Source organism: Bufo bufo, chromosome 5 (assembly GCF_905171765.1).
Source record: "Bufo bufo chromosome 5, aBufBuf1.1, whole genome shotgun sequence".
In the NCBI taxonomy this organism is placed as follows: domain Eukaryota; kingdom Metazoa; phylum Chordata; class Amphibia; order Anura; family Bufonidae; genus Bufo; species Bufo bufo.
This window is the reverse complement of record NC_053393.1, coordinates 470,668,518-470,740,606: the sequence shown is the minus strand read 5'-3', so window position 1 is coordinate 470,740,606 and position 72,089 is coordinate 470,668,518.

The window sequence follows — 72,089 nt, the reverse complement described above, 5'->3', positions numbered from 1 at the left end:
AGACCCCAAGGTATTTCGTGATGGGCATAGTGAGTTCATAGAACTTTTTATTTTTTGTCACAAGTTAGTGGAATATGAGACTTTGTAAGAAAAAAATAAAATAAAAAAAATCATCATTTTCCGCTAACTTGTGACAAAAAATAAAAAGTTCTATGAACTCACTATGCCCATCAGCGAATACCTTAGGGTGTGTACTTTCCGAAATGGGGTCATTTGTGGGGTGTTTGTACTGTCTGGCCATTGTAGAACCTCAGGAAACATGACAGGTGCTCAGAAAGTCAGAGCTGCTTCAAAAAGTGGAAATTCACATTTTTGTACCATAGTTTGTAAACGCTATAACTTTTACCCAAACCATTTTTTTTTACCCAAACATTTTTTTTTATCAAAGACATGTAGAACAATAAATTTAGAGCAAAATTTATATATTGATCTCGTTTTTTTTGCAAAATTTTACAACTGAAAGTAAAAATGTCAGCAGCAATGAAATACCACCAAATGAAAGCTCTATTAGTGATAAGAAAAGGAGGTAAAATTCATTTGGGTGGTAAGTTGCATGACCGAGCAATAAACGGTGAAAGTAGTGTAGGTCAGAAGTGTAAAAAGTGGCCTGGTCTTTCAGGGTGTTTAAGCACTGGGGGCTGAGGTGGCTAGATCTGAATTAATTAAATATTCTTCTGAAATACTTTGTTCTTTACATAGTTGAATGTGCTGACAACAAAATCACACAAAAAAAAAAAAATATGGAAATCAAATTTTTTAACCCATGGAGGTCTGGATTTGGAGTCACCCTCAAAATTAAAGTGGAAAAACACACTACAGGCTGATCCAACTTTGATGTAATGTCCTTAAAACAAGTCAAAATGAGGCTCAGTAGTGTGTGTGGCCTCCACGTGCCTGTATAACCTCCCTACAACGCCTGTGCATGCTCCTAATGAGGTGGCGGACGGTCTCCTGAGGGATCTCCTCCCATACCTGGACTAAAGCATCTGCCAACTCCTGGACAGTCTGTGGTGCAACGTGACGTTGGTGGATAGAGCGAGACGTGATGTCCCAGATGTGCTCAATTGTATTCAGGTCTGGGGAACAGGCGGGCCAGTCCATAGCATCAATGCCTTCGTCTTGCAGGAACTGCTGACACACTCCAGCCACATGAGGTCTAGCATTGTCTTGCATTAGGAGGATCCCAGGGCTAACCGCACCAGCATATGGTCTCACAAGGGGTCTGAGGATCTCATCTCGGTACCTAATGGCAGTCAGAATACCTCTGGCGAGCACATGGAGGGCTGTGCGGCCCTCCAAAGAAATGCCACCCCACACCATTACTGACCCAATGCCAAACCGGTCATGCTGGAGGATGTTGCAGGCAGCAGAACGTTCTCCACGGCGTCTCCAGACTCTGTCACGTCTGTCACATGTGCTCAGTGTGAACCTGCTTTCATCTGTGAAGAGCACAGGGCGCCAGTGGCGAATTTGCCAATCTTGGTGTTTTCTGGCAAATGCCAAACGTCCTGCACGGTGTTGTGCTGTAAGCACAACCCCCACCTGTGGACGTCGGGCCCTCATATCACCCTCATGGAGTCTGTTTCTGACCGTTTGAGCAGACACATGCACATTTGTGGCCTGCTGGAGGTCATTTTGCAGGGCTCTGGCAGTGCTCCTCCTGTTCCTCCTTGCACAAAGGCGGAGGTAGCGGTCCTGCTGCTGGGTTGTTGCCCTCCTACGGCCTCCTCCACGTCTCCTGATGTACTGGCCTGTCTCCTGGTAGCGCCTCCATGCTCTGGACACTACACTGACAGACACAGCAAACCTTCTTGCCACAGCTCGCATTGATGTGCCATCCTGGATAAGCTGCACTACCTGAGCCACTTGTGTGGGTTGTAAACTCCGTCTCATGCTACCACTAGAGTGAAAGCACCGGCAGCATTCAAAAGTGACCAAAACATCAGCCAGGAAGCATAGGAACTGAGAAGTGGTCAGGTCACCACCTGCAGAACCACTCCTTTATTGGGGGTGTCTTGCTAATTGCCTATAATTTCCACCTGTTGTCTATCCCATTTGCACAACAGCATGTGAAATTGATTGTCACTCAGTGTTGCTTCCTAAGTGGACAGTTTGATTTCACAGAAGTGTGATTGACTTGGAGTTACATTGTGTTGTTTAAGTGCTCCCTTTATTTTTTTGAACAGTGTATTATTTGTGTTAGTTCTGTTATTTGCACAGATGGTATGGTTTGAATAAGCAAAAGGAATTTTAGCGTAATGAAAAGGGAAAGGAACTCTACAGTGTTACAACCATCCAGGCTTCAGGTTCTTATCATTCATGAGTCTCAACTGGTCTCATGTTCATACATTTTTTACAGAGGCATATCGATTGTGTGTAGTACGCCCCATAGGCTAAACAATTCTTTTTGATTACTGACATAGATCTAAATCCCTTTTAGGCTTTAACTATTGTGATTCGTTCTATGGGATGTAAAAATAATTACCTGCAAATTATTGCATATTCTCTCCCCATTTGGGAACATTTGCTGCTAGTATGGCATTGAAGCTGCCTGCTGTTTTCTCTGCTTTGAGGCATTTCACCATAAGCAGACAACCTCTGAAAATAGATATTTCCAGCAACACTTTTTTTGATCTCTTAATCTTAATAAGCAGATAATGCTGCTAAGTAAGTTGTACAAAATGTATTTGTTTCAGCCAATGCTTCTCAACCCACATCAAGCACAATAACTATGATATTTGAAGTAAGGCTACTTTCACACTCGCGTTTGGTGCGGATCCGTCATGGATCTGCACAAACGCATCCGTTCAGATAATACAATTGCATGCATCCGTTCAGAATGGATCCATTTGTATTATCTTTATCATAGCCAAAACGGATCCATCTTGAACACCATTAAAAGTCAATGGGGGACGGATCCGTTTTCTATTGTGCCATATTGTGTCAGTGAAAACTGATCCGTCCCCATTGACTTACATTGTGTGTCAGGACGGATCCGTTTGGCTCAGTTTCGTCAAACGGACACCAAAACGCTGCAAGCAGCATTTTGGTGTCCGCCTGCAAAGCGGAATGGAGGCGAAACGGAGCCAAACTGATGCATTCTGAGCGGATCCTTATCCATTCAGAATGCATTAAGGACAAAACTGATCCGTTTTGGACCGCTTGTGAGAGCCCTGAGCGGATCTCACAAACGGAAACCAAAACGCCAGTGTGAAAGTAGCCTAACCAGGTGGGACATTTTGATAATAAATATATACATTACATGGTTTTGAATTTGTTGCTCAACAGAAAATAGACAGAAACAGATAATAGGTGTCTTAGATATTAAAAAGATTTACATAAGGGGGATATTAAAATATTCTGAACTTAATTAAAAAGGTAACTATGTTGACAAAGTTGATAAAATCCAATAATCAAAGCAAGACAACAATTGCATGGAGTTAGTATATTCTGTTTCTATTTCCGTGAGCTTTCTCTGGCTACTATGGAATTAGCCTCCTAAAGGAGAATTTACACGCCCGAATATCAGGCTGATTATCGGGAAAGAACGTTCCCATGAAAGCTCATTCCCCATAATCTGTCGTCTAAAGATGCTGTCGAAATGATCATTCCCAGGCAGCAGATTGTGCTTTCTAGACAGCATTCTGCTTTCCAGGAGCAATGATTTTGTATGGGGACAAGTGATGATAGTAGTGATTATTCGTCACTGCATGTAGATGCAGCACTTCACCTCCAATTAATGAGCAGCCGACTGTCAGGAAGGAACGCTTCCTTCCCGACAATCTGCTTCTCCTCGGATCATGTAAATGCGCCTTAAGAAATTAGCAGTGTCCATTGTGCAAACATATTGATGTGAATGATGACAATCTTTGTTCTGTACTGTAGAATGTTTTGGTGCTATATACAGGGGCGGATTGGCAATGTATTGTAGCGGAAAACTTCCCAGAGGGCCGCATGTCTTTATATGTGCAGTGGGTCGGTGGAGCCCAGCCCAGCTGTTATTTTAAACACTTGCAGCCAGCGCATGCCAATACACATACCGTCTGCTGCGCTGGCTGACAAAGATCCCACCTGAAAGTCAATGGGGGACGGATCCGTTTTTTATTATGCAAGCAGCGTTTTGGTGTCCGCCTTCAAAGCGGAATGGAGGCGGAACGGAGCCAAACTGATGCATTCTGAGCGGATCCTTATCCATTCAGAATGCATTAAGGGCAAAACTGATCCGTTTTGGACCGCTTGTGAGAGCCCTGAGCAGATCTCACAAACGGAAACGGTGTGAAAGTAGCCTGAGTTTGTTTGACACTTCCAAGTGTGAAGATAAATGAGTTTATGGGGCTGGGTGGTGTGGGCAATATCAGCTAACTACACAGACATCGCAAGCCCCGGCCCTGGCACCCCTGCTGGGCTCTCTCATTAACATAATGGCAGCACAGCAGAGCAGGCAGCTTGCAATATGACCCTGTGCAGGCTGCCTACAAGCCCAGTTATCAATACTAACAGGCTAGTTCAGGGCCCTCAGCTTACCAATGCTATAAGACAGATAGGGGAGGGGGAAGGAGGGTAAAAGGAAGAATAACATTTCGATTTAATTAAAGTGAAAATAAAATATGGTATTACTAGAGAAAGAAAATTATAAATGTGTAAGGCCCCATTCACATGACTGTATATTTGGGCTGCATATTTTGCAAATCGGATGCGGACCCATTCATTTTAATGGACTGCACTGTGTGGTGTCTGCATCCGTATGTATATTCTGTGGCCCTGCAAAAAAACACAAAACAAGTCCTAGGCATTTCTAACATAGGGCAGAATGTGCGGGACCGCAAAATGGATATGGTCGTGTGAATGGGTCCAAACTCAATGTGAACCTATGTGTATCTAATTGCTGCGCCATTCTTAAGTGGGGAGGTCACCAAGCAAAAACTATACAGCATGGACCACTAGCTTGGTCACTACATTGGTGTTTGCTAAACTGTTGAAGCTAGTCTTTACAAGTAAGAACTGTTCTAGTCCAGGCATATGTTGACACATACAAAGGTGTGAAACCACATGTTTTGTTAAATTACACATTAACTGGTTTTCAGACCCCACCTCCTTTGTTTGGCCATGCCTTCTACATGTTTGGCTCTGCCTACAATGTGGGGCCACTTCTACCTTTTTTTCCATGGCCACTTTGAGTTCCCAATCCCCCCATGGCTATATATACGCAACAGGCATAAATAATGGTACACTATAACATATGAGAAAGGGTTGATTTGACTGCTCCTGCTCACTCCTCCACTTCCCTCTCCATAGTTTTAGATTGCCATGTGCAATAAGATACTCCTGCATATATGATCCATCCTGGATAGGGAAAAGGCATTTTTCAAAGTGAAAAGCATTTAGCAGGTATGTGTGTGTGTGTTTCAATGTTTCCCACTGATAAAAGATTACAAACTGGTTGTTTCTACTATTCATTCATGCAAAGTTGTGTGAAAAGTAATGATCATTTAAGGCAAATATTAGTTACATTACTAAGAGGTTAAAATGCACTTAAAGGGGTTGTCCCACAAAAAAAAATCTATATTTTACAAACCAGCACCTGAATATTTTTATAATTACATGCAACTAAAATTTAGTATAAAGCCAAAGATTTATTTAATAAAATTCATAGTACCACATGCTGTTTGTTCTCTTCCTCATCTCTCTGCCCACCTTGCTGGGGTAAACACACTTTCCTGGTTCTAGTTCTAACCTTAAACTGCCAACAGCTATATCTTCTGTTAGAAGCTATGACAGTTTTATGTTGCAGTCCTCAACCTATAAGACACACCCCATGAGCAAGGGCACACCTCATAAGCTGCCATCCTAAAATAAATCTAGCAGAGAAATTGGGCCAATGAATGGGAAGTTCTCTGGATCCATGTGAGGTATCAGGCAGGTTGTAGCATTGTTAGAAAGATATTGTCTTATACTATATTACTTCTGATTTATTATTTTTGTTTTTTACATTAATCAGAAGAAAACCTCTTTAGGGGGACATTTATCAAGACTGTCATACCCATATGCCACTCTTGATCCCCCTGCATTGGAGTAATTTTGTGCGCCAGAGCAGGTGCTGACCTAAACTTGAGCTAAAGCTTACCCCACTCCCACTAAGCCATGCCTCCTTTTTTTGGCACTTCAGAAAAGAGTCAAGAAGCTGAAAAACCCGCAAATGATGGTGCAAATAGGGCATAAACCATAACTTGTGACTTTTTAATGCCACAATAGTGGCATAAAAGCTCTAATAAATTTACCCTATGATGTTTATGGAGTTTAAAGGGGTTCTCTGGGAATTAAGAAAATGAAAATACTTAAATATTACTTTATTATAAATATATTCCCAAATATCTTTCATTAGTTATAATGTCTCGTTTTGCCTGGGGAGCAACATGAGGAGAAATAAAATGGCTGCCGTCCTATTAGTACACACAAAACCTGTCCTAATCACACAGGAGGACAATTTACTTCTGCCTCATCAAACTGTCTGCTTTGCCTGTCAGGGATTATGATCCTGAATACAACTGATAAAATCTTCAGCTAAATCTCTGTGGGAATGGAGTTCATGAGGAGACATGAAGTTCACAGAGATTGGACAGGACAGACTGTGGTTATGTGGGACTGTGGTAATGGAGACTGCATACAAGAGCCACATCTCCACCTCCTCTCTGTACTTCATGTCTCCTTATGAACTCCATTCTTATAGATATTCAGAAGATTTTATCATCTGTATTCAGGATTATAATCCCTGACAAGTAGGAGAGGAGAATGAAACAGCTCTTTACCTCATGCTAACGACAGTTTTTTTTTTAAGGTCGGCAAAAACGGGGTCCGTAGGTCTGTGATCCGTGACCGTTTTTTCGTCCGTGGGTCTTCCTTGATTTTTGGAGAATCCACGGACATGAAAAAAAAGTCGTTTTGGTGTCCGCCTGGCCGTGCGGACCCAAACGGATCCATCCTGACTTACAATGCAAGTCAATGGGGACGGATCCGTTTGACGTTGACACAATATGGTGCAATTGCAAACGGACCCGTCCCCCATTGACTTTCAATGTAAAGTCAGGAGTCCCTATTATACCATCGGATCGGAGTTTTCTCCAATCCGATGGTATATTTTAACTTGAAGCGTCCCCATCACCATGGGAACGCCTCTATGTTAGAATATACTGTCGGATATGAGTTAGATTGTGAAACTCAGATCCGACAGTATATTCTAACACAGAGGCGTTCCCATGGTGATGGGGACGCTTCAAGTTAGAATATACTACGAACTGTGTACATGACTGCCCCCTGCTGCCTGGCAGCACCCGATCTCTTACAGGGGGCTGTGATCCGCACAATTAACCCCTCAGGTGCCGCACCTGAGGGGGGTTAATTGTGCGTATCATAGTCCCCTGTAAGAGATCAGGGCCTGCCAGGCAGCAAGGGGCAGACCCCCCTCGGCCCCCCTCCCTCCCTCTATTGTATTCATTTCATTGGTGGCCAGTGTGCGGCCCCCCCCGCCCCCCCTCCCTCCCTCTATTGTATTATTTTCATTGGTGGCCAGTGTGCGGCCTCCCTCTATTGTACTATTTTCATTGATGGCACAGTGTGCGGCCCCCCGGCCCCCCCTCCCTCTATTGTATTATTTTCATTGGTGGCACAGTGTGCAGCCCCCACCGGCCCTCCCTCCCTCTATTGTATTATTTTCATTGGTGGCACAGTGTGCGGCCTCCCCTCTCCCCCTCCGATCATTGGTGGCAGCGGAGAGTTCCGATCGGAGTCCCAGTTTAATCGCTGGGGCTCCGATCGGTAACCATGGCAACCAGGACGCTACTGCAGTCCTGGTTGCCATGGTTACTTAGCAATATTAGAAGCATCATACTTACCTGCTGCGCTGTCTGTGATCGGCCGGGAGCTCCTCCTACTGGTAAGTGACAGGTCTGTGCGACGCATTGCTTAATGATTTTGCGGCTGCAAAACGGTGCATTTTCCGATTTTTCCACGGACCCATTGAAAGTCAATGGGTCCGCGGAAAAAAACGGAAAACGGCACAGCGGCCACGGATGCACACAACGGTCGTGTGCATGAGGCCTTAGTGTTGTGAAGTAATTTGTCCTGCTGTGTGATTAGGACATATTTTTGTGTACTAGTAAGATGGAGGCCATTTTATTTCCACTGATGATTGCTCCCCAGATACAATGCACCATTATAACTAATAAAAGGTAATTGGGAATATATTTATAATAAGGTAATATTTAAGTATTTTAATTTTCTTTTTTCCTGGAGAACCCCTTTAATAACTTCTATTGTAAATATATTCATCATACCTAACCTCACAATCACTGACTGTTGAAGTATGTAATATTTATTATCTTGTTAAAATGACAGCTGTCAAGAAGTGGGATATATAAGGCGGCAACTGAACATTCAGTTCTTGAAGTTGATGGGGGAGATTTATGAAGAATGGTGTTCCAGTATGCTAGTCTTGATCTCCCTGTGCTTGAATAAGATGTGCCTAATTTATAAAAATAGTTGAATCTCTGCCATTCTGTGCATTAGACAATCAAATCTATGCCATCCAGGGGCTGGTGTAGACTTTAGCTATAACTTACACCAGTTTCTAGTGTAATTTAAACTAAAATCTGCTAAGCCTTGCCCACTCCTGTGAAGCCCTGCCCCTTTTCTCATCACTGCAGAAAAGAAGATTTAAAAGTCAACAATTATGGCCCAAATATGGTGTGCACAATAATGTAAGAATGTAAGAATCTGAGCAACTTTGTCATTGGATAAATTGTGATAGCTAAATATTCAAAACAGCAGGTGTTTTTGGGTGTTACCAGTATGCAGCCATTAGTTCTTACCAAAAGGGGTCAAGAAAGGACAGCCAGTAAATCAATAACAGGGTCATGGGTGACATGGCTCATTGATGCTCATTTGGAGAGAAGGCTAGTCTGTCTTGTACAATCCCATAGAAGAGCTGTGAATTGGTAAAAAAAAGTTATTGCTTATTGACTATGGTAGGCTTCAGAACACAGTTCATCTTACCTTAGTGATATAGAGATGCGTAGCAAGTTAGCAACAAGCTGGTCACAGTCTGCATGCTGACACCTGTCCACCACCAAAAGTGCCAACAAAGGGCATGTGAGTATCAGGACTGGATAAAATTTCCTGCCTCGGCAAAAGCTATTCATGATTGATTTGAGGAACAAGACAAAGAGTTCAAGGTGTTGACTTAGTCTCCAAGGTCCCCAAATTGAGCTCCAATTGAGCAAAAACAAGACTGAGCCATGGAGACGTCACCTCAAATTACCCTACAAAACTTAAAAGGTGTTGGCTACCACAGAAGGGTATATTACACTGATTGTGGTATTTGGTTATGCGGGAGCTGTATTTTGTGCTGCACTATGGTATTTCTGGCCTGCCTACTTGTTTTAGCATTGTCTACATTTGTTGGCCTTGCTGACTTGTGTATTGCCCACCTTCTGTAAACTTGGACCTAAATAATGTTTCAGTGACCACACATGTGAGTGGCTGTCTATGCACTTAGTTACGGAAACAGCCACGTAGGGCTGTGGTGCTGTGTAGAGTTGAGCGGACACCTGGATGTTCGGGTTCAGCGGGTTCGTCCGAACTTCACAAAAAAGTTTGAATTCGGGACCCGAACTTGAAACAAAATTGACCCCGAACCCCATTGAAGTCAATAGGGACCCGAACTTTTGAGCACTTAAATGGCTGTAAAAATGTCATGGAAAGGGCTAGAGGGCTGCAAATGGCATCAAAATGTGGTTAAGAGCATGGTAAGTGCTTTGCAAACAAATGTGGATAGGGAAATGACTTTAAATAACATAAAATACATAAAAATACAAAATAATAATAATCTTGATCTAGGAGGACGAGGTCCATATGGAGTAGGAGGTTGGCGGTGGATGTGGCGGTGTTGGTGGAAGCGGCGATGGTGGAGGAGAAGGTAGCCTACACTGCTTTTTGGTTTTAAATTTATTTTTATTTTTTTAAATTAGGGTACACCCCAAAACATTGGGAAACATAACCTGTGATAACCGCCTCCAGTCGTGCTAAACACACGTTTAGACAATACACTAGCTGCAGGGCACCTCCACCTCCAAGGCGTAAAGGGCAAGATCAGGCCATGTGCCCAATTTGGAGACTCATCAGTCAGTTTGTGTAGGCATGTGCACACATACTGCCCCACCATGTCGCATGTCACCGTGACGTCCACGATCCATTTGGATATCTTCTCTATCAACTTTCGATGTTCATTTCTGAGCCTACCATGTTGATCACGGTTATCGTCGAATCAGGGTTCCACGCCAGAGAGGGAGCGTGAGAAAGAGAGACCACATCCACGGGAGGATAATTTTTTGAAATTAAATAAGATCGAGCGGAAAATTGGGACAAATTATTGAAGCGCAAATGTGGGACAAGTTAGTAAAGTTTAAGCATTAAATGAAAGGAGGGGGCGCGCATCAATTAACCTCCCTGGCGGTATTCCCGAACGTGACTCAGGGTTAATTTTCCCTGCCAGGAGCGGTAACCCCGAGTCACGCTCGGGGTAACATTGCAGAGTCCCTTCACCTTCTGCCGGCGATGTCCTCCGCTGAGCGCGCCGGCCGGCATTTGACTTCCTTGTTCCGTTCCCTGTGAGCAGCAGCTGCGCATGGGAGCGGAACTGGGCGGAAAATTCTAATAAATATAAACATAAAAAGTGACACACACACATAAAAGAGATTATACATTGTAATCTGAGAGGATTACACAGTATAACCTCAGATCTGACATTTGATGACTGTACAGTGCCCCTTGCCTGCCATTTTACTGTCATTTGTGCCCATAAAATATTTATAACATGGCATCAAAAAAGCACAATTTTACTACAAAAGCGCTTTTGGACCAGTTGAGTGACAGCGACAGTGACACGGAGGTGCTCGCAGAACTGAGCGATAGTGAGTTGTGGGGAGATTTGTCGTCTGACACTGATCTGGCAAGTGACAACGGCGATGACCTCAGCCATGTGCTCACTTGGTGCCCTATTGACTGCAATAAGGACCAGGTAGTGCCACTAAGATTCCTGTTCACTGGATCACCTGGGATGAAGGTAGATGTTGAGCGTGACACTGACAACCCTCTGGCATACCTGCAATTATTCCTCACTGAGGAGCTAATTGAAAAAATTGTCACGGAGACAAATCGCTACAAAGAGCAGCAATCCACTACGCTGCAGGCCACGTTTTCCAGAAGCAGAAAGTGGGAACCGGTGACCAAAGAGGACATGTGGCAGTTTCTGGGACTCATCATTCTAATGGCCACTCATTCTACTGGCCATAAGTTACTGGCCACTCCGTTTTTTGGCACCGTGATGTCAGAATACCGGTTTTCCCTCATAATGAAGTATTTCCACTTCACGAACAATGAAGAATTTGATGAGGCCACGCATCCTGCGCCAAAAAAAAAAAAAATCTGGGCGATATGGCAAATTATTGTGACCAATTTCCAGTGGTAAAACGTGCCATAAAGGGACTTCAGCGTAGATGAAAGTTTGATGGCCTACAAGGGATGCCTAAGCTGGATACAGTATATTGCATCCAAAAGAGCGCGGTTTGGCATCAAATCCTACATGCTCTGCGAGTCATCCACTCGATACATCTGGAATTCGGTCATTTACACCGGTAAAGGCACGAAGTTCAACCCAAGGTACAGCGGCTATGGGATGGCCACATCATCTGTCCTTACACTGCTGGAGCCATTGCTGAACCAGGGATATTGTGTGACCACGGACAATTTCTACACGTCTCTGGAACTGTATGAGGTTTTGCTACAAAACAAGACTGATACATATGGTACTGTTAGGCCTAACCGACTTGACATGCCATCTATGTTTGCCAAGAAAAAACTCAAAACCAGAGAAATGGTTGCCTGGCAGAAGGGTAAGATGATGGCAATGCGATGGCGAGACAAGAAGGACGTGCGTCTCATGAGTACTGTGCACAATACCTCTACTGCCATGGTCCACACAAAAGGTGGGAAAGATGTGCTCAAGCAGCAAGTCGTGATAGACTATAATAATACCATGGGAGGTGTCGACAGAGCCGATCAGGCAATGACATTTTATCCGGCTATGCGCAAACAGCAAAAAAAATATTATAGGAAGATCTTCAGGCATCTTCTGGAACAATGCCTTTGGAATGCATATATCCTGCACAGAGCAAAGAATGACAAGCCTCTTGTTCATTCTGAGTTTATATGGAAGGTGGTTGAGTTGATTTTTGTCACCCACCAGACGCCATCAGTAGCTGTGAACAGTACTGGACGTTGTGCTGTTGACGTTGTCAACCCAGAACGCCTGACTGGTCGTCACTTTATGGACTACATCCCGCCAACCGCAAAAAAGGCAGCACCTACCAGGATGTGCGTGGTTTGCTGCTCAAAGAGAGATGGCTATGGAAAGAAAGTCCGAAAAGAAACCAGGTTCCATTGTCCTGATTGTGACATCTGACTTTGTGCAGTCCCATGTTTCAAAATTTATCACACTCAGGATGTTTATTGAATTTTCTGTTTGACAAATTTTATTATTTTTATTACATTATTAAATAAAATTATATTATTTATTAGATTATAATTCATGATTTTGTGTTTGAAACTTTATCACATCTGGGATGTCTACTAAAGTCTTGTTTGATCAGGTTTAAGTAAGTAATTACTAAGAATTGCAAGCCTACAATGCATAACACCAAATTTCATGCAAAAATTCCTGACATAATCATACCGCCAGGGAGGTTAAAGAAGAATTTTTGAAATTTAATTCCCTGTCACCTATGCAGAGCAGAGGTTTTGTATACGGCAAAATAGGTAAAATGTCGCTTTGTAACAGATGATTTTTTGAAATTTAGGTCCCTATCACCTATGCAGAGCAGGGGTTTAATCATGACAAAAATGGTCAAATGTCACCCAAGAATGTAACAGACAAATTAGTGATTTTTTTTTACCTATCTATTAGGTATAGTAGTGGTATATCACACCCAAAAATTGGTGAATTTCAACTGAAAATGTAACAGACAAATTAGTGAAATGTTTTTACCTACAGTACAGACCAAAAGTTTGGACACACCTTCTCATTCAAAGAGTTTTCTTTATTTTCATGAATATGAAGGCATCAAAACTATGAATTAACACATGTGGAATTATATACACATAACAAACAAGTGTGAAACAACTGAAAATATGTCATATTCTAGGTTCTTCAAAGTAGCCACCTTTTGCTTTGATTACTGCTTTGCACACTCTTGGCATTCTCTTGATGAGCTTCAAGAGGTAGTCCCCTGAAATGGTTTTCACTTCACAGGTATGCCCTGTCAGGTTTAATAAGTGGGATTTCTTGCCTTTTCATAGTCATGAAAATAAAGAAAACTCTTTGAATGAGAAGGTGTGTCCAAACTTTTGGTCTGTACTGTATGTACTAGGTACAGCTGGGGTATATTACACCCAAAAATTGGTGAATTTCACCCGAATATGTAACAGACAAATTAGTGAAATGTTACCTGTCTACTAGGTAGAGCAGGGGTATATCACACCCAAAAATTTATGAATTTCACCCGAATATGTAACAGACAAATTAGTGAATTTTTTTTACCTGTATACTAGGTATAGCAGTAGTACATCACACCCTAAATTGGTGAATTTCACCCAAAAATGGAACAGACAAATTAGTGAAATGTTTTTACCTGTGTACTAGGTACAGCCGGGGTATATCACACCCAAAAATTGGTGAATTTGTGGGTGCAGGAACCCACCCTCGGAGCCACTTGTAAATGACTGGCCGGAAACCCTATGAAATGATCCCTCTTCCTCCTCCTCCTCCTTTGCCACATCCTCTTCCATCATCACCAGCAGCGTTTCTTCAAGGAGGCACAGAAGTGGGATAGTAACGCTGAGAATGGCGCTATCGGCACTGGCCATGTTGGTGGAGTACTCGAAACAGCGCAACAAGGAACACAGGTCTCGCATGGAGGCCCAGTCATTGGTGGGGAAGTGGTGCTGTTCTGCAGAGCGACTCACCCGTGCGTGCTGCAGCTGAAACTCTACTATCGCTTGCTGCTGCTTACACAGTCTGGCCAGCATGTGCAAGGTGGAGTTCCACCTTGTGGGCACGTCGCATATGAGGCGGTGAGCGGAAAGGCCGAAGTTACGCCGTAGCGCTGACAGGCAAGTGCGCTGACAGGCCCGCACTTTATGCAGCAGCTCTGACATATCGGGGTAATTTTTTAAGGAACCTCTGCACCACCAAATTCAGCACATGCGCCAGGCAAGGGATGTGCAGAGCACACCTGATTTTGTCCCCCACTTGGTTGTCCAGGGAAGGGATGGCATGCCTGGAAAAGTAGTGGCGGCTTGGCACGACGTACTGTGGGACAGCCACCGCCATAAGGCTTTTAAAACTCTCCGTCTCCACCAGACAGAATGACAGCATTTCAAAGGACAGTAATTTTGAAGTGCTGGCATTCAGGCCCAGGGATCGCGGGTGGGTAGGGCAGTACTTCCTCTTCCACTCCAGTGTTTAAGAAAAAGAGCGCTGAACGCTTCCTTGGGACATTGTGGAGATGCTTGGTGACCCAGGTGGTGGTGTTGCTGGCAGATCCTCTGTTTACAGGGTGGCAGGTGGCATTGTCACTCCAGAGGTGGATGAAGAGGCCGAGACTGCAGCAGAAGAGGAAGCAGGAGGAGCAGGAGACCTTTCTTGGTTTTTGAGGTGTCTACTCCACTGCAGCTCGTGCTTTGCACTTAGATGCCTGGTCATGCAGGTTGTGCTCAGGTTGAGAACGTTTATGCCTCGCTTTAGGCTCTGATTGCACAGCGTTCAAACCACTCGTGTCTTGTCGTCAGCACATTGTCTGAAGAACTGCCACGCCAGGGAACTCCTCGGAGCTGGCTTTGGTATGCTCGGTCCTTTGCTACGGTGGGCAGTAGCAGGCGTACTGTCTAGGGGACGGCCACTCCGCTTTTGCACCCTGCTCCGTCTTCTGCTGTGCTGGTGACTCTGTGCGACCACCGCCTCTTCTTCCAAACTGCACAGGTCACTCGCATGACCTTGATTACATATGGGGTCGAGGACCTCATCATCCTCCACATCATCTTCAACCCAGTCTTTGCCCCTTCCCTCCTTGTTGGTCTGCACACTGCAGAAAGCCCCAGCAGTTGGCATTATCCGAGACGTGCTGCGATGATCCTCCCATGTACTCATCTTGAAACATAAGTGGTTGGGCATCAGTCCACTCAATCTCTTCCACTTCTGGGACAGGGCTAGGTGGATGGCCATGGGAAACCCTGCTAGCAGAGTCATCAAAAAGCAGAAGAGACTGCTGCATGACTTGGGGCTCAGACTGCTTGGCTGATTTGCAAGGGGGTAAGGTGAAAGACTCATGGACATCGGCTGCAGGTGCCAACTCTAATCTTTCAGCAGGAGACTGGGTGGGAGACAATGTAAAGTAACTGGAGGCACTCTCAGCAACCCAATTTACTATCGCCTGTACTTGTTCTGGCCTCACCATTCGTAGAGCCGCATTAGGCCCGACCAAATACCGCTGAAGGTTCTGTCGCCTACTCGCACCTGAGGAAGGTGTTTCACTTGTGCGTGTAGCTGGCACAGATCGGCCACGTGCTCTCCTTGCAACAGGAGCTCCACCAACAGCACCACGACCGGGGCCTTGTCCCTTATTTGATGCTCTCGATATTTCTCAAATTTAAGATCTTGCCCAAAATGGGTGTTTTTTTTAATAACAGATTAAGACAACAGTTTCTAACGCGTGCATCTCTCAATGACAGATGCAGCAAAGGCTGCAAAATTTAGTTTTTTGCCCTAAAAGGGTGTTTTTTTTAATAGCAGAATAGAACAACAGTATCTAAGGAATGTATCTCACAATGACATATGCAGAAAAGGCTGCAAAATTAAGATTTTTGCCCAAAATGGGTGTTTTTAATTTATACCAGAATAGCACAGCAGTATCTAAAGCGTGTATCTCACACTGACAGATGTAGACAATGCCGCAAATTAAGTATTTTGCACTAAATGGGTGTTTTTTAAAACCCGGAAAATTTTTGATGTATTTCTAGCCTAAATTGCACACTGACTAATGCTGCAGAGGCCCCAGATGGAGGGTATTGCAAAAAATGGGTGTTTTTTAAAACCCAAAAAATTATTGAAGCATTTTTAAGCTTGTTTTAACAATAACAGATGCAGCAAATAGTGCAATATTAAGTACTTTGGCCAAAAACTGTCTTTTTTTAATAACTTAATATGACAGCAGTATATAACGCTTGAATTTAACACTGACAGATGCAGACAAGGCCGCAAATTAAGTATTTTGCTCAAAATGGGTGTTTTTTTGAATAACAGAATATTACAGCACTATATAACACTATATAAAAGGGTGTTTTTTAAAATTAAAGCTGTATTTCTAGCTTAGATTGCACACTGACTAATGTGGCAGAGGACCCAGATGGAGGGTATTGCCAATAATGGGTGTTTTTTAAAACCTAGAAAATTATTGAAGTATTTCAAGCTTGTTTTAACAATAACAGATGCAGCAAAGACTGCAATATCAAGTACTTTGCCCAAAAAGGGTGTTTTTTTTTTATAACAGAATATTACAGCAGAATATAACGCTTGAATTTCACATGTACAGATGAAGCAAGGGCTGTAAAATTCAGTATTTTGAAAAAAAAATGGTGTTTTTTAAAACCCAGAAAATTATAGCTGTATTTGTAGCTTAAATTGCACACTGACTAATGCGGCAGAGTCCCAAAATGGAGGGTATTGCCAAAAATGGGTGTCTTTTAAAACCCAGAAAATTCTTGAAGTATTTCAAGCTTGTTTTTAACAATCACAGATGCAGCAAAGGCTGCAATATTAAGTTATTAAGTACTTTTCCCAAAATGGGTGTTTTATTTACTAACAGAATATGACAGCAGTATCTAAAGCATGTATCTCACACTGACAGATGCAGCAAGGGCTGTAAAATTGAGTATTTTGCCTAAAAAGGGTGTTTTTTAAAACCCAGAAAATTATAGCTGTATTTCTAGCTTAAATTGCACACTGACTAATGCGGCAGAGGACCCAGATGGAGGGTATTGCAAAAAATGGGAGTTTTTTAAAACCCAGAAAATTCTTGAAGTATTTCAAGCTTGTTTTAACAATAACAGATGCAGCAAATACTGCAATATTAAGTACTTTGCCCAAAAAGGGTGTTTCTTAAATTAACAGAATATGACAGCAGTATATAACGCTTGAATTTCACACGTACAGATGCAGACAAGGCCGCAAATTAAGTATTTTGCCCTAAATGGGTGTTTTTTAAAACCTAGAAAATGATAGCTGTATTTCTAGCTCAAATTGCACACTGACTAATGCGGCAGAGGCCCCAGATACAGGGTATTGCAAAAAAATGGGTGTTTTTTAAAACCCAGAAAATTCTTGAAGTATTTCAAGCTTTTTTAACAATCACAGATGCAGCAAAGGCTGCAATATTAAGTACTTTGCCAAAATGGGTGTTTTTTTTACTAACAGAATATGACAGCAGTATCTCAAGCGTGTATCTCACACTGACAGATGCAGCAAGGGCTGTAAAATGTATTTTGCCCCAAAAAGGGTGTTTTTTAAAACCCAGAAAATTATTGCTGTATTTATAGCTTAAATTGCACACTGACAAATGCTACAAAGGCACCAGATGTAGGATATTGCCAAAAATGGGTGTTTTCTTTAAACCCAGATTATTATTGCAGTATTTCAAGCTTGGATTTGAATGTCACAAAAGCACATATACAGTACTGTGCTGGTACACTGAGCTTGCATAAAATGGCCGCCGCCGCCCACCTAACTAACAGACGGATATAAGTTATTTTTCTCTGTCACAGAGCTCAGGACAGGGTAAAAAGATTGTGCAGTGCACCCACACAACTAAATCTATGTAGATCGCTGAGTTTAATTGAAGTTCTGATTAAAGTTTCTTTCCTATTCTCTCCCTCACAGCAGCATCCTATCCCTACACTAAGCACAGCAGAGTGACGTGCAGTGCTACGTGACTTCAGCTTATATAGAGGCTGGGTCACATGCTGCACTGGCCAATCACAGCCATGCCATTAGTAGGCATGGCTGTGATGGCTTCTAGGGGGACAGAGTTAAACGCTTGTCGATTGGCTGCTCTGCAGCCTTTCAAAAAGCGCCAATAAATCGCCAAACACCTAACCCGAACTTTTACTGAAATGTTCAGGTTCGGGTCCGGTGTCCAAAAATCCTAAAGTTCAGTACGAACCCGAACTTTACAGTTCGGGTTCGATCAACCCTAGAGCTGTGTTGTTTGGGATTGTGGCTCAGAGCCAAGGAAGCCTAGTCTGAAGGGTGCTGTTGGACTGCTGCATTGCTTGCCCTGCAAATCCTGTGTTACAGCAAAGGTAGTAACATGCATATCAGACTCCGGGCAGACTCCGAAAGAGCAACATACCGTAGCTGTTTACCTTTTAGTAACTGATTAGGATCCTAGCGTTGCATTCTATCCTTTAAACTGAACATAAAGGATTCATGATATACTTTCCATAAATATGGGCCAACAGGACACAAATTTAGAAACATTTTAGAATAGGTGACACAACAGTGCATTGATCAGTGATGCCCTTCAAATATTCCATCTAAGATTTGTTATAACACTATTGCCATTTAGGGCCCTTATCACAGTTTACCAGTCATAGATACCCCCAAAATAGTGCCAAGAGGTCCCTGTAACTGAATGCCAAGATGAGTTGTCCACGCATCATCCTATCAGTCAAAGATGTCTGCAAAACAATTTGTATGTTTCACATTCATATATATTTTTTTAATAATGCCAAATCATGCCATAAAGGCATACTTTTGACAACTACTTAGTGCACATGCAAAAACTGGTAAAAAGGTTTACAAAAGGAACCTATTATAACCAGAATATACACACCTAAATTGTAATAGAAACATTTCTCAGTTTTGACAACTACTTAGTGCACATGCAAAAACTGGTAAAAAGGTTTACAAAAGGAGCCTATTAAAACCAGAATATACGGTACACACCTAAAATGTAATAGAAACATTTCTCAGTTATGAGCTGAGTAATACTTCAGGTCGGAAAGAAGAAGAACAGAAAGTTATAACCCTTTAAGTAACTATAGACATGAAGAAGAATGAATATGTTAAACAGTCTTCATTTTTTATTTTCAGTTATGATAGATTTCCTTTAATTAACCCTGGCTCAGTTCATTAATTTCTATGAAATAAGCCCTTGGGGAACCACAATGCCTGTTTCATACTTTCTAAAATTAAAAATATCTATGTATCCCTGTGGTATTTCCTTCATTGTTCAAATACATGGACATTTGAAAGGTAGAGTCTATTAATTTTAAAATGTCCCATATGTATATTATTGTTCCCATAATGTATTAATCAGTTATTCATAATTTTAGATTACCGGGTGGGCTGCACAGAAATTCTTGCCATTTTCCTGAGCAAAACTGCTGGATGTCGACAATATGCTCAATTAGGCTACATACTGTGCACACATAGCAAATGTTGTAGATATGCCAAAAATAATTGAATATCCCTAGTGAGGCAGTGACAGGAGTAATTTATGATGGGAGATATGTGTCACCCAGAATGCTGCAGGGAGCATTCTAAAAGGGGTTTTGTTTGCATCGGGAACGTGTCACCAAGGTGCCTGGCCTTGGTGGAGTAAAGGCCCCTAGATTAGGTGTCCACTAAGGTAGTTGGTGGACACCATGATAGATAGCATAGCTGGTTTGAGCTAGTCCAGGTTGGGCTTTTACTGACAACCGGCAATGTGCTGGGTGGGTGCCTGTTCCCCATGCTCCAGTCCGGGAATTGGGGCATGCTCATGTCCAGGGATTTTATTTAATCCTGCTGCTGGACTTAGGTGTGTCTGAGTCTGGGGAAGAAAGTAGTCAGTGTGAGGTAACACTGTCAGTGGGTGCTGTGATTGTTTGACCCGGCTGTGATCCAGATTTATCGGCTGTACTTATTTTGAAAAGCCTAAATAAAGAAGATGAACTTTGGGGTGTCCCTGCCTCTGTACACTAGTCAAGTGAGTGTGGTTCCTTACACCCTTTAAGATTAAACATTGTATAGATTAGTTTTCTAATCTGTAAGTATCAGTATAAATTCCTACATGTAGATGATTATTAATTTCTCCATAGAAGTATTTCTAAAGATGTGTTGAGTAGAGATAAGCAAATTGTTTCTACGTAAATTTCATTTGTTAACAATTTTATAAAAGATTTAAATTTCAACAAAAGAAAAACTTTGATTATCTGTTACCACTGGCATCCTGCCGTTTACCCTTAACTAGAGATGAGCGAATTTATGAAAAGTTCTATTCGGCAGATTCGCCGAATTTTACCCAAAAAATTTACTTCGTGATAAATTACTTTATAACGAAGCACAATTTTTTGTAAGCAGCATGTGCAATGACAGGGAGCTGCGATGGCGCCGCCCCCGTCATTGTATCCCTCAGATGCTGCGTTCATAAATGATCGCGGCATCTGAGTGTAAAAACTGTGTGAAATTAACAATATTTTTTTTTTTTATCAAACTATCTGCCTCCATTTGCTCGTGACGGGCCGGCCGACACCATCTTGTTTGAAGATCTGGAGCAAAATCTCGCGTGGCTCGAGATTACGTCATCACGCCAGGCAAGTGTGGTGATGTTATATGTCACCACGCATGGGTTTTCGGCCATGATCTTCAATCTAGATGGCGGCTGGAAGCCCATCACAAGCAAATGGAGGAGGTAAGTATGATTTTTTTGTTTTTTTACACTATTTCATGTTACATCGATTCGTAAACATAAAGCACAAGTAAATTTGGCTTCGAGGCAAATCGAATTTATTAGTGTTGATCGAGCATGCTCTGCCGAACACCAGTTCGGCTCGAGCATCTCGATGCTCAGCACATGGCGGTATTCAGCCGAATACCGCATGTGCTCGAGTGCAATGCTTGAGTCTCCTATCCGCACGTTTGTTTGCTGCTAAGCAGCCAATAAACGTGAGAATAAGTACTGCCTTTCACTGTAATGCCGTAGCCATGTTGGTTACTGGCATTACAGTGATTGGCTGGCCGAAATGCGTCATCAGGTGCTATATAGCACCCGATGACACATGTTCGGCTCAGTGTTAGTCAGGGAGAGCTGTGCTGAAAAAGGGAAAGATAGTGTAGGGAGTGACCCAAAAGTCCTTTTAAGGACTATTGTTGTGTATGGCAGCAGCAATATATATTTTTAGCGCAACCTGCGCTTAATTGCTAAAACTTTACGGACCCAAAATACCCTTTAAGGACTATTGTGTGTGGCAGCAATATCTATTTTTAGCGCATTCTGCGCTAAATATCATGCAATAGTTAGGCCGTTGCAGAGAGCGACATTATCTGTGCTACATCTCCTGTGTAATGTGTGCGCATCCCAAAAATATCTATGACATCCAGTGTACTTTTTCCGTAGACGCTGTCCGCTGCGGACAGTGATATTACCAGGGGTACATCTCCTGTGTAACGTTTCCACATCCCAAATAGCTGTGACATTCCCTGTAATTTTTTATTAGCCGCTGGTGACAGCATTGACATTATCTGCGGTATATCTCCTGTGTGACGTTTCCACATCCCAAATGCCTGTGACATTCCCTGTAATTTTTTTATTACCCGCTGGTGACATCAGCGACATTATCTGTGGTATTTCTCCTGTTTAACGTTTCCACAACCCAAATACCTATGACATTCGCTGTAATTTTATATTAGCCGCTGATGACATCAGTGACATTATCTACGGTATTTATCCTGTGTAACGTTTCCACATCCCAAATACCTGTGACATTCCTTGTAATTTTTTATTAGCCGATGCTGACATCAGCGATATTATCTGTGGTATTTCTCCTGTGTGACGTTTCCACATCCCAAATACCTTTTTCAAATTTTTTACGCATACACTTACAAATCCTATGCTACTATACGTGTGACATACTTTCAAGCATATATAACATTTAATATGAAGAAGGCGAGCAGTAAGGGACAGGGAAGTGGCCGTGATGCTGATGGTGCACGCAGAGGCCGTGGCACTGGGCGCGTTGTAACTATGTCTGCTGCCAGAGCATAAGAAAAACAATCATCCACGATACCTAGCTTCATGTCCCAGTTTGCATGGCGGCGCAGGACAATGCTCTCGAAGTCAGACCAGTGCGACCAGGTGGTCGGTTGGATTGCAGCAGATAATGCTTCCAGTCGGTTAAGCACCACCCTGTCTTCCACCAAGTCCAGTCTCAGTAGCCAAGAGTCTGGTCAACACAATCCTCACCCTGATCCTCCTTCCTCCCACTATGGAGAGTCTTGCCAAACAAGGAATCCCACACTCGGATATTCAGAGGAGCTATTTTCAGTGCCATTCCTTCATTTGGGCCTATCGACAACCTCGCTTGAAGAGGGACATGAGATCTTGTGCCCTGATGCCCAATCTCTTGAGCATCCACAGTCACAAGAAGATTACGGTGGGGAACGGCAATTAGTATTTCACGAGGTGGATGGTGATGATGAGACACAATTGCCAAACAGTCAATGGCAATTAGTGTCTCAAGAGGTTAATGATGAGGATGAGACACAGTTGCCAATAACTGAGGTTCTTGTTAGGTGAATAAGTTAGGAGGATAAGCAGAGTGAGGAAGTGGAAGAGGAGGTGGTGGACGATGAAGTCACTGACCCAACCTGGGAAGGTGGATAGCAGAGCGAGGAAAACAGTACAGAGGGGGAGAGATCCGCAGCACCGCAACAGGCTGGAAGAGGCAGTCAGGTGGCAAAAGGGAGAAGGCGGGCCACACCAAAACACCAAACAGGGCTGCAACTGTTCCCCGGAGCACACCCTTGCGGAAATTTCCCTTGCCAAAGGCTAGGTGTTCCAGAGTCTGACGCTTTTTTGAGGAAAGTGCGGACGACAAAAGAATTGTAATTTGCAACCTGTGCCATAAAAAAATGAGCAGGGGCGTGAACACTAGCAACCTCACCACCAGCATGATACGCCACATGGGATCAAAGCACCGTAATAGGTGGGCCGAACGCCTGGGTCTACAATCTGTGTCTGCGGGTCACACTACTGCCTCCTCTTCCCATGTGTTACATGCTGGCCAATCCCCTGTCGAAGGCACAGGCCCGGATGCCTCCCGCTCTTCACCTGGTCCTTCGCAAGCACCATCAGCAACTACATCCACTTCCGTGTCCCAGCGCAGCGTGCAAATGTCCTTACCCCAGGTATTTGAACGCAAGCGAAAATACCCAGCCACCCACCCACCAAACCCATAGCACTAAATGTGTAACTTTCCAAATTACTGGCCCTTTAAATTTTGCTATTTAGGCTTTTGAACACTGAGGCCTTCCGCAGCCTGATGTCAGTGTCCGTCCCTCGTTACCCAGTCCCCAGCCATCACTATTTTTCACGGTGTGCTGTTCCAGCCTTACACCAGCTTGTGTCCCATAACTTCACCTGTACCCTGACCAATGCAGTTACTGGGAAGGTCCACTTAACCACTGACACATGGACAAGTGCTTTCGGCCAGGGACGTTACATTTTTCTGACGGAACACTGGGTGAACGTTGTGGAGGCCGGGAGTGAGTCGTACCCTGGGATGGCACAGGTGCTACCGACGCCAAGGATTGCGGGCACTAATTCCATCAGGGTCTTCGCCACCACCTATGTTAGTGGCGCAAACCCCTAGTTCTCCTCCTCTGCTCCTCCTCCACTTCCAACTCAGAATTATCCGCGTGCAGCACCAGACAGCCATCAGTCGGTAGCTGGAAGCAGTGTAGCACTGCAGTGGGGAAGCGTCAACCGTTCCGTGCTTAAGCTATTCTGCTTAGGTTCTGCTTAGGTGACAAACAGCACACCTCCGCAGAGCTGTGGCAGGGGATAAGATACCAGACTGAGCTGTGGCTCTCGCCACTCAACCTAGAACCAGGCATGGTTGTGTCTGATAATGGCTGTAAATTGGTGGCGGCTTTGGAGCTCTGAAAGCTCACACACATCCCATGCTTAGCCCACATGTTCAACTTAGTGGTTCAGCGGTTTCTCAAAATCTACCCCAATTTGCCTGAGCTACTGGTCAAGGTTTCATTTCCGCAAGTCATCGAAAACTTCTGCCAGTCTGTCAACACTGCAGCAGTGCTTACAATTGCCAGCTCACCGACTGTTGTGCGACTTGAGCACGCAAACTCAACCTTCCACATCTTGGCTAGGCTTTGTGAGCAGCAGAGGGCGGTAGTGGAATACCAGCTGCAACATGGTCGTCGCCTTTCCAGTCAGCTTCCGCTCTTCACAAGCGTGGAATGGGCATTGATGTCTGACCTCTGTGAGGTTTTAAGAAACTTTGAGGAATCAACACAGATGGTGAGCGGCGATAACGCAATTATTAGCGTCGCCATCCCACTTCTGTGTCTCACTGCTCACAATTAAGGCCGACGCTTTGCATGTGGAAGAGATGGAAATGGGGGAAGATATTACACAGGGTGATAGCCAGACCACCCTCGTCTTCTCAGCGCAAATTGGATGATGATGAGGAGGAGCAGGAGACGGTTGCCTCTGCTACAGAGGGTAGTATCCATGGAAGTTTAATTCCATCTGTTTTGCGTGGGTGGGCAGAAGAGTAGGAAGAAGATGAGGAGATTGAGAGTCATCCTCCTGATGATGACAGCGAAGTATTGCCTGTTGGGACGCTGGCACACATGGCTGACTTTATGTTATGCTGCCTTTCCCGTTCCCCATGCGTTTTACGCATTTTGGTCAACACCGATTACTTGTTGTTCACCCTTCTCGACCCCGCTACAAAGAGAACTTCTCATCTCTCATTCCTCTGGTGGAGAGGTCGAGCAAAATGTTGCAATACTAGAAGGTCCTTGTGGAAAAATTGCCTCAAAAATTTCCAGCTGACAACGCAGAGCACGTAGTTCCTTGGGCAACCGAGGAGGGGAACACATACCAGTTCCAACAGAGCCAGGGTAACCCTATCCAAAGCCTAGGACAGTTTCATGACACCCCATCAGCACCCTCAACCTGATGCGCGGCCTAGTGTCACAAGGAGGGAAAAGTTTTGGAAGATGGTGAAGGAGTACATAGCAGACCGTGTCAGCGTCCTCAATGATCCCTCTGTGCCTTACAACTACTGGGTGTCCAAGCTGGACATGTTCTATTTTCATATAGTGCAATACTACTGGTTGCCTTCTCTTGACATGTGTATATTGATCAATGACATTAAAATATAGCTTTTATAACTAACTGTTTAAAATGGACATGAACTACCTAACCTAATGTTAAAACTATCTAATAGAGCCTCTGATATGCCGTTTATTTTGCTAGCTGTGCTATGATAGTAGTGGCCTGGTCGCGGCGCGCTTGCTCCAGTCACCACTCAGTGATACTAAGCGGAGTTTCTATTTGTAACGGACAGAGGTCTATTTTAGCCTAAAAACTCATACACTGCCCCCCGACATGTTTCGCCATTAGAGACAATATACAAGCTGGACATGTGGCACGAACTGGCGCTCTATGCCTTAGAGATGCTGGCCTGCTTTGCCACCAGCATTTTGTCAGAGCAGGTATTTAGTGCTGCTGGGGCATAATAACTGATAAGCGCATCCGCCTGACAACTGAAAAAGCTGACAGGTTGACTCTTATCAAAATGAACAAGGCCTTGATTGCCCCTGATTTCTCTACTCCACCAGAGGAAAGCGGCTGAACATAAATGTGTTTTTTATAATGTACTGATTACACTGTATTCCCACTGTATGCACCACTTCCATGACAAAAAAGGGTATATGGTAAAATTTTCCATTTCTCCTCCTCCTCTTCCATCATGTCAACATGCTTATTTGTCTGCCCTCCCTCCTAATGTTGTAGAGGATCAGCTCACCAGCAAGCCCTCACCTACAATCTTTTAGAGGGCCAGCTCACCTGCAGGTCCTCGCATGTAATGTTTTAGAGGGTCAGCTCACCAGCATGCCTTCACCTACAATCTTTTAGAGGGCCAGCTCACCTGCAGGCCTTTGCATATAATGTTTTAGAGGGTCAGCTCACTATCAGGCCCTCGCATATAACGTTTTAAGGGTCAGCTCACCAGCAAGCCCTCAACCATAATGTTTTAAATGGTCAGCTCACCAGCAGGCCCTTACCTACAATCTTTTAGATGGTCAGCTCACCAGCAGGCCCTCACCTACAAAATTTTAGAGGGTCAGCACACCTGCACGCCCTGCATGCAATGTTTTAGAGGGTCAGCTCACCAGCAGGCCCTCACATATAATGTTTTTGAGGGTCAGCTCACCAGCAAGATCTCAACCATATTGTTTTTGAGGATCAGCTCACCAGCAGGCCCTCACCTACAATCTTTTAGAGGGTCAGCTCAGCTGCAGGCCCTCAGAGGTAATGTTTTTGAGGGTCAGCTCACCAGCAGGCCCTCACCTACAATCTTTTAGAGGGTCAGCTCACCTGCAGGCCCTCGCATATAATGTTTTAGAGGGTCAGCTCACCAGCAGGCCCTCAACCATAATGTTTTACAGGGTCAGCTCACCTACAGTTCCTTGCATATAATGTTTTAGAGGGTCAGCTCACCAGCAGGCCCTCACCTACAATATTTTAGAGAGTCAGCTCACCTGCAGGCCTTCACATGTAATGTTTTAGAGTGTCAGCTCAACTGCAGACCCTCGCATGTAATATTTTACAGGGTCAGCTCACCAGCAGGCCCTCACCTGCAATCTTTTAGAGGGTCAGCTCACCTGCAGGCCCTTGCATATAATGTTTTTGAGGATTAGCTCACCATCAGGCCCTCAACCATAATGTTTTACAGGGTCAGCTAACCAGCAGGCCCTCACCTATAATCTTTTAGAGGGTCAGCTCACCATCAGGACCTCGTATATAATGTTTTTGAGGGGCAGCTCACCTGAAGGCCCTCAACCATAATGTTTTTCAGGGTCAGCTCACCAGCAGGCCCTTGGGAATAATTTGTATGCCTTCCGTTTCCGTATTTCCATTTTTCCATTCCATTTAAAGATAGAACATGTCCTATTGTTGTCCGCATAACGGACAAGGATAGTACTATTCTATCCGGAGCTAACTGTTCTGTTCCGCAAAAAACAAAATGCACACGGACGTCATCTGTATTTTTTGCGGGTTAATTTTTTGCGGACCACAAAATATTGAAAAACCCATACGGTCGTGTGCAAGAGGCCTAAGAAAGTCAGCTCTGCAGCAGACCCTCACCCCTAATGTTTTAGATGGTCAGCTCAGCAGCAGACCCTCGTCTGTAATGTTTTAGAGGGTCACCAGCAGGCCCTTGCTTCTAATGTTTTTGAGGGTCATCAGCAGGCCATCAATCATAATTTTTCAAGGGTGTATGATGCCCTCCTTTATGTGCAATAAAGGCTGTATTGGAGTGCCCAATCCTTGTAATTTTTGGAAGCCCTTTCACTTAGTGCATAGGCTTTATAAGTGTAGGAGTCCCACTACCTGAACAATTGTACCACAATGTGAATGAGACCCTCCATTATGTGATATACAGGTTGTATTGGAGTGCCTTTTCCTATTTATTTTTGACTGGACTTGCACATCATATACAAGTAAATATACAGGAAAGAGAGTTTCCTAACATTTTTTCCTCTAAAACCGATTCTATCTTTGGTTTTGTGCGTATTATTGTCAGTCTGTAAAAGTGCGTACTACTCGGACAATATCATTCCAGCAGCGACCTGGGAGTCCAAGGTGCATCCAGACATCCTCCCCATGCTGTTCCCGAACCATTTTGTTGGTGTTTCTATCAATTTCTGACCTTTTTCTATGAACCAGACACCCTTTTTTTTTCAGAGCAGGGGGTGCCTGGTTTAATGCTTGGGTTCTCCCATTGATTTCCATTATGCTCGGTAGAGCACCCGAACATCCCGAGGTGTTCAAACCGAGCACCCGAACACCCGGGAACTTTGGTGCTCGATCAACACTAGAATTTATCCTAAAATTCGGATCCAATTCAACTTCATGGGACTCGATTCGCTCATCTCTACCCTTAACTCTACATACAGTCAGGTCCATAAATATTGAGACATTGACACAATTCTAACATTTTTGGCTCTATACACCACCACAATAGATTTGATATTAAACAAACAAAATGTGCTTTAACTGCAGACTGTCAGCTTTAATTTGAGGGTATTTACATCCAAATCAGGTGAACGGTGTAGGAATTATAACAGTTTGCATATGTGCCTCCCACTTGTTAAGGGACCAAAAGTAATGGGACAATTGGCTTCCCGGCTGTTCCATGCCCAGGTGTGTGTTATTCCCTCATTATCCCAATTACAATGAGCAGATAAAAGGTCCAGAGTTCATTTCAAGTCTGCTATTTGCATTTGGAATCTGTTGCTGTCAACTCTCAAGATGAGATCCAAAGAGCTAACACTATCAGTGAAGCAAGCCATCATTAGGCTGAAAAAACACAACAAACCCATCAGAGAGATAGCAAAAACATTAGTCGTGGCCAAAACAACTGTTTGGAACATTCTTGAAAAGAAGGAATGCATCGGTGAGCTCAGCAACACCAAAAGACCCGGAAGACCACGGAAAACAACTGTGGTGGATGAGCGAAGAATTCTTTCCCTGGTGAAGAAAACACCCTTCACAATAATTGGCCAGATGAAGAACACTCTCCAGGAGGTAGGTTTATGTGTGTCAAAGTCAACAATCAGGAGAAGACTTCACCAGAGTGAATACAGAGGGTTCACAACAAGATGTAAACCATTGGTGAGCCTCAAAAACAGGAAGGCCAGATTAGAGTTTCCCAAACGACATCTAAAAAAGCCTTCACAGTTCTGGAACAACATCCTATGGACAGATGAGACCAAGATCAACTTGTACCAGAATGATGGGAAGAGAAGAGTATGGAGAAGGAAAGGAACTGCTCATGATCCTAAGCATACCACCTCATCAGTGAAGCATGGTGGTGGTAGTGTTATGGCGTGGGCATGTATGGCTGCCAATGGAACTGGTTCTCTTGTATTTATTGATGATGTGACTGCTGACAAAAGCAGCAGGATGAATTCTGAAGTGTTTCGGGCAATATTATCTGCTCATATTCAGCCAAATGCTTCAGAACTCATTGGACGGCGCTTCACAGTGCAGATGGACAATGACCCAAAGCATACTGCAAAAGCAACCAAAGAGTTTTTTTAAGGGAAAGAAGTGGAATGTTATGCAATGGCCAAGTCAATCACCTGACCTGAATCCGATTGAGGATGCATTTCACTTGCTGAAGACAAAACTGAAGGGAAAATGCCCCAAGAACGAGCAGGAACTGAAAACAGTTGCAGTAGAGGCCTCGCAGAGCATCCCCAGGGATGAAACCCAGCGTCTGGTGATGTCTATGCGTTCCAGACTTCAGGCTGTAATTGACTGCAAAGGATTTGCAACCAAGTATTAAAAAGTGAAAGTTTGATTTATGATTATTATTCTGTCCCATTACTTTTGGTCCCTTAACAAGTGGGAGGCACATATGCAAACTGTTGTAATTCCTACACCGTTCACCTGATTTGGATGTAAATACCCTCAAATTAAAGCTGATAGTCTGCAGGTAAAGCACATCTTGTTCGTTTCATTTCAAATCCATTGTGGTGGTGTATAGAGCCGAAAATGTTAAAATTGTGTCGATGTCCCAATATTTATGGACCTGACTGTATATGCCATTGTCACTTTGATCTTACTAAGGGTGAGTTCACATTACCATTATGGATTCCATTATTGTTTTCCATTATAACATGGTTATAACGTAAAATAACAGAATCCATAAGACGGAAGTCAAAACGAAAGCCTTTAAGGGGCATTCAGTTTTGATCCATCATAATAGAAGTCTATGAGCAATCATAACGGATTCGTCTGGTTTCCATTATGCAAGACGGAAAACAAAGTTCTGTCAACAGGACTTTTTTTTCTGTTCTTCATAATGGAAGCCAGACGGATCCATTATGATTCCCATAGACTTCTATTATGATGGAAAGCAAAACGGAATGCATTTTAAAGAGGACCTTTCACCAGAATAAAACATGTAAACTAACTATACAGCCATGTAGAGTGGCGCCCAGGGATTCCCCTGCACTTACTGTTATCCCCGGGCGCCGCTCCGTTCGCCCGGTATATCTTCATAGTTAGGCTCCACCCAGGGGAACCTGACGGCATCTCTTTCTCCTATGCTGTAGCGCTGGCCAATCACAGCACTCAGCTCATAGCCTGAGAGAAAAAAAAACCTCTCAGGCTATGAGCTGAGCGCTGCGATTGGCCAGCGCTACAGCATAGGAGAAAGAGATGCCATCAGGTTCCCCCGGGTGGAGCCTAATTATGAAGATACCGGAGGCTTTACCGGGGCGAACGGAGCGGCGCCCGGGGATAACAGTAAGTGCAGGGGAATCCCTGGGCGCCGCTCTACATGGCTGTATAGTTAGTTTACATGTTTTATTCTGGTGAAAGGTCCTCTTTAAAGGCTTCTGTTTTGCATTCCATCACAATAGAAGTCTATGGGCAGCATAACGGATCCGTCCTGGTTTCCATTATACAGGACTGGACTCCTGTATAATGGAAACCAGGACGGATCTGTTATGCTGCCCATAGACTTGTATTATGAAGGATCAAAACGGAATGTCTCTTAAAGGCTTCCGTTTTGACTTCCGTCTTATGGATTGCATTATTTTCCGTAATAATCATGTTATTACGGAAAACAATAGTGGAATCCATAACGGTGATGTTAACAAGCCCTTATGCTGTCTTGGTACTAAAAAGCTTAAAAGTAGTTGGATACAGTTCTAGGAGACCTCACAGTCTCATGAACAATTTTTCACGTGAATCGGGGCACTTTCGATTCTTAACAAATTTATTCTGACCAAATGAAATCTTATAGCCAGTTTGACTGAAATGGACCCGTGACAAATTTTGGGAAATTCACTTATCCCTACTTTTGAGTCCATTTTGCTTTTTTCATCCAGCAGTGTCAATTTAGAGACAATCTAAGGGCTCTTGCACACGACCATATGTATTTTGCGGTCCGCAAAAAAAACAGATCCGCAAAACATACGGATGACGTCCGTATGCATTCCATATTTTGCAGAACGGAACAGCTGGCCCCTATTAGAACAGTACTATCCTTGTCCGTAAGGCGGGCATTAATAGGACATGTTCTATTTTTTTGCAGAACTGAAATACAGACATAAGGAAACGGAATGCACAGAGTACTTTAAAAAATAAAATTGCGGACCCATTGAAATGAATGGTTCCGCATACAGTCCGAAAAAAACCCCAGAACAGATATGGAAAGAAAATATGTTTGTTTGCATGAGCCCTAAACTGAAAGGGGTTAGATACAGCCTGAAGAGACCTCGGAGTGGGATGCACAAATTCTTAGTGCCATAAAGGCACTTTTGATTGTGACCAAATTTCGGAAAATTCGCTCACCTCTAGTTTTGAGTTACATTTTGACTTTTTCATCCAGTAGTGTCAATTTTAACAGTATCTAAAATTCTTCAAAAGTTTTCATCATTGCATCAATGCATTTGCACTGCAGTACTAAAGCTTAATCTTGTGTCAAGGACTATATTGCCATAATTATATTCTGTATTTACTGTGGACGGAACAAATGATTGTACTTTCATTGTAAAAATCTCATTTTCTCTGTGAAAAAAAAAAATCTATATTTAACCCTCAGAAATTACCAAGCTAATTCAGCAGCTACAGTATATCATTTGCGTTCACTATTCATGTATTTCTGACTAGTAAAATCTAATGTCAGGCAGGTTAGATGTTAGAAAATAAGGCAGATTTATTGTAACTTAATTCAAATAAAAAAATAAGAGGAAAACAGTTGAAATAATTTATAATGACAAGTATACAGGGTAAATTGTGTTATTTAGCAGCCTTTAACACATTGATGAGACCATAAAACCCAATGGTTCTTATAGTGATGTCCATTTATGAAGAAGAATGTAACCTTCAGGCGTTAAGCTCAGTCATATTTCACTTCGTTATTGATTTTCAGCATGAACATAAATATAATATAGTAAGTTATTGGGGAACTGCTTTATACACAACATAAATGATACACTAAATTCAAAAAAAAATAGGTTGGGCTGTGAACAATTTAAAGGAATTTCATACTTGATTTTTACTGCATATAATGGTGGACCAGTACAATTGATTTCAATGATCTCTCAAACTGTATTTCTGCTGTAAATAGGTTATTCTATTTGCAAAATAATGTGAGAATTTCATTTTCAGCTGCATTTTTAGAAGGGTATTCCTCTTTTAGCTATTTTATCTATTCTCTTAGTTATTCTCATATACAGTATAACAAACTGGGGGGCTTGTGATATGTGACTGATTCTCAGTGAAAAGTCAAAACTGCTTTGACATTGATCAGAATTTTCTGTTCTAAAAATATCTCACATTTTGATGAGCACCATTGATTTCATTTCACATTTTCCAGTTTACGCCATTTCTTTGTGATAGTGATAGAAGACAAATGTGGAATCTTAAACCTCTTTAAAGGGCATCTGTCAGCAGATTTGCACCTATGAAACTGGCTGACCTGTGCACTTGGCAGCTGAGGGCATCTCTGTTGGTCCCATGTTCATATGTGCCCGCATTGCTGAGAAAAATAATGTTTTAATATATGCAAATGAGCCTCTAGGAGAAAAAGATGCGTTGCCATTACACCTATAGGCTCTGCTCTCTCTACAACTGCCGCACCCTCTCCACTATGATTGACAGGGCCAGGTGTGATCATGCTTTCACTACCTTGTCCTGTCAATCAAAGTGCAGAGGAAGCAGCAGTTACAGAGAAAGCAGAGCATCTAGGTGTAAAGGCAACGCCTCTGTTGCTCCTAGAGGCTCATGTGCATACAGTGCTGCCCATAATTATTCATACCCCTGGCAAATTTTGACTTAAAGTTACTTTTATTCAACCAGCAAGTAAATTTTTGACGGGAAATGACATAGGTGTTTCCCAAAAGATAATAAGACCATGTACAAGAGGCATTATTGTGGAAAAAAATAACATTTCTCAGCTTTTATTTACATTTGAGCAAAAAGTGTCCAGTACAAAATTATTCATACCCTTCTCAATAATCAATAGAAAAGCCTTTATTGGCTATTACAGCAATCAAACGCTTCCTATAATTGCAGACCAGCTTTTTGCATGTCTCCACAGGTATTTTTGCCCATTCATCTTTAGCAATGAGCTCCAAATCTTTCAGGTTGGAGGGTCTTCTTGCCATCACCCTGATCTTTAGCTCCCTCCACAGATTCTCAATTGGATTCAAGTCTGGACTCTGGCTGGGCCACTCCAAAACGTTAATGTTGTTGTCTGCTAACCGTTTCTTCACCACTTTTGCTGTGTGTTTTGGGTCATTGTCATGCTGAAATGTCCACTGTGCCCAAGGCCAAGTTTTTCAGCATACATGAGACACCAAAACAAATTCCCATGTAGATATAACAGATCCATATATACTAACATAGTTAACCGAAAAAATATATGGATACCCACTAAGCGTTACAAAATGCAAGTTTCTCTGCAGACTGCCTGATGTCGTTGAGAATCCTCATGTATTGATCTTTTTTCATGGTGCCGTTTACTGTGATTAGGTTCCCTGGTCCATTGGTCCATTGGCTGAAAAACATCCCCAAAGAATTAGGTTCCCACCACCATGTTTGACAGTGGGGATGGTGTTCTTTGAAGGCTTCTCCTTTTTTACGCCAAATAAAAGGAAACATCATTGTGACCAAACAATTAAATTTTTGGTTTTATCTGACCATAATACAGAAGACCAGAAGTCTTCTTCTTTGTCCAGATGAGCTTTTGCAAAGGCCAAGCGAGCTTTTATGTGCCTTATTACTTGCTGGTTGAATAAAGTAACTTTAAGTCAAAATTTGCCAGGGGTATGAATAATTATGGGCAGCACTGTATATTAAAACTTCATGTCTCAGTAATACAGGCACATATGAACAGGGGACCAACACAGATTCCTTCAGCTGCCAAGCGCACATGCTACAGGTCAGTCAGTTTCATAGGTACAAATCTGCTGACAGATGTTATACATTTATATATCTGACTTGTCTGACTTCAGTTGTACATGGGGAAGGTGTTGTCAGTGGCCAACAACATATATAGTGGTCAGTCACTGACTGGTGTGCATAGAGGTGATCTTAAGCTTAGAAAGAGTAAATATATCATTTTGCTCAGTTCCTCCTGCAACTGCACACCACTGTGGTGTCCGCATCCGTATGTCCGTTCCGCAGCCCTGCAAAAAAGATAGAATTGTTACAATCGGTCCACAAAAAAAACTGATTAAACACGGACGTCACATGGACTTCATTTTTGTGGATCTGTGTTTTATGGACCGCAAAATACATACAGCAGTGTGAATGCACGCTAAAAGTGTAGAGCAGGGATGTCAAACTCACTTGCTGATCCTCCTTGCTGCTGCAGACATCATCTTCTTGTACCTGTATACCCTGAACACTGCTGCAGCCAATCACTAGCCTCAGTGGTTTACAGCACATGATTGGCTGCAGCAGCCATGTGAAGTATACGGGCATCGTCACTGAAGCCAACCGAAGCAGGTGGCAGGGATCGAAGCAACAGCACTGGATGCACTGGAGATGAATAGATATGCATGCATTCTTTTATTTATTTATCACAATTGCTACCTTGGGGAACATATTTTATTAATTAAGGTTCTATTAAGGTTCTATGTCAGTGTAGGGAACGTTACATTATATGGACCCTCACTGGATTACCCTATCACCTTTGAAAGATCCTTTACAATTACACAGATGGTGTGAAAATGAGATTTTATGGCTTCTGGGTTGGTGGATAGCACAGATGTGCTTAGTCAATCACCACATATAATCCTTTAGTCTTGTCAATCTAGAGAACCTTATTTCATCTTTTTATTGTGTTCTTGTGTCTGCCTATGCCAGACTGTAATTCAGGGGGCACCTTTTTCCTAACAATTATAGGAGGTGGGGTATTTCTAGGAGTACGGTAATATTTTTGCAAATACTGCCTGTAATCAAATGAATTACTAATTGTAGGAAGATATTTAAATGCAAAATATGCAATATTTTACCCTCTTCTCCTTGTAAAGCCAGCATTTTGATGCGGAAATGAATGAGTGATCATCTCTTTGTTGATGTATTGATGGGTGGGAAGAAAGGGGCATATTATTAATTTGCCCAGGATTTCAGCTGGCATGCATTGAAGCATTTTATCAGTCAATTTCACGAGACATTAATTAATGAGATACTTTAATTAGATGATCGTCAAACAGTGAATGAATTATTCTCTGTAGACAAAATTACATCATCTTAATTAGGCTTTCTCCAAGTAATTTGCTTCTTTTCAAGCCATTAGGAAGGACACGTTAATTGCAGGTAATTAATATTCAAATGAATTGATTGTTCCTGTGTTTCTCACTGTTAAAATAGCCTGCATACTCTTTCTCTGGTTTGCATGCGGCCATGGCCTTCTTCAAGAAATCAACAAATTGGTATTGCAAATAAAGGACAATGTTTCATCCTTGCATGAATGATACACTATCATTTTTTAATAATGCACAAGAGCCAATTATTATTATTCAGCCTCTGGGAGATGAAAGATTCCTTTCAGAAATAATCCCATAGATTCATTCTTACAGAAGAGTTGGAAGAATACAATTTCCCACAGAATTCAAACCCATCTACTAGTATTTAATATGTAAAAGACACTTACCAACTTATCAAATCTACAACTAATCAACTATTAACAGTATAAAAAATATTCTTTTGGGGGCTATCAATGTGATTTTTGTGACCTTTTTAATATTAAGCTTATAGTTTGATAAATATTATGGGGTCATTTATTAATACCGTTCAAAAACTGGTGTGGAAAATTATAAATTAGACAGGTCTCGGGAAAGTGGTGTGAGCGGGTAAAGTCACAGATTTTGCTGCAAAATGGCATGCAACAAATTCTGAAATTTATATATGTGGAGTATGTATGTCAATTAATGACCCCCTATATGCTTTTTTGTTCACTTTCATTTTTCTGGTAATTACCGTATTTTCGGGCGTATAAGACGACTGGGCATATTAGACGACCCCCAACTTTTCCAGTTAAAATATAGGGTTTGGGCTAAACTCGTCGTATAAGACTACCCCTCCAACGCTATTTACTTTGGCATCAAGATCTGCAGGTAATTGTGCAATTTACGTCTTTTGCCTCAGTACCATATTATGCTATTCCAAGAATCTAATATACCAGGATACAGTGGCCTTAAATCTGTTGCTATGATCTGGGTTAGATTTGGCCCACTGAAGTGCAAACAAATGTATTTTATTTCGTGTCTCTACATAACCTTTTTGGCGTTGCTCATTCACCATGTCTGCTACATGTTCTTCGAGTTCTGGCCAATGTGGGGTGCCTCTTCTTAATGCACACTTACCCTTTGGCATACTCTTTAATGCTTTTTCATTTGCTTTCCAGTCCCGAACCATCTTTTCTGTTACTCCATATTGTCTTGCAACAGCGCAGTTATTATGTTCCATGGCAAAGTTTACAACTTTAGGTTTGAAACTGGCTTCATATTTCTTTCTTCTTGCTGGTAGAGCCATGATAGGGTCTTGACTGTTAGCCAGTTGTATACTGTACTGTATGTACTGGTGCTGTACTGTATGAACCGGTACAGATACTGGTGCTGTACTGTATGTACAGATACTGGTGCTGTACTGTATTCACCACCACATGTATCTGCTCCCCAGATAGACTCTGTTTTTTCACCACAGATAAGATGCACACCAAACTTCATTAGAGATCCACCGTTCCAACATTAGAATTGGCTGAAGTGCAGATGCTCCTGATTCCCCTTGCCTTCCCTCAGAATCGCCAATCCAACCCAGTATACAACAACCAGCCAATCACGGCAAGCGATGTACTGGTATTTTCTGTGCACACTGCATACAAAGCCTGCTTGGATTGGGTGGGTCAGCTCTCCCTGTCTGCCCAGCCCTCCCTGTCTTCAAGACAATCTGAGCGGTAGTACTCAATGTGATACTGCTGGCATGAGAAAACCATTGAGAGCAGGGAGAGGGGGCTGCTTCAGGAGCGGCTGGCCGGGATTCAGCGTACGGTGGCTCAGCTAGCATCGAGTCTGGCTAGGAAGTAAGTTTCAGCATATAAGATAGTGGCATATAAGATGACACCCGGCGTATAAGACGACCCCCGACTTTTGAGAAGATTTTTATGTGTTAAAAAAAAGTCTTATATGCAGGAAAAAAACTGTATGTATGTATATATACAGTCAGGTCCATAAATATTGGGACATCAACACAAATCTAACATTTTTGGCTCTATACACCAACACAATGGATTTGAAATGAAACAAACAAGATGTGCTTTAACTGCAGACTGTCAGCTTTAATTTGAGGGTATTTACATCCAAATCAGGTGAACAGTGTAGGAATTACAATAGTTTGCATATGTGCCTCACACTTGTTAATGGACCAAAAGTAATGGGACACTTGGCTTCTCAGCTGTTGCCAGTTGTGTGTTATTCCCTCATTATCCCACTTACAATGAGCAGATAAAAGGTCCAGAGTTCATTTCAAGTGTGCTATTTGCATTTGCAATCTGTTGCTGTCAACTCTCAAGATGAGATCCAAAGAGCTGTCACTATCAGTGTAGCAAGCCATCATTAGGCTGAAAAAACACAACAAACCCATCAGAGAGATAGCAAAAACATTAGGCATGGCCAAAACAACTGTTTGGAACATTCCTAAAAAGAAGGAACGCACCGGTGAGCTCAGCAACACCAAAAGACCCGGAAGACCACAGAAAACAACTGTGGTGGATGACCGAAGAATTCTTTCCCTGGTGAAGAAAACACCCTTCACAACAGTTGGCCAGATAAACAACACTCTCCAGGAGGTAGGTGTATGTGTGTCAAAGTCAACAATCAAGAGAAGACTTCACCAGAGTGAATACAGAGGGTTCACCACAAGATCTAAACCATTGGTGAGCCTCAAAAACAGGAAGGCCAGATTAGAGTTTGCCAAACGACATCTAAAAAGGCCTTCACAGTTCTGGAACAACATCCTATGGACAGATGAGCCCAAGATCAACTTGTACCAGAGTGATGGGAAGGGAAGAGTATGGAGAAGGAAAAGAACTGCTCATGATCCTAAGCATACCACCTCATCAGTGAAGCATGGTGGTGGTAGTGTCATGGCGTGGGCATGTATGGCTGCCAATGGAACTGGTTCTCTTATATTTATTGATGATGTGACTGCTGACAAAAGCAGCAGAATGAATTCTGAAGTGTTTCGGGCAATATTATCTGCTCATATTCAGCCAAATGCTTCAGAACACATTGGACGGCGCTTCACAGTGCAGATGGACAATGACCCAAAGCATACTGCAAAAGCAACCAAAGAGTTTTTTAAGGGAAAGAAGTGGAATGTTATGCAATGGCCAAGTCAATCACCTGACCTGAATCCGATTGAGCATTCATTTCACTTGCTGAAGACAAAGCTGAAGGGAAAATGCCCCAAGAACAAGCAGGAACTGAAGACAGTTGCAGTAGAGGCCTGGCAGAGCATCACCAGGGATGAAACCCAGCGTCTGGTGATGTCTATGCGTTCCAGACTTCAGGCTGTAATTGACTGCAAAGGGTTTGCAACCAAGTATTAAATAATGAAAGTTTGATTTATGATTATTATTCTGTCCCATTACTTTTGGTCCCTTAACAAGTGGGAGACACATATGCAAACTGTTGTAATTCCTACACTGTTCACCTGATTTGGATGTAAATACCCTCAAATTAAAGCTGACAGTCTGCAGTTAAAGCACATCTTGTTCGTTTTATTTCAAATCCATTGTGGTGGTGTATAGAGCCAAAAATGTTACAATTGTGTCAATGTCCCAATATTTATGGACCTGACTGTATATATATATATATATATATATATATATATATATATTATTATTTTTTTATATATAGTACTGTTTAAAAATTTTAGACAGGTGTGGTGGGAAAGCAAAGAAAGGAAAACCACCCTTTGACTTGAAAACAAAGGGTACACTTGCATATAGTTTTTGATGAACCTCGGCAAGGAGGTTGTACTAAACAACTTAGTGAACTACAGATCATCTATGGATGTAGGCTTGCTCAAATCCTTTTTCATTATATTTTGGGATATTGTCTACTATCAAATAATCATTCAGTTTACCGTATTTATCGGCGTATAACACGCACTTTTTCCCCCTGAAAATAGGGGGCAAATCATGTATGCGTGTTATACGCCGATATTCACTGCGCTGTATGAGCCGGGAGAGAGGAGGGGCTGGAGTCCGTAACTAGGGGCGGGGCCCGGTGCAGTCACTGTACTCTTACACCGGGCCCCGCCGCTCACCAAAGTATTTATAAACGTGAATCCTTATCCTGTTATTAAGCTGCCCTCTCCCATGTTCCCATGTCCCCCCTGTATCCCCACAGCACTTACTTAAGCTTCAATAGCAGGCAGAGCAGACGGCAGCAGTAACGTCACTCACTGACGTCGAGCGCCTGCTCCGCCCCCTTTATGAATGAAGCAGGCGGAGCAGACGCTCTACGTCAGTGAGTGACGTTACTGGTGCCGTCCGCTCTGCCTGCTATGGAAGCGTGTGAATCGTAAGTGCTGTGGGGATACAGGGGAACATGGGAGAGGGCAGCCTAATAACAGGATAAGGATTCACGTTTATAAATACTTCGGTGAGCGGCGGGGCCCGGTGTATTGGGGGACACTGTTATGAGGGGGATCTGTGGATGACATATAGCAGTGTCATCCACAGATCCCCCCCATAACAGTTCCATCCACAGATCCCCCCACCCCATAGCAGTACAATTTGAAATGGACACTGTTATGAGGGGGATCTGTGGATGACATATAGCAGTGTCATCCACAGATCCCCCCCATAACAGTTCCATCCACAGATCCCCCCACCCCATAGCAGTACAATTTGAAATTTATTTATTTTTTCCTGAAATTTCCCTTAAAATGAAGGGTGCGTGTTATACGCCAGTGCGTGTTATACGCCGATAAATACGGTATGTGCATTTTTTATATTGGGAGATGTGATATACTACCTATCTGCTGCTATTATACATCAGATTTTGGTAATATAGCCTTCCATTTATCACCTATTTTAGGTATAGTTTATATTTTGCACATTTTGACATATTATTATTTATTTTTATTTTTTCTTTATAAATATACATTAGAGATGAGCAAATTTTTAGAAAGTTCGATTCGGCTGCTTCACCGAATTAAAAAATATATATTGTGTCGTGATTAGAGTTAAGCAAACACCTGGATGTTCGGGTTCGAGAAGTTCGGCCGAACTTCCCGGAAATGTTCGGGTTCGGGATCCGAACCCGACCCGAACTTCGTCCCGAACCCGAACCCCATTGAAGTCAATGGGGACCCGAACTTTTCGGCACTAAAAAGGCTGTAAAACAGCCCAGGAAAGGGCTAGAGGGCTGCAAAAGGCAGCAAAATGTAGTTAAATCCCCTGCAAACAAATGTGGATAGGGAAATGAATTAAAATTAAAATAAAATAAATAAAAATTAACCAATATCAATTGGAGAGCGGTCCCATAGCAGAGAATCAGGCTTCATGTCAGCAGAGAATCAGTCTTCATGTCATAGCAGAGAATCAGGCTTCACGTCACCCAAAACTGGAACAGTCCATTGTCAGATATTTAGGCCCAGGCACCCAGGCAGAGGAGAGAGGTCCCATAGCAGAGATTCAGGCTTCATGTCAGCAGAGAATCAGTCTTCATGTCATAGCAGAGAATCATGCTTCACGTCACCCAACATTGGAACAGTCCATTGTCATATAATTTAGGCCCCGGCACCCAGACAGAGGAGAGAGGTCCCATAACATAGAATCTGGCGTCATGTCAGCAGAGAATCAGTCTTCATGTCATAGCAGAGAATCATGCTTCACGTCACCCAACATTGGAACAGTCCATTGTCATATAATTTAGCCCCCGGCACCCAGTGTCATGGTCTTACCTTCTTGCTGTTCTCCTTCGTTTGACATGTGCTGGCGGCCATCTTGGTTTCTGGGTTTCTTGTAGCCTTCCACCCTGCGGCTCCTCCTTCCCACTGGGAGGAGCTGGATGCCTAGCTCATATATATAGGAGGTCTGTGGCTTCAGTTCCTTGCTTGGTCCTCCTGTGTTCACATGCTTCTAAGACTGCTGCTGCTTCTGGTTCCTGATCCTGGCTTCGTCTGACTACCCTGCTGGTTCCTGATCCTGGCTTCGTCTGACTACCCTGCTGGTTCCTGATCCTGGCTTCGTCTGACTACCCTGCTGGTTCCTGATCCTGGCTTCGTCTGACTACCCTTCTGGTTCCTGATCTCTGGCCTCTCAAAGACTCTGCTTCGGTTTCACCATTCGTTTGGACTTTTGCTTTACAGCTTTATTTTCAATAAAGCCTTCTTATTTTCACTTATCTCTTGTTGTACGTCTGGTTCATGGTTCCGTGACATTAGGACCAAGCCATGAGTTCTGACGGTACAGGGCCATCCTCGCTACCCATGCTGGTTGCCAGACTTGATCAGCAGGATCACCTGTTGGGTCGGTTCGCTGTGGCGTTGCAAACCCTGCTTGAACGCACGGCTCATTTCGCTCCCGTTGCCGATGGGTCGGTTGTCGCTCCTACTGCCGCTCCGGTTGTTGCGCCAGAGTCTACCCTGACACCTGTTGTTGCGCCTGCGGTGTTTCGGGGTATGACCGGTTCTGCCCCTCTTCCACAGCGCTTTGGGGGAGAGCCAACTCAGTGCCGAGGTTTCCTTAACCAGGTGGGCATTTATTTCGAGTTGCTGCCACATGCCTTTCCTACTGAGAGATCAAAGGTGGGCTTCTTGATCTCGCTGCTCTCGGACAAGGCCTTGGCCTGGGCCAGCCCTTTATGGGAGAACAACAATCCGGTGGTTGCCGAGTTTTCCGGTTTTGTTGCTTCTCTTCGGAAGGTATTCGATGTGCCGGCTCGTGCTGCCTCTGCTGCGAAGCTCCTTATGTCCATCAGACAGGGTTCACGATCCGTAGCTGAATACGCCATTGAGTTTCGTACCCTGGCAGCAGAGGTGGGCTGGAATAATGAGGCTCTGGTCGCTGCTTTCTCTCATGGTCTCTCGGATGCCTTGAAGGATGAGGTTGCAGCTAAGGACCTACCAGTGGAGCTCGAGTCTCTTATTTCTTTCCTGATTTTGATTGACACCAGACTCAGGGAGAGACCTTCCTTTAAGGAGAGCCTGCGGAGGTCTTCTAACAGATTGGCGCCTACGTTTGCTGTCCCACCCGTGCCTCCCTCTCCTCCCACGCCTCCTGGGGATGACTTGTCTGGGGGTGAACCCATGCAGCTGGGGTTTGCTCGCCTGTCCGAGGGGGAGAGGGTACTCCGGAGACGCGAGGGTCGATGCATGTACTGTGGTCTCGGTGGGCATTTTCGGTTGGCATGTCCGAACCGTCCGGGAAACGCTCGTACCTGAGATCCTGTCGGGGGCAGATCTTGGGTGGAGTCTCCTCGTCCCCGGTTTCCCGTGTTGACAAACCACTGATCACTGTTGTCCTCTCCTGGGTCGGGGGCTCGGTGACGACCCAGGCGTTGGTGGACTCTGGTGCTGGTGGTTTGTTCATTGATAGTGTGTTCGCTGCCGCCAATTCCATTCCTCTGCAGGCTCGAGGTTCCCCACTGGCTCTTGAGGCGATAGACGGCAGACCCCTTCTGTCGTCACACGTGACTCATGAGACCCTTCCAGTGGGGATAGCCATTGGTGCCGTTCACAGAGAGTCGGTCTGCCTCCAGGTTATTTCGTCTCCACACTACTCGGTGGTCTTGGGCTACCCCTGGCTCCAGAAGCATAATCCGACTTTCGATTGGAGATCGGCCGAGATTCTCTCGTGGTCACCGCAGTGTGGGGCTAGTTGCATCCATGGGTCTGTCAAGTTGCTGTGTACTTCCTCGGACTCTCTGTTGCCTCCTGAATACGAGGAGTACCGGGATGTATTCGATAAGGTGCGCGCGGTTGCCCTACCTCCGCACCGCCCATACGATTGTGCCATAGAGTTACAACCTGGTGCCGTTCCTCCTCGTGGCAAAGTCTATCCACTGTCGGTAGCGGAGAATGAGGCCATGGAGGAGTACGTGAGGGAGGCGCTTTCACGCGGACACATTCGCAAATCCTCGTCCCCGGCAGGGGCTGGATTTTTCTTTGTGAAAAAGAAGGGCGGTGAGTTGAGGCCTTGCATCGATTACAGGGGTCTCAATCGCATCACGATCAAGAACGCTTACCCGATACCCTTGATTTCCGAGCTGTTCGATCGCCTTAAAGGGGCCACGGTCTTTACCAAACTCGACCTGAGGGCGGCATATAACCTGGTAAGGATCAAGGCGGGCGATGAGTGGAAGACCGCGTTTAACACCAGGACCGGCCATTATGAATCCTTGGTTATGCCCTTTGGGTTGTGCAATGCGCCCGCAGTCTTTCAGGAATTCATCAACGATGTTTTCCGTGACCTGTTGCAGCAGTGTGTGGTGGTCTATTTGGAGGACATCTTGGTATATTCTGAATCCATGGAGGCCCACATTCTGGATGTCAGACGAGTGTTGCAACGGTTACGAGAGAACAAGCTGTTCGGTAAGCTTGAGAAATGCGAATTTCACCGTTCCCAGGTAACCTTCTTAGGTTACATCATTTCCGCTGAGGGGTTCTCCATGGATCCTGAGAAGGTTTCGGCTGTCTTACAGTGGCCCCAGCCCAGTGGTCTTCGTTCCCTGCAGCGCTTTTTGGGCTTCGCCAATTATTATCGGAAGTTCATCAGGGACTTTTCCATGCTGGCCAAGCCTCTCACGGATCTGACCAGGAAGGGCAGTAATTCCCAGGTCTGGCCGCTCGAGGCCATCCGAGCTTTTGAGGCCCTAAAGTCCGCTTTTGTGTCGGCTCCGATTCTGTCGCATCCCAACCCTGGGTTGCCCTTTGTCCTCGAGGTGGACGCGTCTGAGACGGGAGTAGGCGCCCTTCTGTCTCAGCGTAGAACACCAGAGGGTTCTCTGCTTCCTTGTGGGTTTTACTCCCGGAAACTGTCTTCCGCGGAGTGCAACTATCAGATTGGTGACAGGGAGTTATTGGCCATCGTGCAGGCCCTTAAAGAATGGAGGCACTTGCTCGAGGGTTCGGTGGTTCCGGTTCTCATCCTGACGGACCATAAGAATCTGACCTACCTTTCTGAGGCCAAGAGATTGACACCACGTCAGGCCAGATGGGCTCTGTTCTTGTCACGTTTTAATTACGTGGTCTCCTACCTACCCGGTTCCAAGAACATCAGGGCGGATGCCCTATCACGGCAGTACTCCGAGCTGTCCAGGGAGGAGTCGATTCCGACTTCGGTCATACCTCCGAATCAGATCCTGGCCGCCATTCGCACCAGCCTGACCTCTCCCCTGGGTGAGCAGATTTTGGCGGCTCAATCTGGTGCTCCCTCTGGGAGACCCAACGGCAGATGTTTTGTGCCTGAGGAGTTGCGCACTCGGTTGTTGCGAACCTACCATAACTCCAAGACCGCGGGGCATCCTGGAAAGAATCAGCTGTCCTGGGCTGTTTCACGTCTGTTCTGGTGGCCTTCCCTACGTTCCGACATCGCCGCATATGTAGCGGCATGCTCCGTTTGTGCCCAGAGTAAGTCCCCTCGGCACCTTCCGTTGGGCCTTCTGCAACCCATAGCCACCGGGGAGCGCCCATGGTCACACCTGGGGATGGATTTCATTGTGGACCTCCCTGCATCCCGAGGCCATACGGTCATTCTCATGATTGTGGATCGGTTTTCCAAAATGTGCCACTGTGTTCCTCTCAAGAAGTTACCCTCTGCACAAGAGTTGGCCACGATTTTTGCCAGGGAGGTCTTCCGGTTGCACGGTTTGCCCAAGGAGATTGTGTCGGATCGGGGGAGTCAGTTTGTGTCCAGGTTCTGGCGCGCCTTTTGCTCCCAGTTGGGGATTCATCTCTCCTTCTCCTCGGCCTACCACCCTCAGTCCAATGGGGCGCAGAACGATCCAATCAGGCCTTGGAGCAATTCCTTCGTTGCTATGTCTCCGATCACCAAGACAATTGGGTTGACCTTCTGCCTTGGGCTGAGTTTGCCAGGAACACGGCGGTGAACTCTTCCTCTGGGACGTCTCCCTTCATGGCCAATTATGGGTTCCAACCTGCCGTGTTACCGGAGGTATTCTCTCCCCAGGATATTCCGGCTGTGGAGGATCACCTTTCCGTCCTACGTGCTTCTTGGGTACAGATCCAGAAGTCCCTTGAGGCCTCTGCGCAGCGCCAGAGACTCCAGGCTGATCGCAGACGAGCGCCTGCTCCTTCCTACCAGGTCGGAGACCGTGTATGGTTGTCCACCCGCAACCTCAACCTTCGAGTGCCCACTCCCAAGCTGGCGCCTCGCTTTGTTGGTCCCTTCCGAGTGCTTCGCAGGGTAAACCCGGTAGCCTATGCCCTTGCGCTTCCTCCTGGCATGCGGATCTCTAACGTGTTTCATGTCTCCCTGTTGAAGCCACTGGTGTGTAATCGTTTCACTTCCTCGGTTCCTCGGCCTCGTCCTGGACTCACGCCTGGTCCGCGGTCGGGTGCAGTTTTTGGTCCATTGGCGTGGTTATGGTCCAGAGGAGCGTTCCTGGGTTCCCTCCGCAGATGTCCATGCTCCTGCCTTGCTCCGAGCCTTCCACGCACGCTTCCCTCAGAAACCGTTTTTTTCTCCGCGGAGGAGGGGCCCTTGAGGGGGAGGTACTGTCATGGTCTTACCTTCTTGCTGTTCTCCTTCGTTTGACATGTGCTGGCGGCCATCTTGGTTTCTGGGTTTCTTGTAGCCTTCCACCCTGCGGCTCCTCCTTCCCACTGGGAGGAGCTGGATGCCTAGCTCATATACAGTATATAGGAGGTCTGTGGCTTCAGTTCCTTGCTTGGTCCTCCTGTGTTCACATGCTTCTAAGACAGCTGCAGCTTCTGGTTCCTGATCCTGGCTTCGTCTGACTACCCTGCTGGTTCCTGATCCTGGCTTCGTCTGACTACCCTGCTGGTTCCTGATCCTGGCTTTGTCTGACTACCCTGCTGGTTCCTGATCCTGGCTTCGTCTGACTACCCTTCTGGTTCCTGATCTCTGGCCTCTCAAAGACTCTGCTTCGGTTTCACCATTCGTTTGGACTTTTGCTTTACAGCTTTATTTTCAATAAAGCCTTCTTATTTTCACTTATCTCTTGTTGTACATCTGGTTCATGGTTCCGTGACACCCAGACAGAGGAGAGAGGTCCCATAACATAGAATCTGGCTTCATGTCAGCGACTCAGCAAAGAATCAGTCTTCATGTCATAGCAGAGAATCAGGCTTCATGTCACCCACCACTGGAACAGGCCACTGTCAGATATTTTTAGGCCCCGGCACCCAGACAGAGGAGAGAGGTCCCATAACAGAGATTCAGGCTTCATGTCAGCGACTCAGCAGAGAATCAGTCTTCATGTCATAGTAGAGAATCAGGCTTCATGTCACCCACCACTGGAACAGGCCACTGTCAGATATTTTTAGGCCCCGGCACCCAGACAGAGGAGAGAGGTCCCATAACAGAGATTCAGGCTTCATGTCAGCGACTCAGCAGAGAATCAGTCTTCATGTCATAGCAGAGAATCATGCTTCACGTCACCCACCACTGGAACAGTCCATTGTCACATATTTAGGCCCAGGCACCCAGGCAGAGGAGAGAGGTCCCAGAACAGAGAATCTGGCTTCATGTCAGCAGAGAATCAGTTTTCATGTCATAGCAGAGAATCAGGCTTCATGTCACCCACCACTGGAACAGGCCACTGTCAGATATTTTTAGGCCCCGACACCCAGACAGAGGAGAGAGGTCCCATAACATAGAATCTGGCGTCATGTCAGCAGAGAATCAGTCTTCATGTCATAGCAGAGAATCATGCTTCACGTCACCCAACATTGGAACAGTCCATTGTCATATAATTTAGGCCCCGGCAACCAGACAGAGGAGAGAGGTCCCATAACATAGAATCTGGCTTCATGTCAGCGACTCAGCAGAGAATCAGTCTTCATGTCATAGCAGAGAATCAGGCTTCATGTCACCCACCACTGGAACAGGCCACTGTCAGATATTTTTAGGCCCCGGCACCCAGACAGAGGAGAGAGGTCCCATAACAGAGATTCAGGCTTCATGTCAGCGACTCAGCAGAGAATCAGTCTTCATGTCATAGCAGAGAATCAGGCTTCATGTCACCCACCACTGGAACAGGCCACTGTCAGATATTTTTAGGCCCCGGCACCCAGACAGAGGATAGAGGTCCCATAACAGAGATTCAGGCTTCATGTCAGCGACTCAGCAGAGAATCAGTTTTCATGTCATAGCAGAGAATCATGCTTCACGTCACCCACCACTGGAACAGTCCATTGTCACATATTTAGGCCCAGGCGCCCAGGCAGAGGAGAGAGGTCCCATAGCAGAGAATCTGGCTTCATGTCAGCTGAGAATCAGTCTTCATGTCATAGCAGAGAATCAGGCTTTATGTCACCCACCACTGGAACAGGCCACTGTCAGATATTTTTAGGCCCCGGCACCCAGACAGAGGAGAGAGGTCCCATAACAGAGATTCAGGCTTGATGTCAGAAGAGAATCAGTCTTCATGTCATAGCAGAGAATCAGGCTTCACGTCACCCACCACTGGAACAGTCCATTGTCATATATTTAGGCCCCGGCACCCAGACAGAGGAGAGAGGTCCCATAGCAGAGAATCTGGCTTCATGTCAGCAGAGAATCAGTCTTCATGTCATAGCAGAGAATCATGCTTCACGTCACCCACCACTGGAACAGTCCATTGTCACATATTTAGGCCCAGGCACCCAGGCAGAGGAGAGAGGTCCCAGAACAGAGAATCTGGCTTCATGTCAGCAGAGAATCAGTCTTCATGTCATAGCAGAGAATCAGGCTTCATGTCACCCACCACTGGAACAGGCCACTGTCAGATATTTTTAGGCCCCGGCACCCAGACAGAGGAGTGGTTCATTCAACTTTGGGTTTCCCCGCAATATAATGGTAAAATGAAAATAAAAATAGGATTGAATGAGGAAGTGCCCTGGAGTACAATAATATATGGTTAAGGGGAGGTAGTTAATGTCTAATCTGCGCAAGGGATGGACAGGTCCTGTGGGATCCATGCCTGGTTCATTTTTATGAACGTCAGCTTGTCCACATTGGCTGTAGACAGGCGGCTGCGTTTGTCTGTAATGACGCCCCCTGCCGTGCTGAATACACGTTCAGACAAAACGCTGGCCACCGGGCAGGCCAGCACCTCTAAGGCATAAAAGGCTAGCTCTGGCCACGTAGACAATTTGGAGACCCAAAATTTGAATGGGGCCGAACCATCAGTCAGTACGTGGAGGGGTGTGCACAGGTACTGTTCCACCATGTTAGTGAAATGTTGCCTCCTGCTAACACGTTTCGTATCAGGTGGTGGTGCAGTTAGCTGTGGCGTGGTGACAAAACTTTTCCACATCTCTGCCATGCTAACCCTGCCCTCAGAGGAGCTGGCCGTGACACAGCTGCATTGGCGACCTCTTGCTCCTCCTCTGCCTTCGCCTTGGGCTTCCACTTGTTCCCCTGTGACATTTGTGAATGCTCTCAGTAGCGGGTCTACCAACATGTGCTTGTACTCGCGCATCTTACTATCACGCTCCAGTGCAGGAAGTAAGGTGGGCACATTGTCTTTGTACCGTGGATCCAGCAGGGTGGCAACCCAGTAGTCCGCACACGTTAAAATGTGGGCAACTCTGCTGTCGTTGCGCAGGCACTGCAGCATGTAGTCGCTCATGTGTGCCAGGCTGCCTAGAGGTAAGGACAAGCTGTCCTCTTTGGGAGGCGTATCGTCATCGTCCTGCGTTTCCCCCCAGCCACGCACCAGTGATGGGCCTGAGCTGCGTTGGGTGCCACCCCGCTGTGAACATGCTTCATCCTCATCCTCCTCCGCCTCCTCCTCATCCTCGTCCTCCTGTAGTAGGCCCTGTCTGGCCACATTTGTACCTGGCCTCTGCTGTTGCAAAAAACCTCCCTCTGAGTCACTTCGAAGAGACTGGCCTGAAAGTGCTAAAAATGACCCCTCTTCCTCCTCCTCCTCCTGGGCCACCTCCTCTTCCATCATCGCCCTAAGTGTTTTCTCAAGGAGACATAGAAGTGGTATTGTAACGCTGATAACGGCGTCATCGCCACTGGCCATGTTGGTGGAGTACTCGAAACAGCGCAACAGGGCACACAGGTCTCGCATGGAGGCCCAGTCATTGGTAGTGAAGTGGTGCTGTTCCGCAGTGCGACTGACCCGTGCGTGCTGCAGCTGAAACTCCACTATGGCCTGCTGTTGCTCGCACAGTCAGTCCAGCATGTGCAAGGTGGAGTTCCACCTGGTGGGCACGTCGCATATGAGGCGGTGAGCGGGAAGGCCGAAGTTACGCTGTAGCGCAGACAGGCGAGCAGCGGCAGGGTGTGAACGCCGGATGCGCGTACAGACGGCCCGCACTTTATGCAGCAGCTCTGACATGTCGGGGTAGTTGCGAATGAACTTCTGCACCACCAAATTCAGCACATGCGCCATGCAAGGGATGTGCGTCAAATCGGCTAGTCCCAGAGCCTCAACGAGATTTCGCCCATTATCGCACACCACCAGGCCAGGCTTGAGGCTCACCGGCAGCAACCACTCGTCGGTCTGTTGTTCTATACCCCGCCACAACTCCTGTGCGGTGTGGGGCCTGTCCCCCAAACATATGAGTTTCAGAATGGCCTGCTGACGTTTACCCCGGGCTGTGCTGAAGTTGGTGGTGAAGGTGTGTGGCTGACTGGATGAGCAGGTGGAAGAAGAGGAGGAGGAAGCTGAGTAGGAGGAGGAGGAGACAGGAGGCAAAGAATGTTGCCCTGCGATCTTTGGCGGCGGAAGGACGTGTGCCAAACAGCTCTCCGCCTGGGGCCCAGCCGCCACTACATTTACCCAGTGTGCAGTTAGGGAGATATAGCGTCCCTGGCCGTGCTTACTGGTCCACGTATCTGTGGTTAGGTGGACCTTGCCACAGATGGCGTTGCGCAGTGCACACTTGATTTTATCGGATACTTGGTTGTGCAGGGAAGGCACGGCTCTCTTGGAGAAGTAGTGGCGGCTGGGAACAACATACTGTGGGACAGCAAGCGACATGAGCTGTTTGAAGCTGTCTGTGTCCACCAGCCTAAATGACAGCATTTCATAGGCCAGTAGTTTAGAAATGCTGGCATTCAGGGCCAGGGATCGAGGGTGGCTAGGTGGGAATTTACGCTTTCTCTCAAATGTTTGTGAGATGGAGAGCTGAACGCTGCCGTGTGACATGGTTGAGATGCTTGGTGACGCAGGTGGTGGTGTTGGTGGTACATCCCATGTTTGCTGGGCGGCAGGTGCCAACGTTCCTCCAGAGGCGGAGGAAGAGGCCGAGGCGGCAGCAGCAGAGGAGGCCGAGGCGGCATCAGCAGAAGAGGTAGCAGGGGGAGCCTGAGTGGCTTCCTTGTTTTTAAGGTGTTTACTCCACTGCAGTTCATGCTTTGCATGCAGGTGCCTGGTCATGCAGGTTGTGCTAAGGTTCAGAACGTTAATGCCTCGCTTCAGGCTCTGATGGCACAGCGTGAAAACCTCTCGGGTCTTGTCGTCAGCACTTTGTTTGAAGAAGTGCCATGCCAGGGAACTCCTTGAAGCTGCCTTTGGGTTGCTCGGTCCCAGATGGCGGTGGTCAGTAGCAGGCGGAGTCTCTTGGCGGCGGGTGTTCTGCTTTTGCCCACTGCTCCCTCTTTGTCTTTTGCTACACTGTTGGCTTGGTCTCACCACTGCCTCTTCCTCCGAACTGTGAAAGTCAGTTTCACGACCTTCATTCCATGTGGGGTCTAGGACCTCATCGTCCCCTGCATCGTCTTCATCTCTGACTTCCTGTTCAGTCTGCACACTGCAGAAAGACGCAGCAGTTGGAACCTGTGTTTCGTCATCATCAGAGACGTGCTGAGGTGGTATTCCCATGTCCTCATCATCAGGAAACATAAGTGGTTGTGCGTTAGTGCATTCTATGTCTTCCACCCCTGGGGAAGGTCTAGGTGGATGCCCTTGGGAAACCCTGCCAGCAGAGTCTTCAAACAGCATAAGAGACTGCTGCATAACTTGAGGCTCAGACAGTTTCCCTGTAATGCATGGGGGTGATGTGACAGACTGATGGGCTTGGTTTTCATGCGCCATCTGTGCGCTTTCTGCAGAAGACTGGGTGGGAGATAATGTGAACGTGCTGGATCCACTGTCGGCCACCCAATTGACTAATGCCTTACCATCCTTAGAACGGCATTGGGCCCGACCAAATATGGCTGTAAATACTGGCGGCTAATGGGACCTGAGGTAGTTGGTACATTAGGACGTGTGGCTGTGGCAGAACGGCCACGTCCTCTCCCAGCACCAGAGGGTCCACTAACACCACCACGACCATGTCCGCGTCCGCGTTCCTTACTAGATGTTTTCCTCATTGTTACCTTTCACCACAATAAGAAAAATATTATTTGGCCCAATGTATTGAATTCTAATTCAGGCCTTTTTTTACAGGCACCTAACTATCTGGCTATCTATTTAGGTACCGTATTACACTATTACAGGCACACCAGTAATGACAGATTTAGCTGAATATAAATTTGAGGCCTATTATTTAGGCTCTGGGTGACAGGTATACGTTTACAGAATTAGACTTGGATCTGCACAGTAACGTGTGTGTGAAGTTATTAAGAATTACCCTATCAGCACCTTGAGTCTAATATACCCTTTTAGGGATAGATTTAAAGTAGGCCTGATACAGCAGAAACCACTAATTTAGAGAATTGCAAAATTGGGAATTGTATTTCAACCCAGAACAAATACTGTGCTTTGACGGACACTAAATAACTTGACCAGCTAAAGCAATAATGACAGATTTGGATGAAAATAAATTTGAGGCCTATTTTTTAGGCGCTGGGTGACAGGTATACGTTTACACACAGAATTAGACTTGGAAATGCACAGTAGCGTGTGTGTGAAGTTATTGAGAATAACCCTATCTGCACCTTGAATCTTATATACCCTTTTGGGGATAGATTTAAAGTAGGCCTGATACAGCAGAAACCACTCAATTGCAAAATTGGGAATTGTATTTCAACCCAGAACAAAAACTGTGCTTTGACGGACACTAAATAACTCTACCAGCTAAAGCAATAATGACAGATTTGGATGAAAATAAATTTGAGGCCTATTTTTTAGGCGCTGGGTGACAGGTATACGTTTACACACAGAATTAGACTTGGAATTGCACAGTAGCGTGTGTGTGAAGTTATTGAGAATAACCCTATCTGCACCTTGAATCTTATATACCCTTTTGGGGATAGATTTCAAGTAGGCCTGATACAGCAGAAACCACTAATTTAGAGAATTGCAAAATTGGGAATTGTATTTCAACCCAGAACAAATACTGTGCTTTGACGGACACTAAATAACTTGACCAGCTAAAGCAATATTGACAGATTTGGATGAAAATAAATTTGAGGCCTATTTTTTAGGCGCTGAGTGACAGGTATACGTTTACACACAGAATTAGACTTGGAATTGCACAGTAGCGTGTGTGTGGAGTTATTGAGAATAACTTTGTGACAGGCTCAGCTTGACCCTGATGTAGTATATGGCCAAAAAACAACCACACTATTGATGGTTAAATGCACTTTGTGACAGGCTCAGCTTGCCCTTGATGTAGTATATGGCCAAAAAATAACCACACTATTGATGGTTAAATGCACTTGATGACAGCTTGACCCTGATGTAGGATATAGCCAAAAAATAACCACACTATTGTTGGTTAAATGCACTTGGTGACAGGCTCAGCTTGCCCCTGAGGTAGTATATGGCCAAAAAATAACCACACTATTGATGGTTAAATGCACTTTGTGACAGGCTCAGCTTGACCCTGATGTAGGATATAGCCAAAAAATAACCACACTATTGATGGTTAAATGTACTTGGTGGCAGCTTGTGCTGGCGCACAACAACACACAAAATGGCCGCCGATCAACCCAGAAAAAAGTGAATGAAAAACGCTCTGGGCAGCCTAAAAACAGTGAACAATTGAATAGCAGCAGTTCAATGATCCACAGCTGTAGATCGATCACTGAATGAGGTCTTTTTGAGGAGTTAATCACTGCCTAATCTCGCCCTAACGTTGCAGCTGCAACCTCTCCCTACACTAAGCACAGCAGAGTGACGTGCAGCGCTACGTGACCCAAGCTTATATAGAGGCTGGGTCACATGCTGCACTGGCCAATCACAGCCATGCCAATAGTAGGCATGGCTGTGACGGCCTCTTGGGGCAAGTAGTATGACGCTTGTTGATTGGCTGCTTTGCAGCCTTTCAAAGAGCGCCAAGAAAGCCTACAATTTTAAGACGTAATTCTGTAATTTTAACTCAAACTTCTAAGTTTTTATCTTAGAATTGTTTTATTCTTTTGATTAGTCCTAGGGCTTTTCTTTAGCATCCAGAGCATTACTGTCTGAAATCAAAGATTATAAACATCAAACTTGATTGTCTTTCAACATTCAGACTTAAAAAAAGCTTCTAATACATCAGAGTAAATGCCTACATAATGGAATCTCAAATAATAACTTTGCAATTCTAAAGTAATCACAGAAGGGAATGTAAAATAATATTACTGTTTCTGTTGGCACATACCGTATATGTCAGAGTGTAAAGGCTCAGTTATTCGTCATTGGTCCAAACAAAGAAATGTTTTTTCTAAGCAACTGACCAATAAGAAATTTTCAGCTGTACCAAAGTTTCTTATTGATTGCATTGTTCTAAAGGTGATGCTTTTGTCTTTGTGTCATTATTTTAAAAGATGAGGCTTTCTTGGGTCAAAAGAATTCCACATTTCTATCAATACAGTAGATCAAATGTTGATCACTGCTCACCTGACAGAGGGGCATAGCTCTGATATGTTTCTGCTTTGCAACAATGGTTGCTTGTTGGTCAATTATGCAAGTCTAATTATTGAACAATGGGGAGAAGCAAGGTTTGTGAAGTGGAACACATTTAATTTAGGCAAGCATTTTTAGCACTGCATTTCACAATTATGTTTGTAGCTTTAATTGCAGGACATGAAGTGGATAATTAGGTGACAATTTTTCCCACCAGGTTTTTGGCTTCAGTGAATGCCGTGTTTCCCCCGGAGACTGCAGGTTTAATTTGTTGTTAAAGCACCATGAAATTTCTAGTATTTGAAGTGCACTGTAAGAAAGAAAGTGCATTGTTAACGGCTATGCTTTCATAATAACATACTGATAGTTTGTTTTACAATGGGATTTTGTTCTACAAGGTACCAACACCTAAAATGTAATAACTTTATATTCAATATCCCCTGTCTCTCAGCTAGCTGAATCCTGGAGTCTTGGACTAGAACATGGACTTGTAGAAGATATTACATTAGACTGACTAGAAGACTGGAACCAGGGGAAGGGGGGAGCCCATACCCTAAGCTCCAGAGAAGGCTGGGCCAGGGTGTTTAACTCTGGCCATGCCTGTCTTATGCTTAGACATACTAGGTGTACAGTATATTACATTAGAATTACAAACAGTACAAACATGACAGGTTCCCTTTAACTCCAATCTGTCACGGGGTTCCGAAGGTGCACTCGGTCCCCCATTGCCCGCAGAACTGTTGCTTAGCTTTTGGAATGAGGTTCTGTGTTTGACCTCATTCCCAGGGCGGCTTTACTAGCTGGGTGGCTCCCTGCTCCTAGTCTGCCTTGAGCGCCGAGCTGATCACTCTGTGCTCGACTGGTTGGTCTGTCGGTCATGTGACACTGGCCACGTCACATGACCCTCACTCCCCACTATTAATACAGGCAGCCTGCTGGCTACAGGTTGCCTGTTATTTTCTAGGTTCCTGGCTATTTGTTGGACTGCTGAATACTTACCTGATCCTGTTCCTGACCATCCTTTTGCCTGCTCCTCTTGTACTGCGCTTCCGTCCTGGTATTGTGACCTCGGCTCCCACCTGACTACTCTCTTAGGACTCCTCTTGTACTTCTCTGCTCTCCTGGTATTTATGACCCCGGCTTCTCCTGACAATTCTCTGCTTGCTCCATTTGTACTTTGCAGCTTTCCTGGTATTGACTCGGTCCGTTCACGTCCTGTTGTTTGTCTGTCTGTCATCCCTGCACTTACTCCAAGTTAGGGATTGCCGTCCAGTTGTCCCCTGTCATTAGGACTCGCGAGGCAAGTAGGCAGGGCCAGGGGTAAGGGTGGAGCGCAGTGGTCACTTCCCTCCTCCCTGTGTGTGTGTGTACGCGACCGTTACACAATCTGTGGCATGTGAGGGAGGCATAAAACCCAGATTGAAAGCAAAGTTTTTTAGCCACTTGAAGCCTCAAAAATCTGTTCAGATCATGTCGGATGATGCGTGTCCCGGTGATTGGGAGAACAACAACGAACTAAGATGACAGTAAGAGGTGCAAAGAGATGAACCTCTGCACAGACGGATCATATGATTAGAAGAATGGCACAAAGTGGTTCTTTATATACTGCAAGTGAAATTGGACATCACATCCCAAGCTTACAACTTCAAACAGTGTCTACACAGTCCATCAGAAAGTGTTTACATGACAGTGGGCTATAAGTCAGATGTCCTGTTACAGGTGTTCTAGTAACCTCACGCCACTGCTCTCAAAGGCTATCATGATACACAGCAGTGAAGGCTGGAATGGACATCTACCCTCTTCAATGATGTGTCTTGCTTTTGTCTGGGATGCATTGACTTGAAATTTATCTGGAGACCACATGGGAAACACCATTAAGAGACCTTTATAAGAGAATGTCACACCATTCCTACTCCCTGGATTATGGTATGGGGTGGAATAATGTAAAGTAGCCGGACCTTTCTAGTCTTCAATTCAGGTAAACTAACAGCTCAGTGTTACATTGATTTGGTCATGGAACTAGTGGTACAGCCTTTTCACTAAAGTGTCCCAGGAGCTGTTTTTCAACAAGACAGTGCCAGACCGCATGTTGCTCATGCTACTCTGAGCAGCCTGCATGGGAAAAAAATGTGCTACCATGGCACCACGACCTGAAGAGTCTCCAGACTTGTCTCCCATCCAGCTCATCTGGGACGTCATTGGTCAGCAATTGAAAAGTAGCTGCCAGCATTGGATCTTGATTATTTGCCAGCCCAAGTGTATTCAATGTGGCAGAATATTCTCCATACAACCATTAATAACCTCACAGACAGCATATGAAGGCATGTAAGTGCATGCATTTCTACACATGGCTCTCATATTCTATTCTGAATAAATTGAGATGTCTACTTACAAAATCGTGTCACGGCAAGTGGGGATGAGAGCTACACCAAGTAAACAAACAGCAACAATTAAACAGACTAGGCCCCAAAGCTAGGGAGGAGGGAATGGTAACCTCCTTACAATCCCTGAGCCTCTCCTTTACTGCTTACAGTATGAGCAAGTCCTGATGGTGAACTAACTCATACGCTGGAACCTAAGCCCTGCTGACACTGTAGCAAACCCTAACTTAGGGAGCGAGGAATGAGACATAGAAACATAGAAACATAGAATGTGTCGGCAGATAAGAACCATTTGGCCCATCTAGTCTGCCCAATATACTGAATACTATGAATAGCCGCTGGCCCTATCTTATATGAAGGATGGCCTTATGCCTATCCCATGCATGCTTAAACTCCTTCACTGTATTTGCAGCTACCACTTCTGCATGAAGGCTATTCCATGAATCCACTACTCTCTCAGTAAAGTAATACTTCCTGATATTACACTTAAACCTTTGCCCCTCTAATTTAGTTTAAATGTCCTCTTTTAGCAGTTTTTCTTCTTTTAAATATTCTCTCCTCTTTTACCTTGTCGATTCCCTTTATGTATTTAAAAGTTTCTATTATATCCCCTCTGTCTCGTCTTTCTTCCAAGCTATACATGTTAAGGTCCTTTAATCTTTCCTGGTAAGTTTTATCCCTAAATCCATGTTCTAGTTTAGTAGGTCTTCCCTGAACTCTCTCCAAAGTATCAATATCCTTATGGAGATATGGTCTCCAGTGCTGAGCACAAAACTCCAAATAAGGTCTCCCTAGTGCTCTGTAGAGCGGCATGAGCACCTCCCTCTTTCTACTGGTAATGCCTCTCCCTAGACAGCCGCTACCTTCTACCGTAAATGGACCAGCGTCTCCCTGATACTTAGAAGCAGCACACGCACAAGGGAGAAAACAGGAGAACTTATTTTGAGATGAAAGGGAAGTAGAGGATCCAAAAAAAACAGTATAGAACTCCAGAAGGAAAATATTAACCGCAAAGTCAGCAGTAAGAGGCGGACTTAAATAGAGCCTCTTAAACAGCTATTGAGCAGAACCTGTGGAGAGGTGGGATCCTGCCCACAACAACAAACAGAGGAAATACAGAAAGACCTGTCAGATAGACTCACGTGCTGCAAGTCTATCCGATCTTCTCAGATCTCTCACAGGGCAGGCAGTGACAGTACCACCACCCCTCTACGGGTGACCTCCGGGCACCCAGGACCGACCTTATCCGGATGCGCCCTTTGAAAACCCTTGAGAAGGCAACTAGCACTGACATCAGTCGCCGTAACCCACATTCTTTCTTCTGGACCGTAACCCTTCCAATGTACGAGGTACTGAAGGGAGCCACGAAGAATACCCAAGTTAATTATTCTGGAGATCTGAAACTCCAGATTACCAGCTACCAAGACAGGAGGAGGTGGCAAGGATGATGGTTCAGCAGGTTCCACATAGTTTTTCAACAAAGACCCGTGAAACACATTATGAATCTTCCAAGCCTGCGGAAGTTCGAGATGAAACGCAACCGGATTAATAATGGCAGAGATCTTGTAAGGACCAATAAATATTGGGCCCAACTTCCAAGAGGGTACCTTCAACTTAATGTTATTAGTGGACAAACATACCAAATCACCCACACATAGGTCCGGACCAATCATATGTCTCTTGTCAGCCATACGTTTATATCTTTTGCCCATTTTTTTTCAAATTAATTTGAATCTTCCGCCAGATAGATGACAATGAGGAAGATAATCTTTTCTCTTCAAGTATCCTAGAGGACTCTGTCCCAGAAAAGGTATCAAACTGAGGGTGAAACCCATATGCACCAAAAAATGGTGACTTATCAGTGGACTCCTGTTTAGGGTTATTTAAGGCAAACTCAGCCAAAGACAAAAATGAAGACCACCCTTCCTGATTATCGGAGACAAAACACCTCAAATAAGTTTCCAGTTTCTGGTTAGCGCGCTAAGTTTGTCCGTTTGACTGAGGGTGGAAAGCCGAAGAGAAGGACAACCGAACTCCCAGACGAGTACAGAATACCCCCCAGAACCTGGAAACAAATTGCGTCCCCCTATCAGACACCACATCAGAGGGAATGCCGTGTGATTTCAAAATGTTATCAATAAACACTTGAGCGACAGTTTTGGCATTGGGCAAACCTGATAATGGTATAAAGTGCGCCATCTTACTGAAGCGGTCTACCACCACCAAAATCACCGTCTTCCCAGAGGAACTAGGCAAATAAGTGATGAAGTCCATTGACAAATGCATCCAGGGACGGGATGGGATGGACAAAGGAAGAAGAGATCCTGAAGGCCGAGTATGAGTCACCTTGGCACGTGCACAGGTCTCACAGGCCACTAGAATCTCCGGGAAATAAGATCCACAGTGGATCTGCTCCCTGGGTGTCCCGCAAGGACAGTATCATGATGTTTTTTAAACACCTTGTGCCAAATCCCAGAAGGAACAAACAAGCTCAAGGTGCCTCACCTTGAGCTTCCAACACCTCCTCCTCAAGTTCAGGATACAGGGCGGAAACCACCACCCCATCAGCCAAAATCGGAGCAGGATCCTCAGAATCCCCCCTCCCCCAGCAAAACTACGCGACAAAGCATCTGTCTTGACGTTTTTGACCCCAGGACGATAAGTGACTACAAAAATAAATCTGGTAAAAAACAATGACCATCTGGCCTGCCTTGGATTCAGACGCTTCGCCGATTGCAGGTAAGACAGATTCTTATGATCAATAATTACCGTAATGGGATGAATTGCTCCTTCTAGCCATTCTTCAAATGCCAATTTTACGGCCAGCAACTCTTTTTATTTTTATTACCAACATCATAATTTATTTTGGCAGAAGAGAGTTTTTTTGAAAAAAAAGCACAAGGATGCCATTTGCCAGGAGAAGGACCCTGCGACAAAACTTCTCCGACTCCCACTTCTGACGCATCAACCTCCACAATGAAAGGCTGAGACACATCAGGTTGCACCAGAATGGGAACAGAAGCGAAACATTTCTTTATTGCAGAAAAAGCATGTAATACCTCTTCAGACCAGACTGAGAAATCCACACCTTTCTTGGTCATATTGGTCAAAGGCTTGACAACAGTAGAATAATTCATAATACATTTTCTGTAGTAATTAGTAAACACCAAAAACCGCATCAGCGCTTTCTGATTCTCAGGTCGATGCCAGTCCAATACCGCACGGACCTTTTCGGGATCAATACGAAAACCTGAGGAAGAAAGCAGGTAACCCAGGAACTGCAGCTCCTGAACAGCAAACACACATTTTTCTAACTTCCCATATAACTCATTCTCCCGGAGAATCAGTAATACTTGTCTTAAATGATCCTGATGAGTTTCCATATTGGGCGAGTAAATTAGTATGTCATCGAGGTAAATAACAACAAACCTCCCCACCAAATGATGAAAAATGTCATTGATAAAGTGCTGAAAGACCGCTGGGGCATTAGTCAACACAAAGGGCATGACCAAGTTCTCGAAGTGGCCCTCAGGGGTATTAAAGGCCATCTTCCATTTGTCCCCTTCCCTGATTCTTATCAGATTATAAGCCCCTCTTAAATCCAACTTGGAAAACACCTTGGCTCCAACAATATGATCGAATAAATCCGGGATCAAGGGAAGGGGATAAGGATCATAGACATTGATACGATTTAGCTCCCGGAAGTCTAAAAACGGTCTAAGGGTCCCATCTTTTTTTTTAACAAAAAAGAAGACGGCAACCACCGGTGACTTAGATGGTCTAATATGTCAGTTTGCCAAACTCTCGCATAGCTACTCTTTCGGGTTGGGAAATATTATACAGTACAAACGAGACTTTGGCAATTTAGCTCCTGGAATAAGGTTGACCGGACAATCATACTCTCGATGTGGGGGTAACTCCTGATCTCCACCCTCAGAGAATACGTCAGAAAAATCTGAAAGAAACGGGGGTAACACCTTAGTGGATACAACAGCAAGTGACGCACCGAGACAGTTGTCTATACAGAAATCACTTCAATTACTGATCTGTCTTGCTTGCCAATCTATGGTAGCATTATGTCTGGTCAACCATGGTAAACCTAGCACTACAAGGGCTGGCAAACCTTTCAGTACAAAACAAGAAATGGACTCAACATGGGAATCACCCACCCTCAAATGAATATCATGCACCACGCACCTTTTGCCAGAGAGGGGTGAAATCAATAGCAAACACAGATATCCCCTTGTTTAATGCACTTGTTTTAAAACCATGACTCTGAATGAACTGATAGTCCACAAGGTTAACCCCTGCCCCACTTTCAACAAATACTTCCAATTCAATATTTTCGGATTCTAGCGCCACCATGGAAGGCAGGATAAATCGGGTACTACCGGTAAAAGACAAAAATACCTTCTCCGACTTCCCACCCACTGTCACGGCTGAGGATGGGGAAAACCCTCAGCCGTGTGATTTGGCCAGAGAAACCCAGTCTGGGTCATCATAAATAAGGCCCAGGGCTCTGAAAAATGAATCCACCGATTGGGAACCGATTGACTACTGGGTGTGCAGGCTTGACCTGTGGCCTGAGCTATCCCAATTTGTGATAGAACTTCTTGCCTGCCCCGCTTCAAGTGTCCTGTCAGAAAGGACCTTCAGCGCAGCAGAAGGTATTGTCACTGAGAAGAGAAGTCGCCTAGGTCAAAAAAGTCTAGATTTCCTCACCTTTATTAAGATGAATGAGGCATGGATCCTGAAGGGACTGACAGTGGGGAATGCATTTGACTAAAAAAGGCCTGATGAGATGCCTTGGTATAAAAATGGTCCACACTCTGCTGTATTTAATCTCTGCATGCTGGATGACTTGCGTGACTTCTCCGCCACCAACTAGGGTTCAAGCCGCAATGTTTTAGTGCACTTTCTGCCTGCAGCTGCAACAATACCTGATTTTTCAGGCATGTGTACATTCCTAATTTTTCTGGCCTCTGGTGCTGCACTGTGGCTGCAAAAACAAAACAAAAGGCACATACATGTGTCAATTCCCCTTCGTGATCGTTACCTTGTTGTGGTGAAGGGGCTTGCATATCACAATGAAGCGATCACCTCTATGAGTGTGTTGGCAATGGCAATGTTGGCACACCCCAGATGATAAGGTCGTTGTTTCATTGTGAACAGACCAAAAGTGATCGGCTGGATAATTTTGCATAGAAAAAACATAAATTTTCTTTGTGATCATCTAAGGTGATCATTAAAGCCTACTAGGCCAACAATGGGCCCACACTGCAGAATCATTGTTTTCTGGGTCACTTAACTGTCACTGAACTACCTCAGCACGACCATAGGCTTTGAAAAACCGCCATCGCCTGCAATCTCCCAAACGTGCGCACGAGCACAGTCATCACTACACCAAGATTGACGCATAGAGGAATAAAATTTATGTCATGAGTGTGTCAACTATTGACAACTCTTTGCGGTTGTCTAAAATCTATTCGATACACGTCCCCTGATAGGGGACGTAACAGGGATTAAACTGATAAGAATATTACTACTTAACACACCACTCATATAGGGTGGCACAGTACATTGCACGGAGCACGCGCAGTGCCCCAAATTGGAAGTAAGAGGACCAACCAAGCATCTTTTTCCATCTCCCGGTTCCTAAAATCTATTCCATACACCGGCCCCTGATAGGGGACGTAACAGGGATTAAACTGAAAGTAATAGTACTACTTAACATACCACTCATATAGGGTGGCACAGTACATTGCACGGCGCACGCGCAGTGCCCCAAATTGGAAGTAAGAGGACCGACCAACCATCTTTTTCCATCTCCCGATTCCTAAAATGTATTCCATACACTGGCCCTGATAGGGGACAAAACAGAGATTAAACTGGTAAGAACAGATTTTTTTAATTTAAAAAAAAAGAGGACAGCCTCTGTGGAGCTGGGTATTTTTTGCCCGCGTTACTGAACGCTCATGCGTCCTTTTGCGGAGGTGACAAACCTGGTCAGTCAAACCCAAGGCAACATGATCGACCTCATCCCATATGCGTTTTTTCTGGAGCGTGCCCTGCGAAGAGTGCTGGATCAGGCCGTAGATGAGCATGAAGAGGAAGAGTTGTGGTCACCATCACCACCAGAAGCAGCCTTGTCGTCTTCGATTGCTGGACCTGCGGCAACGCAGAGAGAGGAGTCTGAAGAAGAGGAGTCAGAGGAGGAAGGTGGCTTTGAGGAGGTGGAAGACCAACTACAGCAGGCATCCCAGGGGGCTTGTTGTCACCTTTCGGGGACCCTTGGTGTTGTATGTACCTGGCTGGGTGGAGGAAGAGACCTTCAATGACGTCAGTGAGGACAAGGAACGGGACATGGCTAACTTGGTATCCAACCTTGTGCAAATGGGGAGTTTGCGGTTGTGCAAATGGACTGTTTGCGGTTGTTTGTGGTGCGTTAAACGGGGAGTTTGGTCTGTCAGATTTTGGTCTGTCACTGTGAAGCGGGTGTAACCCTTACACTACCTGAACGATACAACATCATACCTGATGTTTTAAAGCACGTTATTCCAAACAATTTAGGAATGTTAGGTGATTTATGCCCTTTATGGATTAAAACCCGACTCTGCGTCAACTACGTAATATTCCATGGGAGTTTTGCCATAAATCCCCCTCCGGCATGCCACAGTCCAGGTGTTAGTCCTCTTGAAACAACTTTTTCATCACTATTGTGGCCAGAAAGAGTCCCTGTGGGTTTTAAAATTCGCCTGCCTATTGAAGTCTATTGCGTTTCACCCGGTTTGCCCATTCGCGAACATTTGCGGAAATAAGCGTTCCGTCATAGGATCTCAATAGCGGATGAAAAAGCTTCAGTTTTGTCCCCATTCATTGTCAATGGGGACAAAACTGAACTGAATGAAACGGAGTGCGCCAAAATGCATTCAATTCCATTTGGTTGTGCTCCCATCGCGGACAGAATAACACTGCAAGCAGCGTTTTTATTTCCGCAATGTGGTGCGGAGCAAGACGGATCCATCCTCACACACAATGTAAGTCAATAGGGACGGATCCGTTTTCTCTGACACAATAGAAAAAGGATCCATTCCCTATTGATTTTCAATGGTGTTCATGACGGATCCGTCATGGCTATATAAGTAGGGATGAGCGAACCCGAACTGTATATTTTCGTAAAAGTCTGTGTTCGGGTTCGGTGTTTTCTTGGCGCTTTTTGAAAGGCTGCAAAGCAGCCAATCAACAAGCGTCATACTACTTGCCCCAAGAGGCCATCACAGCCTTGCCTACTATTGGCATGGCTGTGGTTGGCCAGTGCAGCATGTGACCCAGCCTCTATATAAGCTTGGGTCACGTTGCGCTGCACGTCACTCTGCCGATTGAAGCATAGGGAGAGGTTGCAGCTGCGACGTTAGGGAGAGATTAGGCAGTCATTAGCTCCTCCAAAAGACTTCATTCTGTGATCGATCTGCAGCTGTGGATCATTGAAGTGCTAATATTGACTTGCACACTTTTTTGAGGCTGCCCAGAGCGTTTTTAGATCACTTTTTTTCTGGGGTGATCGGCGGCCATTTTGCGACTTGTGGTGCGCCAGCAGAAGCTATCACCAAGTGTATTTAACCATCAATAGTGTGGTTATTTTGTGCTATATCCTACATCAGATGCAGGCTGAGCCTGTGTCACCGAAGTGCTTTTAACCATTAACAGTCTGGTTATTTTTTGGCCATATACTACATCAGCTGCAGGCTGAGCCTGTGTCACCGAAGTGCATTTAACCATCAACAGTCTGATTATTTTTTGGCCATATACTACATCTGGTGCAGGCTGAGACTGTGTCACCCAAGTGCATTTAACCATCAACAGTGTGGTTATTTTTTGGCCATATACTACATCAGGGGCAAGTTGAGCCTGTCACCCAGCGCCTGAAAAATAGACCTGACATTTATATTCAACCAAATCTGTACTGTATTAGCTGGTCAAGTTATTTGTAGTGACCGTAAAAGCACATTTTTTTTTCTGGGTTGAAAAACTATTCCCAAATTTGCCATTCTCAAAATAACTAGATTCTGGTATTTGAGGCCTACTTGAAATCTATCCCAAAAAGGATATCTTACATTGAAGGTACTGATAGTGTCATTCAGAAAAACCTAAGACACACGCTACCGTGCAGATAGAAGTCTGATTCTGAGATTAAACCTTAACCTGTCACACAGTGCAAAAAAAAACAGGTCTCACATTTCTATTCAAGCAAATCTGTACTGTTTTAGCTGGTCAAGTTATTTGTAGTGACCGTAAAAGCACTTTTTTTTCTGGGTTGAAAAACTATTCCCAAATTTGCCATTCTCAAAATAACTAGTTTCTGGTATTTGAGGCCTACTTGAAATCTATCCCAAAAAGGATATCTTACATTGAAGGTACTGATAGTGTCATTCAGAAAAACCTAAGACACACGCTACCGTGCAGATAGAAGTCTGATTCTGTGATTAAACCTTAACCTGTCACACAGTGCAAAAAAAAAACAGGTCTCTCATTTCTATTCAAGCAAATCTGTACTGTTTTAGCTGGTCAAGTTATTTGTAGCGACCGTAAAAGCCCTTTTTTTTTCTGGGTTGAAAAACTATTCCCAAATTTGCCATTCTCAAAATAACTAGTTTCTGGTATTTGAGGCCTACTTGAAATCTATCCCAAAAAGGATATCTTACATTGAAGGTACTGATAGTGTCATTCAGAAAAACCTAAGACACGCGCTACTGTGCAGATAGAAGTCTGATTCTGTGATTAAACCTTAACCTGTCACACAGTGCAAAAAAAAAACAGGTCTCACATTTCTATTCAAGCAAATCTGTACTGTTTTAGCTGGTCAAGTTATTTGTAGCGACCGTAAAAGCCCTTTTTTTTTCTGGGTTGAAAAACTATTCCTAAATTTGCCATTCTCAAAATAACTAGTTTCTGGTATTTGAGGCCTACTTGAAATCTATCCCAAAAAGGATATCTTACATTGAAGGTACTGATAGTGTCATTCAGAAAAACCTAAGACACACGCTACCGTGCAGATAGAAGTCTGATTCTGAGATTAAACCTTAACCTGTCACACAGTGCAAAAAAAAACAGGTCTCACATTTCTATTCAAGCAAATCTGTACTGTTTTAGCTGGTCAAGTTATTTGTAGTGACCGTAAAAGCACATTTTTTTTTCTGGGTTGAAAAACTATTCCAAAATTTGCCATTCTCAAAATAACTAGTTTCTGGTATTTGAGGCCTACTTGAAATCTATCCCAAAAAGGATATCTTACATTGAAGGTACTGATAGTGTCATTCAGAAATACCTAAGACACACGCTACCGTGCAGATAGAAGTCTGATTCTGAGATTAAACCTTAACCTGTCACACAGTGCAAAAAAAAACAGGTCTCTCATTTCTATTCAAGCAAATCTGTACTGTTTTAGCTGGTCAAGTTATTTGTAGCGACCGTAAAAGCCCTTTTTTTTTCTGGGTTGAAAAACTATTCCCAAATTTGCCATTCTCAAAATAACTAGTTTCTGGTATTTGAGGCCTACTTGAAATCTATCCCAAAAAGGATATCTTACATTGAAGGTACTGATAGTGTCATTCAGAAAAACCTAAGACACACGCTACCGTGCAGATAGAAGTCTGATTCTGAGATTAAACCTTAACCTGTCACACAGTGCAAAAAAAAACAGGTCTCACATTTCTATTCAAGCAAATCTGTACTGTTTTAGCTGGTCAAGTTATTTGTAGCGACCGTAAAAGCCCTTTTTTTTTTCTGGGTTGAAAAATTATTCCCAAATTTGCCATTCTCAAAATAACTAGTTTCTGGTATTTGAGGCCTACTTGAAATCTATCCCAAAAAGGATATCTTACATTGAAGGTACTGATAGTGTCATTCAGAAAAACCTAAGACACACTCTACCGTGCAGATAGAAGTCTGATTCTGAGATTAAACCTTAACCTGTCACACAGTGCAAAAAAAAACAGGTCTCTCATTTCTATTCAAGCAAATCTGTACTGTTTTAGCTGGTCAAGTTATTTGTAGCGACCGTAAAAGCCTTTTTTTTTTTTGGGTTGAAAAACTATTCCCAAATTTGCCATTCTCAAAATAACTAGTTTCTGGTATTTGAGGCCTACTTGAAATCTATCCCAAAAAGGATATCTTACATTGAAGGTACTGATAGTGTCATTCAGAAAAACCTAAGACACACGCTACCGTGCAGATAGATGTCTGATTCTGAGATTAAACCTTAACCTGTCACACAGTGCAAAAAAAAACAGGTCTCACATTTCTATTCAAGCAAATCTGTACTGTTTTAGCTGGTCAAGTTATTTGTAGCGACCGTAAAAGCCCTTTTTTTTTCTGGGTTGAAAAACTATTCCCAAATTTGCCATTCTCAAAATAACTAGATTCTGGTATTTGAGGCCTACTTGAAATCTATCCCAAAAAGGATATCTTACATTGAAGGTACTGATAGTGTCATTCAGAAAAACCTAAGACACACGCTACCGTGCAGATAGAAGTCTGATTCTGAGATTAAACCTTAACCTGTCACACAGTGCAAAAAAAAAACAGGTCTCACATTTCTATTCAAGCAAATCTGTACTGTTTTAGCTGGTCAAGTTATTTGTAGCGACCGTAAAAGCCCTTTTTTTTTCTGGGTTGAAAAACTATTCCTAAATTTGCCATTCTCAAAATAACTAGTTTCTGGTATTTGAGGCCTACTTGAAATCTATCCCAAAAAGGATATCTTACATTGAAGGTACTGATAGTGTCATTCAGAAAAACCTAAGACACACGCTACCGTGCAGATAGAAGTCTGATTCTGAGATTAAACCTTAACCTGTCACACAGTGCAAAAAAAAACAGGTCTCACATTTCTATTCAAGCAAATCTGTACTGTTTTAGCTGGTCAAGTTATTTGTAGCGACCGTAAAAGCCCTTTTTTTTTTCTGGGTTGAAAAATTATTCCCAAATTTGCCATTCTCAAAATAACTAGTTTCTGGTATTTGAGGCCTACTTGAAATCTATCCCAAAAAGGATATCTTACATTGAAGGTACTGATAGTGTCATTCAGAAAAACCTAAGACACACTCTACCGTGCAGATAGAAGTCTGATTCTGAGATTAAACCTTAACCTGTCACACAGTGCAAAAAAAAACAGGTCTCTCATTTCTATTCAAGCAAATCTGTACTGTTTTAGCTGGTCAAGTTATTTGTAGCGACCGTAAAAGCCTTTTTTTTTTTTGGGTTGAAAAACTATTCCCAAATTTGCCATTCTCAAAATAACTAGTTTCTGGTATTTGAGGCCTACTTGAAATCTATCCCAAAAAGGATATCTTACATTGAAGGTACTGATAGTGTCATTCAGAAAAACCTAAGACACACGCTACCGTGCAGATAGATGTCTGATTCTGAGATTAAACCTTAACCTGTCACACAGTGCAAAAAAAAACAGGTCTCACATTTCTATTCAAGCAAATCTGTACTGTTTTAGCTGGTCAAGTTATTTGTAGCGACCGTAAAAGCCCTTTTTTTTTTCTGGGTTGAAAAACTATTCCCAAATTTGCCATTCTCAAAATAACTAGATTCTGGTATTTGAGGCCTACTTGAAATCTATCCCAAAAAGGATATCTTACATTGAAGGTACTGATAGTGTCATTCAGAAAAACCTAAGACACACGCTACCGTGCAGATAGAAGTCTGATTCTGAGATTAAACCTTAACCTGTCACACAGTGCAAAAAAAAAACAGGTCTCACATTTCTATTCAAGCAAATCTGTACTGTTTTAGCTGGTCAAGTTATTTGTAGTGACCGTAAAAGCACATTTTTTTTTCTGGGTTGAAAAACTATTCCCAAATTTGCCATTCTCAAAATAACTAGTTTCTGGTATTTGAGGCCTACTTGAAATCTATCCCAAAAAGGATATCTTACATTGAAGGTACTGATAGTGTCATTCAGAAAAACCTAAGACACGCGCTACTGTGCAGATAGAAGTCTGATTCTGAGATTAAACCTTAACCTGTCACACAGTGCAAAAAAAAACAGGTCTCACATTTCTATTCAAGCAAATCTGTACTGTTTTAGCTGGTCAAGTTATTTGTAGCGACCGTAAAAGCCCTTTTTTTTTCTGGGTTGAAAAACTATTCCCAAATTTGCCATTCTCAAAATAACTAGTTTCTGGTATTTGAGGCCTACTTGAAATCTATCCCAAAAAGGATATCTTACATTGAAGGTACTGATAGTGTCATTCAGAAAAACCTAAGACACACGCTACCGTGCAGATAGAAGTCTGATTCTGAGATTAAACCTTAACCTGTCACACAGTGCAAAAAAAAACAGGTCTCACATTTCTATTCAAGCAAATCTGTACTGTTTTAGCTGGTCAAGTTATTTGTAGCGACCGTAAAAGCACATTTTTTTTTCTGGGTTGTAAAACTATTCCCAAATTTGCCATTCTCAAAATAACTAGTTTCTGGTATTTGAGGCCTACTTGAAATCTATCCCAAAAAGGATATCTTACATTGAAGGTACTGATAGTGTCATTCAGAAAAACCTAAGGCACACGCTACCGTGCAGATAGAAGTCTGATTCTGTGATTAAACCTATACCTGTCACACAGCGCAAAAAAAAACAGGCCTCACATTTCTATTCATCCAAATCTGTACTGTTTTAGCTGGTCAAGTTATTTGTAGTGACCGTAAAAGCACACTTTTTGTTCTGGGTTGAAAAACTATTCCCAAATCTGCCATTCTCAAAATTGTGGTGAACGGGAACAATGAGGAAAACATCTAAAAAGGGACGCGGACGTGGACATGGTTGTGGTGGTGTTAGTGGACCCTCTGGTGCTGGGAGAGGACGTGGCCGTTCTGCCATAGCCACACGTCCTAGTGTACCAACTACCTCAGGTCCCAGTAGCCGCCAGAATCTACAGGGATATTTGGTGGGGCCCAATGCCGTTCTAAGGATGGTAAGGCCTGAGCAGGTACAGGCATTAGTCAATTGGGTGGCCGAGAGTGCATCCAGCACGTTCACATTATCTCCCACCCAGTCTTCTGCAGAAAGCGCACAGATGGCGCATGAAAACCAAGCCCATCAGTCTGTCACATCACCCCTATGCATATCAGGGAAACTGTCTGAGCCTCAAGTTATGCAGCAGTCTCTTATGCTGTTTGAAGACTCTGCTGCCAGGGTTTCCCAAGGGCATCCACCTAGCCCTTCCCCAGGGGTGGAAGAGATAGAATGCACTAACGCACAACCACTTATGTTTCCTGATGATGAGGACATGGGAATACCACCTCAGCACGTCTCTAATGATGACGAAACACAGGTGCCAACTGCTGCGTCTTTCTGCAGTGTGCAGACTGAACAGGAGGTCAGGGGTCAAGACTGGGTGGAAGACGATGCAGGGGACGATGAGGTCCTAGACCCCACATGGAATGAAGGTCGTGCCACTGACTTTCAGAGTTCAGAGGAAGAGGCAGTGGTGAGACCGAGCCAACAGCGTAGCAAAAGAGGGAGCAGTGGGCAAAATCAGAACACCCGCCGCCAAGAGACTCCGCCTGCTACTGACCGCCGCCATCTGGGACCGAGCACCCCAAAGGCAGCTTCAAGGAGTTCCCTGGCATGGCACTTGTTCAAACAATGTGCTGACGACAAGACCCGAGTGGTTTGCACGCTGTGCCATCAGAGCCTGAAGCGAGGCATTAACGTTCTGAACCTCAGCACAACCTGCATGACCAGGCACCTGCATGCAAAGCATGAACTGCAGTGGAGTAAACACCTTAAAAACAAGGAAGTCACTCAGGCTCCCCCTGCTGCCTCTTCTGCTGCTGCCGCCTCGGCCTCTTCTGCTGCTGCCGCCGCCTCGGCCTCTTCTGCTGCTGCTGCCGCCGCCTCGGCCTCTTCCTCTGCCTCTGGAGGAACGTTGGCACCTGCCGCCCAGCAAACATGGGATGTACACCAACACCACCACCTCCGTCACCAAGCATCTCAACCATGTCACACGGCAGCGTTCAGCTCTCCATCTCACAAACATTTGAGAGAAAGCGTAAATTCCCACCTAGCCACCCTCGATCCCTGGCCCTGAATGCCAGCATTTCTAAACTACTGGCCTATGAAATGCTGTCATTTAGGCTGGTGGACACACACACCTTCAAACAGCTCATGTCACTTGCTGTCCCACAGTATGTTGTTCCCAGCCGCCACTACTTCTCAAAGAGAGCCGTGCCTTCCCTGCACAAACAAGTGTCCGATAAAATCAAGTGTGCACTGCGCAACGCTATCTGTGGCAAGGTCCACCTAACCACAGATACGTGGACAAGTAAGCACGGCCAGGGACGCTATATCTCCCTAACTGTACACTGGGTAAATGTAGTGGCGGCTGGGCCCCAGGCGGAGAGCTGTTTGGCGCACGTCCTTCCGCCGCCAAGGATCGCAGGGCAACATTCTTTGCCTCCTGTCTCCTCCTCCTCCTCAGCTTTCTCCTCCTCTTCTTCCACCTGCTCATCCAGTCAGCCACACACCTTCACCACCAACTTCAGCACAGCACGGGGTAAATGTCAGCAGGCCATTCTGAAACTCATATGTTTGGGAGACAGGCCCCACACCGCACAGGAGTTGTGGCGGGGTATAGAACAACAGACCGACGAGTGGTTGCTGCCGGTGAGCCTCAAGCCCGGCCTGGTGGTGTGCGATAATGGGCGAAATCTCGTTGCAGCTTTGGGACTAGCCGGTTTGACGCACATCCCTTGCCTGGCGCATGTGCTGAATTTGGTGGTGCAGAAGTTCATTCGCAACTACCCCGACATGTCAGAGCTGCTGCATAAAGTGCGTGCCGTCTGTTCGTGCTTCCGGAGTTCACACCCTGCCGCTGCTCGCCTGTCTGCGCTACAGCATAACTTCGGCCTTCTTGCTCACCGCCTCATATGCGACGTACCCACCAGGTGGAACTCCACCTTGCATATGCTGGACAGACTGTGCGAGCAGCAGCAGGCCATAGTGGAGTTTCAGCTGCAGCACGCACGGGTCAGTCGCACTGTGGATCAGACACACTTCACCACCAATGACTGGGCCTCCATGCGAGACCTGTGTGCCCTGTTGCGCTGTTTTGAGTACTCCACCAACATGGCCAGTGGCGATGACGCCGTTATCAGCGTTACAATACCACTTCTATGTCTCCCTGAGAAAACACTTAGGGCGATGATGGAAGAGGAGGTGGCCCAGGAGGAAGAGGAGGAAGAGGGTTCATTTTTAGCACTTTCAGGCCAGTCTCTTCGAAGTGACTCAGAGGGAGGTTTTTTGCAACACCAGAGGCCAGGTACAAATGTGGCCAGACAGGGCCCACTACTGGAGGACGAGGAGGACGAGGATGAGGAGGAGGTGGAGGAGGATGAGGATGAAGCATGTTCACAGCGGGGTGGCACCCAAAGCAGCTCGGGCCCATCACTGGTGCGTGGCTGGGGGGAAACACAGGACGATGACGATACGCCTCCCACAG